General features: G+C 49.6%; 1 protein-coding gene and 1 pseudogene across 1 annotated transcript in view; both read left to right on the forward strand.

Moving 5' to 3' along the window:
* Window positions 1–5630, forward strand: part of LOC129064987 (major intrinsically disordered NOTCH2-binding receptor 1-like) — a 7814-nt gene extending 2184 nt beyond the window's left edge. The window contains exons 2-3 of the mRNA XM_054566251.1: window positions 1725–1958; window positions 5466–5630. Of these exons, the coding sequence (XP_054422226.1) occupies window positions 1725–1958; window positions 5466–5630 (399 nt within the window). The remainder of the gene's footprint in view (window positions 1–1724; window positions 1959–5465) is intronic.
* Window positions 5631–39463: 33833 nt separating this feature from the next.
* On the forward strand, window positions 39464–42971 carry LOC129064988 (INO80 complex subunit C-like; annotated as a pseudogene).
* The last annotated feature ends 28514 nt before the right edge of the window (window positions 42972–71485 follow it).

The raw sequence follows: 71485 nt of genomic DNA on the forward strand, positions 1-71485 counted from the left end.
TCTGCTTTTGTTTATGTCTTCTATTTTACTCTTTATTTAATGGTATGAATAATAAAGTATATAAAGAATAAGTGGGCTAAATAATGGTTATTGCCAGAAAGTCTAGGTAAGCTTTGAAATATTACTTTTCTTATATAAACCTTTAGAATTTAAATTATTTTAGAGTACATATAACTAAAATAATAATATTATTGAATTTTTCTTTGCTAAATATAATCTATCTATAATGTGGATAAAGAGTTGTAATCAAATACATGCTTTTTTTCTTCCTAATGTTCCAATGTATTTAATGTGTATCCCAAAACAACTCTTCTTCCAGTGTGGCCCAGAGATGCCAAAAGGTTGGACACCTCTGATGGAGGAATAATTACCGCTGTTAAAGCTTTTCTGTGCTGGAAGTCTGAAATATATGAAACACAGTTATTTCTTTCAAAAAATACTGTAAATTAATGATATTTGCTGCCAGTTTTTAAGGGTTAAACCTAAGCTTTCTGGGAATTAATGTACATGAAATTCCGCTCCCTTGATGCCCCATGATAAATGAGGCATTACTCTATCTGGTTTTTGTTTCTTCTCAATTATATTTGACGAATGAAGAAATTTTAATTTAAAAATTTTCTACCTTCATGATAGTTTTGTAGATGAAAGGAAAAAAAGCAAAGTAGAAACTCAGAGGTCACCGTGGACACTGAAGAGAAAGAGAGAGAGAGAGAGAACTGGCTCACACTATTAAATGTGGGATACTGGTCGTCCGTGAGTAAGGAGGAGACGGTGACTGGAAGGAGCATGAGGCGTGATGGTAGTGACTTGTTTTTTGGTAAAATCTTTTTTTTTTTAAGATTTTACTTGTTTATTTTTAGAGAGAGGGGAAAGGAGGGGGAAAAGGGAGAGATACAACAATGTGTGGTTGCCTTTTGCACACCACCTACTGGGGACCTGGCTGGCAACCTAAGCATGTGTCCTGGCTGGGAATCAAACCAGCAACCCTTTGGTTTGCAGGCTGGCACTCAGTCCACTGAGCCACACTGAGCCACACCAGCCAGGGCTGTTCGTTGGTAGAATCTTACTTAGGTTTATTTGGTTTGTGAAAATTTATTGATCTATACTTTTGTCATATGTGTACTTGATCTTATTCATATTGTGCTTCAATAAAAAGATTTTAAAAATTCTAAGTCAATATTAGAGTCATCTAATAGCCAGCTGGTCTGTAGACACATATAGGAGTACAATGCTAAGTTAGTCCATTTCTCCAAGATATCTGAAATAGGAGTCCCAAGAGAATTTTCACAAAAGCCAAGGCATGTCTATAAAATTCCTTTTCATCTTGACTTTGCTGGATTAATAGAACAATATTAAATATTATTCTTATCAGTCATGGAATGTACAGATAGAAATTAAATGTCATTAAATCTCAGTGCCAGTGAGCTGAAGAGAAAATGGCTTTGTTCAGAATTCTACTAGTATTTGAATTAAATGTTCTTTCTCCATAGTTATAAAATAGCATTTTAATGATGATTACTGAAACCAAATAAGATCGTAGGCAAAGAAAGAACTCATAGGTTCTAGGTCAAACTAGATCCCAGAACCCATTCCTCATTCATTGTCCTAATCTGTTGGGTTCCCGGGCAGAATCAACGCAGTTCCAGGTACAGTTCTCTCCATTACATTCTCTGCCATCCACAGCCTGTTGGTAAGGGAAGCCTTGTCTCTGTGTCCCCTAACAGAGAGCAAAGAAGAATATTGTTGCTCAGCAGTTGAAGGGATTCAGCACAAAGGCTGCCTCCCCAGAGAGCCCCCCACCACCCCTCTCATCAGTTCTGAAGAATAACCCGCTATGTGGTGACACGAGTTTGGAGGAAGCTATGGAAGACAGGAAAAGGAATCCTTCAAGGACCTTTGAGGAGTATGACAAGTGTTCCCTGCACACCAACCTCTCTGGGCATCTGAAGATACTCAAGGCGAAGACTCGCTCCTTCGCTAGGTGAGGGAGGCTGGTGAGGTCCTCCTGAGATGTGGGTATCAGGGTGACAGGCATTCCTCACCACGCGCCAAATCTGCAGGTTTCAGGTCATTTCTGCCTCTCGCTTCCCTTGTTCTTGTCATCATTTGTGTTTCATTTATTTGTTTTGAGTTTTGCAACAAATCTGATGTGGCACAGAAGCAAGGTTTACCTGGAAGGTGAAAGTTTTTTGAAACTTGATTTGCCAGATCACGTATGTTTTCCCCCAGTTGTGTGACCATTTATGTTCACACGTAAGGGAATACTTATGAATCCCTTGTTCTACATTTATTAAAAAATATTTGTTATACATCTGTTTTTGGGCCTGTGCGAGGCAGTGCTCATCAAAGATCATTTCATTGCAAGCCCACTCAGTGATTTAAGATTGCAGACTTACATTCTGGACTCTTTCCTGCCTCTCAGTAACAAAACAGAGCAAAAGCATTTCAGCACAGGAAAAGTATGCAATGAACTCATTCACCCAGCTTAAACCCAAATGAAGTCTGCCCCCCCTTCTTCTTCTGGTGTCACCCATCATGCAGAAGATCTAGAAGTACCTGCCAAGTCAGGAGAGGGGCCCTCTGTTCTCTGAGCGGACTGGACTCCTGCCCAGCCCCGGCCGGCCTCGGCTGCGCCTGGGCCAGGGAGGCCTGGCATTTTCCAAGTGCCCCTTATGCCTGTGTGTTCATACCTTAAGCACCTAAAGACTTTTTCAGGGAATAGCTTTATGCCCCCTTTAAATCTTACACTTTTGAAAATCTCAAACGTGCACACCTTGAAGTAATCTCCTTGTCTGGAGTCTTTGAAGTTTCTTAACCTCCTAGTAGGTTTAATGTGTCTTTTCCTTAATATAGTCTTTTTTCTGAAGGAGTTTCCATAACAGATGCTTCCCCCATAGCAACAATAATCCTGTGCTTTTTATCTGGAGTCTGAAGGTCAGGACCTCTAAGAAGTTACCTACTACAAGTAGAAAACAATGTATTGACTTATTTCACAAACATGTCTTGACTGTACAGTGACAGTCCTTTCTCTTTGTTGTTTACATGAATTACCAGGGGACTATAAACATTGCTGTCCCCATCTTTAAGTTCATTTCACTGAACAAAGTAACAAAGAGTAACCATAGAACAAGCTGGAGTGGAGATAGAGGAAAAAGATCATGCAAGTCAAGTTAGTACAAGGTGAAATGCAGGTTCAGAAGACAAAATAATCACATTGGGTTATTTTTTAAAAAGGCCTTTATAAAAATTAATTTATGCTGGGCTTGAAGGATGTGTATAATTCAAAAGATAGAGTTTGCATTCAGTGTGGGGCGGGCGTGGGCTTGTCTGTCAGGTGTAGTAAGAGAAAGGACACAAATCCAAGAATGAGAGAAATTGTCGCAACAATCAGTGGTCTAGTTTTGCTGGAGCTACAGATGATATGATAAAATAATGGGAAATAAGGCTAAAAAGCAGACTAAAAGAAAATGTGAATGTAAGGGTAAGGAAATGGAACATTATTGGCAACAGGGAGTAATTTCTGTTGGACAATTCCATGAGTTATGTTTAGGAAGATCAAAAATGAGGATGATGGCTATATTGCTTTACTAAAACCAGGGTCTTCCCTCACCCCACCTCTACATGCAAATCACTCACCCCAAAGCAGCGGCCCCTCAGGTCACAGCCCGTTTACAGACCTCGTGGTGCTATCCTTCAGCACTATTTTTTTTTAAAGATTTTATTTATTTATTTTTAGAGCGGGAGAGAGGAGAAACAGCAATGTGTGGTTGCCTCTCCCATGCCCCCCACTGGAGACCTGGCCTGCAACCCAGGCATGTGCCCTGACTGGGAATTAAACCAGTGACACTTTGCTTCGCAATCCAGTGCTCAGTCCACTGAGCCACACCAGCCTGGGTGCACTAACTGTTCTTGAGGGATGCTTCTGGAAGTCATGACTGTTGCTTTTATTACCATTTCTTCCTATGCCTCATTAACTCGACTTCTTCTATCACCTTCCCTGTCCAGATCTCTTAATTAGCAGACAGAGCCCCTAACTTACTTTCTGAAAACTTTTCACCACTCTGAGCTATAAAAAGTTTCAAGTTCCTTTTGCCACCCTCATTTTTCTAAGTTGCTAAGAGTTTACGAATAAGAGAGAAGAAAAGAAGCCCTGTGTTGAGCTGCAAAGGGCAGCTATCAGCGGGATGGAAGAGCGCAGTCTTCTTTCCTGAAGTTCTCACTGAAGAGCCAAAGCCTTGACCTTGCAGGCCAGGCACAGGCCTCTGATTAGGAAACACACAGAAAGGACAAGCAAGAGCAGAGCAGATTTTTTAAAAATCATCCATGCTTTTGCATAGGTCAACCAAATTTTATTTTACTACATTAGCTTTTCTGTAAAACTGGGACATGGAAACTAGTAGCAGTGGGATGGGAGGATTTTGTTGCCATGGCTGGGATCCAGCCAGCCCTGTACACACATGCGCATTGCTCACCTCACTGTGCATTGGTGAATCTGTAACAAGTTCATTAACTCCCAAGGCTACTTGGACGCTGCCTGCCTTTGCGTCTACTGAAGCTAGAGAGTCAGAGGGAGGGTGGCAGTCTAGCTATAAGACACTGCAAGTATCCAGGCAAGAAATAATGGTGCCTGGATGGGTTTGTGAAACAGTTTCAGCGTTCGCCCTCCATGCGTCGTGTGCTTACTGGAATCCAGGCATAAACACTGAGTCTTTAGCAGAGAACCAGAGCTGGGCATAACGGGCGAAGACATTTACAGGTGATTTGTTGGATGCAGGAATGAGGTTGAGTTGAGGACAAGTCTGCCCTGCGGAAAGGAAGATTAGGCTCCTGAAAGAGACAGACTGGGGAGTAGGAGCTGGTGTGGGGAAGGATCTTTTGGATCCTGTCTTCAGGAGGTCGCACAGCGCCAAAGCCTCTGCACACGGAACGCGCTGTAGCCCTCTGCAAGGGGGGGGGGGGGGCCCGCAGCCTGAGGAGTGTGGAGCGAACTGTGACTCTCAGTATTACTCCTTCCTTGGACTCAGCTTCTGGATTTGCTGAAAAACTCGCCAAACAATGTGTATCCCTTCCATGCCGACAAAGTCCAACCTCTAAGGCTCATCTAAAGCAAGGAAGGAATTTTAATTTTATTTCCACTCACTAGCCTGAGAGACATGCAGTACTTATGAAATGTAAGGGGTACTGAATTTTCTCAAAGGTGACAGAAACACGCTTGTGTGAGCAATTAGTCAATGAATAATGCCAGCTTCCTAGTGCAGACACACACGCTGGCCCACAGACTAGAGCTGTGGGGCAGTGCCCGTGTGGCAGTGCCCTTCGGGGACGTCCAGCCTCTCACATGTCAGCCAGGACATGAAGCCTCACCCCAGACAGTGTGACCATGGGCCTTCAGTGCCGCTGGCAGTGTCTTGTTCTGCAGTCACATGTTGATCACTGATTGAGCCTATTCTCTAATTTTCTTTTAGGAAAATCCCAATGACCTACAGTTTTGTCTGGGAGACATGTACATGCCCAGTTTTGATACCTTATTGAAAAAGGAAGAGGAACAAGAGAAGCATCCCAAATACTGTCGAATAGGCCTGATTTTGCTCCTTGTTGCCTACATCTTGGTTTTCACTTTTTTCACCTAAAGAACTGCCATACACACAGCCACTTGAAATTTCTTTAAAATGTTTCCAAATGAACATTTGCAGAAGAACATGTTCATTTGTGAATGTATTATGGATTGTATAGTAAAGTGTAATTGTCTCCTAGAATGCAAATGTTGGTTGAGATCAGTGGGCTTCCTACTTTGTTCTCTGAAACCTGTGTAAGAATTCCAGCCTGAGCTTTGTCCTTTGGGAAGGACTTCTGGGGATCGGAATTACAGGAAAGTTACTGTGAACAACCCAAATGAAGCACTTTGGTAGAGAACAAAGCCACACCAACAACTGTCAGCAGTTTTATCTTAATGCTCAAACTATATTTATCTTGTCTTTAAAACCCTGTCACCTGCCACCCCACCCTCCTGTCACCACTTGTAAAGCTGAGCAGATCACTTTTTGGCCAACTGGCAGACACACAGGATCAAAGCTTATGGTTGTGCTGCCTGTTAGGATTGAGTTCTGATATTTAACCTTCATTTATTCCTGTTTAATACAGAATAAAATGGGAGAGAAGAGAGGGACTTTCTTCAAACATATTGTTATTTTCCCAGAAATCCTTTATAATGCCTCAGTTTCAAGTTGTAATTTCAGTAGACCTAAACTTAAGACAGGCGTAGTTACATAATTACACGTAGAGCTACTCGTTCTTATTTTTTTTTTCTTTTTGAAGTTCCTTTAAGTGTAAAGTTACATTGTTTATTTCAGGGGTTTTCTTTTTGTTTTTTTGTTTTGTTTTGTTTTTTAGATAGACCCGTAATGCCATGAATTTCCCTCTTAGGATTGCTTTTCCAGTGCCCCTCAGATTTTGGATTGTTGTGTTCTCATTTTCATTTGTTTCGAGGTATCTTTCAATTTCTTCTGTTTTTTCTTTGTTGGCCCATTCATTGTTTACTAACATGTTAATTAGCTTCCATGTCTTTGTGTGTTTTTCAGTGTTTTCTTGTGATTGATTTGTAGCTCCATAGTATTGTGGTCAGAGAAGATGCTTGATATATTTTGTGTCCTAACATGTGGCCTATCCTCGAAAGCATTCCATGTGTACTTGAAAAGTATGTGTACTCTCTGTTCTGGGGTGAAATACTCTGAAGTTATCAATTAAATCCAGTTGATCTAGTGTGTCATTTAAGGCTGTTGTCTCCTTGATGCAATCGTTCTTATTAATTGATCCAAATTGGCTAGTGTGCCCCCTGGCGGCAGTCAGCAAGCATATCTCACCAGCCATGGCCTAGGGAGGAAGGCCCTGGAAAAGCAGAGGGAAGGCTGTGGAGAGAAAAGGGTTTGAGTCCTGACTGTGCCTTTTGCTAACTGTTGGGCCCTGGACAAAGTGTTCTCTCCTGAGACCGGATACCGTCGTTTTCCCAACAGGGCTTATTTAGCCCAAGGGCTAGGTCAGAGACACACACAGAGTGATGCCTTCCTCCTAGTAAGCAGTTGTATAGCCCATGGCAGTTGTGACTACTGTGCAGGCTTATTGGTACCCCGTAGCCCCCTACATTGCCCACCAATCCCTGGAACCCCGGTTCTGCCACAAATCAATAAAGTCACCACCCTGCTCTTTCTCTGAACGCTCCCTCCCCAAGTCCCTCATCCCCCTTCCCTTCTCTTTCAACATCGGCCACCCCCCCCACCACACACACATACTAAATCAAAAAGAAACTTTCTCCTCAGTCAGATTTTTCTCCTTCATGGTTGCTGTATCATTTTGTTGTATTTCTCTTAAAGATATTGGAAATAAAGTACATTAAAGTGCAAGTTTACTGTACAATAAAATCATTATGCACAAAAATTGTCTTAAGCACGTTTGCATTCCTAACCTCCTCCTCCTCCTCTGCTGCGCTGTAATATGTTCTAGTGCAGCTCAGAGCTGAAGAAGGAGAAATGAATATCCAGGGACTCCTGAGAGCAGGTCGCTGGCACTGTGGACACCTCCTGGACAGCCACTCTCTGTTACAGTTGACCCTTGAACAACACAGGGCTGGGGCACCAACCCCTGCACAGGTGAAAAATCCACGTATTACTTTTGGTTTACATACCACCACTCATCCCACTGAGCCACACCAGCCAGGGCTTACTTTTGACTACAGTTGGCCCTTTGCTTCCCCAGATTCAACCAACCACAGGTTGAAAACTATTTTTGTCTGCAGTTGGGAATCTGCAGTTAGGAGCGCAAAAATGCTATTCGCACGTGCTGTTGGTTGAATCTGTGGACATGAAATCCATGGATAGGAACGGCCAACTGTACATTGAAAACCCCCTGCAGGGAGACCTGCGCCATTCAAAGCCGCACCACTCAGGGTCACCTGCACTGCATTTCCTAGCTTGTCTGCTGGGGATGCTTCTAAGGAGCTGTAAACGGGTTCAGGTTTCGCTCCCTGTGGAATGCGTTGGTGGCCACTTGCAGGCCCTGAGGGCCAACCCCCCCACCCCCCTATCCCTGGCCTCCACTGAAGGGGGTGGAGCTGCTCACCTGAGCTCGCCCCTTCCCTGCAGCCTCTGTCCCGCAGCCCCGCACTCCTCTTAGACCTCAGGCCTTTGTGTCTCACAGAGCGCGCTTATTCCTGTGCTATTGCTCCCAAGCCGATCTCTGCTTTTAGCCCTTAATGTAACTGTAGAATCAAAATATGCCATTACTCGTCACTGGGCTCGTGTCATGCAGTTACATGAGTACAGAGAGTACCTCCCTGTGTGCCCTCGAAACCTACCGGACAGCGTTGCCCATGTCTGTGGCGTGGGCTTTGCCAAGGACTCCAGCAGAAAAGGCACAAGAAGGTCACAGAAAACACAGAGGTGATGGCCCCAAAATGGCTTAACTTAAAATGTGGACTTTCTTAAAAAGTGCGGTCGAGATTTTCCAACCAATGCTTTTAAAGCATTTATGTGCACTCTGTCACATAATAGGTGGTCAATAAATAATAAATATATCTTCAAAGAAGTGACTATTTTAGTTACTTCTACAGGATCAGGCAGAAGTAAGGCCTGCTTGTGTGATTAGTAGGGTAACAATATGGGTGTAATAATTTATAGTTTTAATTTGACCATTTCCCCTAAAATATCATTTGGTGCGCTTGAGTGTGATGTTACGTTACAGAATTACATGCTTATACTTTTGTAATAAAAGATTTTGTAATAAAAAGCGTTATTTGTGCCTGACCCAGTATTTTAGTTCCCCCCTTGGGATAATAACATATTCGTTCCATAAATTATTAAATGATATTGATTTCAAATATCTTTCCCAGGTTCTTTAGAAGGTGAACTCCCCCAAAAGTTTTGTTTTGTTTTTATATATTAGGTTAATGTGAGGCAGGTCAAAAGCAAGTAGTATGGCGTTTTCTAGAGGAAAAGATAATCCAACTGTGGATTCTTTTTTAAAGTGCTACTCTCGGGAGCGTTTGAGATCTCGCTCCCAGTATATGTTGTCATTTGGCTCAAATAAACTTAGAAAAATTCAAAAAAATTTAAAAATGAAGTGCAGCTTTCATAGTTAAAAAAGAAGTTTATGTAACTCATTGAATGCTACCCCATTGGATTTATATTGCTGTCATCTAGTGGAGAGTCCAGTGGAAACATGGGTTCGCAGCTGCTCCGTTTATTCAGAGTGCACTGCTGCCATCTGGTGGTCACATGCTGTGCCTGCTCTCCACCCACGAAAAGGCATTTTACCAAAGGGACCTTTGCAGGTAGGTGAAGGCCTAAGTATGCCTCTGTCATTAGAAATCGTTCAATCCGGTGGCCACGAGCTCCTAGCAACAAATAATTTTGATGCCTTCTCATCTTACAAGAAAAGAAATAGACTGTCCTAGAGTCCTGGGACCCTCCGCATAAACTCCTGACTCTCCTACCCATAACATGATGAAAAGTAGAAGGATTCTGAGAGATGGCCCCATTTTTAGCCTCTTCAAATTGGTTAAGATGTTAGGAATATTTAATAATTTGCTTCTGGTTTTACATATGGTATATCTGAATTTCTACATTTCTATCTCTCTTGACAATCTTTAAATATTTTAATTCCTTTTTTCCTATACCCATTGTTTATTATCAGTTGTTAAATTCTATATGCTCACATAATTAAAGGGGTAATTTTATCACATATAAGAAATAATTTTTTCAAACTGTAATTTGATAGAGCTGTTAAATTTCAACCTCTCTAGATGTGCACTTACATACCCACAGAGTCTAACAGACTCTGCTTATCAGAGGACAGGTGACTTTTCTGGTTTCTTCTGAATAATCTCTTAGTCCAGGCTCTTGCCCAACTTGACATGAGACTGTTCCACCAAAGTAAGAGGCGACTTTAGAAACTGAACACAGCTTTCTGCCAGAGGGGTTGCTCTGTTCTCATTTTCCGGACACTCTGACTCACAGAATGATCAAATTTTACTCTTCTTGCAGATTGTTGGAAAAACAGAGGCCCAAAAGGGGGCTCTCTCTTCTTCAAAACTGTATGGGACCCTGACCTGTGTGTCTCTCGGTTGGGCATCGACCGGCAAAGCAAAAGGTCACCAGTTCAATTCCCAGTCAGGGCACATGCCCGGGATGCAAGATCAGTACCCAGTCAGGACACATGCGAGAGGCAACCGATCTGATGTTTCTCTCACACATCGATGCTTCTCTCTCTCTCTTTTTCCCTCCCTTCCCATCTCTAAAGAAATAAATAAAAATCTTTAAAAAAACAAACAAAAAAAGAGGATGTGGGGTTTCCATGGGTCCTTTTTCTCTCTTGTGCTCATTCATGGCTCCATGTCATAATCCATCCTGTCCTTTGCCTCATCTTCTTCCCCACCTCAAATATATGGTGTCTCACAGTGCTTGACTTTTTCCTCAATGCCTTGGACCTATTGAAAAGATAGAGTAAACAGAGATTGAGTGTGTAGAGAATTAATATGTGTGTGTTGTATATGCATCCACATGTATATAGAAATGAAACACAAAAAAGCTCTCTTTCAAAAGAAAAATTTGAAATTAAAAAATCCTAAAATGAGGAAATTAGTTTTTTTAGTAAAAAATAATTTCTAACTAAGTTTCTTTGGCCAAAAGAAGTGAGATTCAAGGCTTTTTCTCACTCTATACTTACTGTTTTCAAGTTCCTGACAAAGAAAAGAAAGAATTCTTCTTGTGCTAATTGAACTTGTTAATTTTGCCCAATGATGAAATAAGTATTAAAACCCTTCACATTTGAATTAGCTTCAAGGTTGGTGGAACACTGTTTAGATTAATTACCTGAATAATAAAACAATGGCTCAGCTAGACTTAAAACCGTATCAGTCCATATAAGTGAAACAGCAGCCAACTAATCTTCTTTCTAAATATATATCATTTAAAAAAGCTTACACATTTAGAATCAGCACAGCGGTGAAGACAATTTCACTTTTCCTGCTGCCACTGGTTTTTTTCTTTTTAATATAATGGTCACAAACCTCTTTCATTAATTCTAAACACATTGTTTAAAGGTTTTATTTTGCTTATTATCATCAACATACAAAGGCACAACATTTGCGGACATTTCTTTAGTTATTCAGAAAGACCCCCAGTGGCCCCCTTGGACTGGGTCACCCGTCCCTCTGCCCGCACTTTCTGTCCGGCCTTCGTTTGAGCCCTTTCGGGCTGAGAGCAATACAACAGACATGTTCACACTTTCGACACTTCCTAATTTCCAAACCCGCCCACCTCCACACTCTCATTTCATCGCAACTGTGATCTTGTGAGATTAAGTGTAAAGCATGCGTTTTTCAAGAGAGGAGATGGAAGCTCGGGGCCGTCAGAAGACTTGTCAGAATACAAACCGGAGTGAGCGCCTGCACCGTCTAAACCTCGTCTGGCTGCGCGTCCCGCCTCCCTCGCGCAGTTTCCTCGTGGCTGCAGCGTCTCCGTCTGCTTCCTCACGGCGGCGGCAGCGAGAGCTCGGTGCGCTCCGGGTGCTGACGGGACCGGAGAGGCAGCTCCTCCGTCCGCCCCCACAGAGGCGGCCCTGCGGACGGACCTCTCCGAGAGCGAATGCAAAAACGCTTGACTGAAATAAGTGCAAACGCCGTGTGCCCAGGATGCCAGTAAACCCCAAGCCACTGGCTGTGCCATTTTGTCAATTTAGGTAAACCGTAGGCACCGTGATGGAGAGTATCCGTGCGTTAACTCCCCTTCTTAGTGAATGATGTTGCTGCGGTGCGTCTCCGGCCGCGCTGGGGAGGGCGGGGCATGACCTCTCCCGCCCGCCCGCGTCCCCGCGAGCTCCACGGCAGCCCCGGGAAGCCCCCGGTTCCCGCGGAGCCGGCGCCGCACCCCTCGGAGGAGCACCCAGCCTCCTGTGGACCGTCAGCACCAGACGCATTGCTGGGTCGCGTCCCTCGAAGGCCCGCGCTTCAGTCCTGCCGGACGAGGCGCAATTTGACAAGAGGGTCGCTCGAATTACCCTGTCTCGGAGCACACATCTCGCCACCAGGAGGCAGGCGTGCGCCAGGATGCGAAACTACCTCCCCACACGAGGGGACGACTGTCTTTCTTCGGGGTCAAAACGCGAAAATCCTGACAAATGCGTGGAAACTTCCGAAGACTAGAGACGACGAACTGCGCTGATGAAGCCCTAGAGCGGGGAGCGGGGTGCCTACCGCGACCATGACATGCGCATCGGAGCAGGGAAGTGACAGTCATTGGGGTCTCCTGCCGAGTAGGCTCCAGACCAAGCAGTTCAAGCTGCGCCCCCGGAAGTCGTTAACCAAGCGTCCGCGCTGCCAGTGCTCAGACTGCGGCTCACGCCCTCAGCAACGCGGGATCCCAGGAGGCCACACGCCGTCTCTGGAGCGGGTTTCTGGGATACAAAGTCAGCCCTGTTGACCGATGCTTGTGTAACAGGTTTAAATTCTACAGTCATGAACTTGAGTGGGGAGAAAAGCCGCTATGGGCTGCCTGCAAAAAATAGTATTGCTGTAAATTCCGTTCCATCGGCCGTTTCTCGGGATCACTAATTCAGTCAAATTCAGGTTTTGGCTCTGAGTTTCCTGCCCCCTCTTCTTCAGGAGGCTCAAGTCTGGGAAGATATCCATTGGGGTCTTCATCCACACAACCATGGCAGGGAGCGGAAGGTTCCTCCCTCTTCCGTTGTCCTGCGCTATGTGGCTTTGACCCCTGCAGGCCATCCGCATAGCGTGCTGAACTTGCCAGCCATCAACTCCTCCAGAGGTCTCTAGCATCCCTGTAATGTGCTTCTCCTCCATCTATGACTTTCTTTCGGCCGGTGGCCTCTGGGGATGGTTCCAGCTCCCTCTCCACACTAATTTCCACATCTTCCCCTGGAGCCATGGGAAGGGTCTGGACCCCCTCAATGTCACCCCCAAGCCACAGGAAAGGTCAGATAGGACTGGGCTCCTGTCCAAATAAAACATTTAATTTTCCCTATTGTTTTCCCCAAAACTCATTGTATGGGGTGCGTCTCTGGAGTTTCTGCTGTCACACTGCATCTAAGAAATGGCAGCTTTGTCTTTCGGTTACTCAGAAACCCTGGAGTTGTCAAGGGGCCACTCCCATTTTCTCCTTTTCCCTTTTTCACCTGCCCCAGGAGGAAGTGACATTCTCCATGTCTCTCTCCTTCTCAAACAACATTCCTGCCCTGGCTGAATGGCTCAGTTGGCTGGAGCATCTTCCCCGTACACTAAAATGCTTCAGGTTCAATCCCCGGGTGGGGCACATGCCTAGGTTTCTGGTTTGGTCCAAGTCAGAGCACCGTTATGGGATGAGACCAATTGGTGTTTGTTTCTCCCTCCCCCTCTCTAATCAATAAATGTATCCTGGGGTGAGGATAAGAAAGGAAGGCAGGCAGGCAGGCAAGCATTCCCTAGTCACCTGTGTCCTTGAGCTTGAATTTTAAAATCATCCCGAGGCGGAGGAACTCAGTTTGCTCTCTTATGCCCTCTGGCGTGCGCCCTGCTGGTGTGAGAGCAGACTCTCTGGTGACAGAATCTGGACTGGGCTATCCCTGTCGCCTCGCCACATGTGCTTGTGCCCGCAGAGGGGGAGTCATGGTGTTGCCTTAGACTCCTTTGTCTCTTTCAGTGCATCTCCTCTCAGAGTCTACCCACAGGAAGCGATTAATGTTACCAATTTCACCAGAGACAGTAAGACTTCTGGGATTCCCCCAGAAGGGGAGGAACCCTGGTGGGAAAACCTGAGTAAAATGCACCAGGCAGGAGGCAGAAGGGCAACCAAGGAGGGAAGATCAGCTCTAGCCCAGAGCTGGACTGGTTGGAGTGTGTGATGGCAAGGCCTAGAGAGGGGTTTGGGGAGACAGAACTGCTCCGTGTCCTGATTCCGGTGACAAATACACAGATCTATAAATGTGTTCGGATGAACAGAACTATGCACCAAAATGTCAGTTAAATTATGTTGTCTATCATCTCTCCCACCCCCACACCCTGCTCAGTCTATCATATTTTTATCATCTACCAGTCCTTGGATAACAAATGAAAACTTTCCTCAGGCAGTTCTGTATCCAATAGCTTCTATCAGTAGGCTCAAATGAGCTGTCATTTAAAAAGTGGGTGAAAGTTGAGATTATGTTAGAGGTCTATGTCATGTTTGTTTTCTGATATAGTATGGCTCTACCATCTACAAATAAATTTATAAAGCAAATATTATTACTTAAGTTCTATAAAATATTAAAAACAATCTCACAATGTCTAATTTACAGATTAATCTTTCATTATTATATACATGAAATATTTTGGAGACCCTTTCAATTTCATTCAATATTTTAAAATATGGTGTTTTCACTATTTTATCTAAAATTGCATCCCAGGTATCCTATATATGCGTTTCTTGAATCCTTAGAACTTTCTCATATATGACACTCAGTAACAGAATTCTATTTCTTCATATCCTCTCCTTTTAAAAAGTGCGTATGTAAAAGTAGACACATTTTTGCTAAGTTGCTACTATAAATACTTGTGGAATTGAGTGTTATTAATGTTTGCAATAAAAGAAGAAAAATTCCAATAGAAATAAATATGATCTCCGACTTGAGTTTTAACTTTTCAGGAGAAGAGAGTGGGGATCAAGAGGATTTTTCCTTGAAAAATACAGCATGGAAATAAAGAAGATTTAAAAAATAAAAAGCAGCAAACATCTAGAACCAAATCAAATGTAACAGTTTATAGCACCAAGCCATCTCCTGGCGATGGTAGCAGGAAATTGTGTATAAACTTTTTTTTTTGTTTTAGTCCTATCTCCCCTCCCCTTTACCAACCATCAGCTAGTTCTCTGTATATGTGGGTCTGCCTCTATCTTGTTTTGTTTATTCATTTGGTTTTTTTAGATTCCAAATATAAGTGAAATCATATGGTATTTGTCTTTCTCTGTCTATTTCACTTAACATAATACCCTCTAGGTCCATCCATGTTCTTGCAAGTAGCAAGATTTCATTTTTTTATGGCTGAGTAATATTCCATTGTGTATATATGTACCAGTTCTTCTCTGTCCATTCATCTTTTGATGGACCTCTAGGTTGCTTCTATGTCTTGGCTATTACTGGTAATGCTGCAATGAACACAGGGACACACCTAACTTTTCAAATTGTTGTTGTTGTTTTCCTTTGGCTAAATACCCAGAAGTGGAATTGCCAAATCATATGGCAGCTCTATTTTTAATTTTTTGAGGAATCTCCAAACTGCTTTCCACAGTGGCTTTACCAACCCGCATCCCCACCAGCAGTGCACAAGGGCTCCCTTTTCTCTACATCCTGGAAAACACTTGCTATTTGTTGCTTTATTGATGATAGTCATTCTGACAGGTGTGAGGTGATATCTTTTTGTGGTTTTAATATGCATTTCTCTGATGATTAGTGGCATTGAGCATCTTTTCATGTGTCTGTTGGCCATCTGCATGTTCTCTTTGGAGAAATGTCTATTCACGTCCTCTGCCCATTTTTAAATTGAATTGTTTGCTTTTGAGCGTTAAGTTGTATATATATATATGAGTTCCTATATATATTGGATATTAATCCCTTATCAGGTGTGTCGATGGCAAATATCCCCTCCTGTTTAGTAAGTTGTCTGTTCATTATGCTGATGGTTTCCTTTGCTGTGTATAAAACTTTGTTTTGATGTGGGTGCATTTGTTTATTTTTTTTTATTTTGTGGCCCTGCCCAAGGAGACATAATCAAAAAGATATTCCTAAGAGCAATGTCAAAGAGTTTACTGCCTATGTTTTCTTCTAGGAGATGTATGGTTTCAGATCTTACATTCAATTCTTTACTCCATTTTGAGTTTATTTTTGTAAGAAAGTGGTCCAATTTTTTTTTTTGCATGTATCTCTCCTTTTTCCAACACCACTACTCCAGAGACTGTCTTTACCCCATTGTATATCCTTGTCTCCTTTACTGTAGATTAATTGATCATACAAATGAGAGTTTATTTCTGGGCTCTCTGATCTATTACATTGGTTTATATGATCAGACATATAGATCAATGTAGTAGATCTATAGTACCATACTGTTTTATTTTGTGTACTTTTTAATTAAAAGAAATAATACAAAAAGTCAAAATACAAATATCTATGTAACAACATCTATACTTTGTTCCTCCAATAAATAAAATTCAAGATCACTCATATTTGTAAAGTACTAACTACTATCTTCTTAACTTATTACTATCCATCTAGCAATTTACTCTACTATTCCCTAGCTAATTCTCAGCTATCTATCTAATTACTGGTACCTAGTACTACAGCTGCCTAACACTGCTACTACTAACACCACCACCACTGATGTACCTGCTATCTTCTTAACTAGCTGTGAGGGAGGAAAAGAAAAGTGTTTTCACTCCACCTTGCCCCCGGTATGTACAGCCTAGTGCAAACAGTAAAACAGGCCCACAACAGCTAAAAGGCCATAGACCATAAATTTAGTGCAGTTTGTACCACTTGTATGTCCTTCAGCAGGCTGACAGTGGAAGGGGCCTTTTCGAATTAGGGAGTCAGAAAACCTGCAGAGGGTGTATGCTTTAAGCTGGACATTGAAGACTAATGTGGATTCCAACTGGAGAATTAGGGAAATGAATTTCCTGTGGGAAGAATAAATGAATGGTACAGAGGCAGGGAGGCCACATGTTCGGGACATGATGTGACAGAAGCTATTACCCCTTTTGTATGTGGTCTTTGCAGTAAATTTGGAGAATTGTCAACATCATGGTCTCCATCGTCTCTCCTCTCACGCTTTCCTGAGCCCTGTTCATGCTTTTGTCCCCATCAATGTTACCGGGAGAGACCTGGTTCTTCTTGCCAATGCCATAAAGAATTACAAATCAGCAAATCTATCGGTGTGCAAGCAGGGCTTATTGGTGATATGTTCTCATGGAAGAGAATGGGCCTTGTCAAGGTGGGTGTGGGAGGCATAGGTTCAGGGCAAAGCAGGGTAAGGGTGGCCCAAGGCCAGGATGGCAAGCATACAGGTGGTCAGAGGACAGGTGGCCAGAATGCCAAGAGCACCAAGCCCCCAACCCCTGCCCCTCAAAATTTCTTTGCTCTGATACCTTTGCCTTATATAGTTGGCAGGATAGGGTGAAGAAGTTACATACTGATTGACAGGTAAAGGTGGTGTCAGGTTTGGGGGGGCGTGGCATGAATACCCAGAGGTGTTGATGGACTTCTTCCTTTGGGCACTATGGGCCCTTTTCAGCCTTTCAGGCCTTGGGATGAAAGCACAGTTTCAAAGGCTTTCTTTCCAGATAGTGGAGATGATACATAGAATTTCAAGGGCTTCCCTCCTTCCTGCCTTTATTTCCCCTCTGGTCACTCATTCTACCATAACAAATCTATAAAAATTGCCCTTGTGAAGATCACCAATGATCTTCATGTTGCCAAACCCAATAGTTAGGTCCAGTTCTCAGCTATTCAGTTTGTCAAAAATGTTTGTATGGATGATCCTTCTAGAAAAATACATTACTCAGCCTCCAGAACATCTGCTCTCTCATGATGGGGCAGCTGCTCCTTTTCACCTGTCTCTCATCTTCTCAGTCCCTCATCTTCTCTGTGGAGGTCCCCTGGCCTCCATCCTCACAGCCTCTTGTCTGCCTTCATTTCCGTGGGAATTTAGACACACCATGACTTTTAATGCAATCCCCCAAAATTCCAAACATTCCAATGCCTGAGCTCGCCTCTCAACTCCAGACTTGGCTATCCAGCTACCTACTCAGTCTTGCCAGTCAGATGTCTGGCTGGCATTTCTAATTGACCACGAACACTCTGGGATTATTGCAATAGCCTCTTAACTAGTCTCCCTGCTTTCCTCTTGCCACTGGCCGTCTAATCACAGCATTACCGCTAGAGAAGCCCTTTAAAAGCTTAACTCCATGTCACTCTTCCGCTCAGAACCTTTCAGTGGGTTTTCTATTTTTATGAACTGAACATGTGTGTTCTCTTAAAATCCATACATTGAAATCCTGCCCCCCACATGATGGAATTAGGGGATAGGGCCTTTGGGAGGTGATTAAGTCATCAGGAGGGAGGCCTAGGGAATGACACTAGTGTTCTTAAAGAGGAGACCCCGAGAGCCTGCTCTCTTGCCCTCCACATCATGTGAGGAGGTTCTGGGACCACAGCCTCCCTCCATCTGGACAAGGACTCTTATCGGAATCCAGTGGTGCTAGGGGCTGGTCTTAGGCATCCAGCCCCTAGCACCGAGAGAAACAGATTTCTAGTGTTTACAAGCCGTCCCATCTATGGCGTTCTGTTATAGCATTACCTGATGGGCCTGGCCCTGAGTGGGTCTGTGGAGGGCCAGCAGTACTGTGTGGGTTATTGACTTCACATAGGAAGGATCTCACAACACAAGTTCAGGTGGCACAAAAAAATATTCTACGTATACATTTGATACATATAAGAATAAGTAGCATGAGTGTTGGTGGGAAAGAAACACTTGAGTATAGCTCCATGAGTTCAGTGGATGCACGTACAGTTGGGGGAAAATATGGTCACAGATGATCTGAACTGCTCAGGAAATCTAGGTCTTATGGAACTCTTCCAGCTTGCGGGGGGCATGGTGGTGCTGATAAAAAATTAAAAACAAAAATAAATAAGAGAATTATGGCATATGCTATTTATGCTTTATTCAGTTATTCAACAAATGTTTTTGGAGAGCTTCTTATGTGTCAGAAACTGCTTTAGTCCTGAGTATTGAACAATGTTTGTGAAGATACAACACATAGAGTCTCATGTGGAAACAACTTCAAAGATTTCAGGTCCAGGCTTCCTGGCCCTGCTCCTCAGGACGGACACCCACGGACCCTACCCTCCATGCTTTCCTCACTGGTGTGGGTCAGGCCTCTGTCCGCTTCTCCTGAGGGATCCCAGGGACCACAGTGAGGTGGGGGAGGCTCCCTCAGGAGTCCCGCTGGCATAGGCCTGTCTCCAGCCTGTCCCCCGGTCCCATCCTTCCTATCTCTCCGGCCACCCTCTCCCCTGCAGTGCTGATCAGGGTGTCATTGATGGGTCTTGGTGCAGTGTCCTGCCCAGTGGTGCCCAGCACAGCCCAGGGAAGCCTCTCATGGCTGAGTCACGGGTTGGCAGGGACTGTTAGGCTGACCTCACCTCCGCGCCTGGCTGTGGGACACCCAGCTATGGCCGCCCGGTGTGGCTGGGAGAGTGGGTAGAGCTCTGCCACCACAGGGTAGCAGCTGCCAGCTGGCCCTGGGCCCGGGAGCCCAGGTGCAGGGGCCACAGGGATTAGAGCAGAAAGAGCCAGAGACAGGCTCGTGGCAAGAACGGGCTGGAGCAGGGCCCACGAGTCAGCCTCGTGTCCTGGGTGGCTCTTTTCTTGGCCCCCAAGGATCTTTGCTACCTACACTGCCTCCCAGGCCAGGACCATGGCTGTGCAGACCCGGCGGTGGGGCTGAGCTCCTCACACCCGCCCACAGTGGCAATAGCACAGATGTGACTTGAGCCCCATGGAGAGGGTGCCTGGTCTGATTGTTTGCTGCCTGTGACATCACCCCATTGGTGACAAGGTAGACTTGCCTGAGGAGGAGGAGGGGTCATGCCTCTCCCACACGAGAAGCCAGGACTGCTCCAGGAGAATGTGTAATGAGACCTTCCGTGAGCTCAGGGAAGAGGACCGGCAAGCAGCCTCTCTGTGAGGTGCCGGAAGAGGCCCTGCGGAGGAGCTGGGTGTAGGACAAGGCGGCAACAGAGAGCTGGGATGCGGGCCTTCAAAGAGCAAGCACTGTGGGCTCAGAGGCCAAGCCCAGACTTCTCCCGCCAAGAACAGTGATGCGCTGCCTGTCCCGCGAAGGTCTGTTCACCGTCCTAACGCGGCAGCGGCCGGGCACAGACATGCAGGGCCCGCCTGACTTGGGAACGTAACAGACTGGCCTCTGTAGCATGTTGAAATAGTTACTGACTTAGGCGTTTTTCTAGGATCACAAGCTTGATTTAACATTTATAAAGTCCATTAAGAGATTAAAAGGAAGAAAAGGAGCCTGTGATCACCGCAGAGAGTAAATATTTGATAAAACTCATGGCCATTCACAGTGAAATGCTGGAAAGCCGTAAAAAGAAGAAAATGCCCTTAACATTTAAAAAAGGCATTCTGTTTGCCAAAAGCTAATGTTGTACCTACCACTCTAAAATTCCCGTTCCTGTCAGGGTCCCAACAATGCCCCTCCCACTGTTCCTGGGCAGCATTGTTCTGGAGGTTCTGACTGGGACAATAAGGTGAAAAACACACAGAATGGATAAGTAGACAAAATAAGTATAATAAATAATAGAAAGGGTCAAAATGATCATTACTAGCAGGTGGTATTGCAATTGTGCCTCCATAAAATCCAGGAGAATCCACTGAAAAACTATCATAACTATATGGGGATTCAGTCAGATGGAACAGAATAAGATAAATTCATACACAGAGAAAGATATTAATAGCTTTTAAAAACATAAGTCACAACTAACTAGAAAATGTGATGAAAATATTTTACCATGTCCAGTAATAATGATGGTTGAGAAATATCTAGCAGCTCAGGTCACATGGAAGTCATAAAAACTTGTTCTAGCACAGATACAAAGGAAGACAAAATAATAAAGGCATATGTTGTGTTGCTAGAAAACTCAATGTTTTAAATGTATTGATAAATTCAATACAATTCCAATAAAAATTCATTTGGGTGTGGGGGGGATTGGCAAGAGAATTCAGAGTATTAAATGAAAGAGTAAATATGAATAAAAAGACAAAAATTGGATTGAAAGAATAATAAAGTGAGATTTACTCTCTAGGTGATATGAAGGTATGCGTTATCAAGGTGTACCTCATACTTCTCCACAGTATAAAATGAATTTCAAGTTGATTCAAGATCTATGTTTCAATTTTTGCAATGTGTTTTCATAACTATTCATATATTTAATTCAAAAAAGGGCTGGTAAACAATATAGGTAAATAATTCTACAGTAAATGTCTTTTATCAAGATAAATGCTTTAAATATGTTTTTCTGTCACAAATAGAGTCAAAAAATCTCAGCGAAATATACTGAAAATTGTTGATAGCTGTTTTTTTCTGGAGATATATATTGGAACATTTACCTTTGCTAGGTTATATGTTTTTATTTTACATAAATAAATTTCTATTGTATTGAAACTAGAAAAATGAAGATAAGAAAATGGAAAACAAAGACAAGAAGAAAAGGATAAACATTGCTTCTTACAGAACATAAATGCCTTCCGATTGTCTTTTGTAACAGTGTTGTCATACATTTTCTCCTACACAGGGTAGGAACTCTATAATAAGTTGTTCTTATTTTTGCTTTGAAACATTCAGGGGTCTTGTAAATAATTTAAGAAACAAGAGAACATATTTTATATTGACTTATTATATTCACTGCTAGTGTTTGTTTAGAGCTAAGTTTCCATCAGATATCATTTCTCTTTACCCTTAAGAACTTCCATTAACATTTCCAGTGGAGTAGGTCCACTGGTGACGAACTCTCTCAGCTTTTAAATTTTAATACAAAAATATCTTTATTTCTCATTATTTTTTGAAAAATCATTTCTTTGGATAGAGAATACTACTAGGTTGATTTTTTTTTTCAAAGCGTATTCAATATATTCCACGTTTCCATGTTTTCTGGCTTGCATTACATTTTTAAAAATCCTCACCCAAGGACATATTTATTGATTTTAGAGAGAAAGGCAGAGAAAATATCATTCCTTGGTTGCCTTGTATAGTACCCAACTGGGGACTGAACACTCAGCCTAGGTATGTGCCCTGACTGGGATAGGACCTGCAACCTTTTGGTGTGTGGGACAACACTCCAGGCAACTAAGCTATTGGCCAGAGATGGCTTGCATGACTTCTGATGAGAGGTAAATGGTATGTCTTATTCTTGTTCCTCTTATTGTAATGTGTGGGCACTCCTTCATTGCTTTTAGTGTGTTCTCTTTGGTTTTAAGATAATTGACTCTGATATACCTGGGTGTGGTTTCCTTTCTATTTATTCTGTTTGGAATAAATATTATAAACCTAGATTTCTTGGGGAAGTGAGTTAATTTTTAAAATCAAGTTTAGAATATCAGTCATTTTAAAACAATAAGTTAGCTCAATCTCTTTCTCCCCTATCTTTATGGGACTCAAATATTTTGTATATTAGATTGCTTGATGTTGTTTCAAGATCATTTCACTGAGGCTTTCCTCATTTTTTTCCCAGTTATGTTTATTTCTATGTTTTCATTTAGATAGTTTCTATTGCTTGGACTTCAAGCTCACTGACATTTTCTTCTGCAGTGTCCAGCCTGCTCTTACGCCTACATACTAAAATTTTCATTTTGTATATTATATTTTCCAGTTCTATAATTTCCACTTATTCCTCTTTTTTATAAGTTCCATTTCCCTTCCAAGACGGCTTATCTATCTACTTATTTATTTATTTATTATGTCCATGTTACCATTTAAAATTCTTGCACATATTTATGATAGCTGTTTTAAAAGTCCTCACCTGCCAATTCCAATGCCTGTGTTATCTCTACATGTGTTTCTATTAATTAATTTTGCTTCTGCTTATGGGTCATACTTCCCTGCTTCCTAATACATCTGGGGACATTCAATTGCATATTGGGAAGTGTATGTTGTATAGAGCACTCAGCTTGTTTCCTTTGGCAGCAAGTTTACTTGGTGTTTAATTTGGTTCTGTTGAGTTTGACTGTAGGCTTTATTAAGGCAGGTATAAAGCATCACATACTGTATGGCTGCAGTGCTCTGTTCCTAAGGTGTGGACATGCTAAGATTGTAATGAAATGCTCTGGGTTTTCAGCAAGGTCTTCCCATGCTGGCTGGCCAGATGGGGACTCAGCACTGCATGGTCTCTGGAGTCCTACCAGTTCACAGACCCAAAGTTTTTAATCTTCCTGGCCTTGTGTTTCCTTGACTTGCACATGGGCAACTTACACGAAGCCTCAAGGGGACCCTAAGGCAGAGTCCCGGAGCTCCTCCTCCATGCAGCTCCCTCATCAGTGATACCCTGCCCTCCAGACTCAGCCTCCTCTCTCACGCCCTCTGCCACTGATCTCTGTTCCCTCCACCCAGTGGGTCCAGTGCTCAGTTTGCATCCACTTCCCTCTGCCATAATTTGGCAAGTGCACCAGACAAAGAACTTTACTGAATGTGGAATTCACCTCGTGCATTTCCTTTCTGCCAAGGAACAAGGCTGTTTTATGTCCAATGCCTATAATGGGTTGCTATACATCTTTTATCTAGTTTTACAGTTGTTCATGGTGGGGAAGTAAGTTTATGACCAATTACTCAGGTCCTGATTGGAATAAAATAACAGTTTCAAAGAGAAAAGGACAGGAAAGGAAAACAGGGAGCCCTGACTCAGGATGTGGATCCAATGCTACACGTCTCTGAGAATCTCAGCTGTAGCTGAAAGTAGCTGGCCCAGTGGGGCTGCGCCTCTGCAGTTCTTTCTAACCTGCCATTAGAACTGGACTGAAAAATACCTTCCAGTTCTGGTTATGATGTTAGGTTGTGTCAAACTAATCTTCCTACTACAAAAAAAGAAACCTATAAAAATTGGACATAATATATAAAACAACTTTTTGAGGACATCGGAGAACATCTGATAGAGCTAAGAATTAAAGAATTATGATCCTTGAGAGAAGGGAATAATCTGCAGTGAGGTCAACATTTACCCTGACTCTTTCCCTGGAGTCCTCTCCCACATTGTTATGGGGGGAATAAAGACCAGGAAGAAGGCGTGCATCTGACCAGACAGAGGCTGGAGGCTTGGAGTGCAGGGATGCAGAAGAGGCTGGAACTTTGGGAGGAAGGTGATTACAGAGAGAGAAAACCACAGAGAGGGAGCCCAGTGATTGCATAAACATTCCTCTGCATTTATTGGCCTCATTATAAACAGCAGCTTGGAGACTAAAGAACTGAGCAGAGATGTTAGCAGTTACAAAGTGCATGAGAGACAAATTGCAATTCAAGTCCTGCCAAGGTAGAGAGGCCTCAGTAAACACCCAGGTTTTCAGCTGAGTCCTAGAAGAGTCACACCCTAGGAGAGAGGGCCATGCCTTGGCAATGAGTTATACACGAAGACAAAAAGAGTGAACTGCACCAGCTAAAACAGCATGAAACCAAGCCTTGGTAGGGGTGAAGAGGTCTGTCGGTCAGTGTCCCGCCTGCCAAAAGGAACCTTAATCCTCTTTTTCTGGACGAAGATGACATCCCCCAGAGCCTTTCCAATTTCCACCAAAATCTGTTTCATTCAATATAAAATTATGAGACATGCTAAAATGTAGAACCAAATGACTGACAATCAAGAAAAAAAGACAAATGATGAAAATATACTCACATGTGTTTCAGAAGTGAGGGACTTCAAATGATTAGAATTAAAATATTTAAGAATATAGAGGGAAAGACTAATAAGGTGAAAAGCTGAAGAACTTAAAAATAAAATTGCAGTATATAAAAGAGAATGAAATTAAATATATGACTGAAAAATATAATGTCTGAAATGAGAACTCATAATACAGGTTTAATAGCAGAAGGGACATAGCAGAAGGTAGAATAAGTTAACTATAAACTGTCCAAATTACAACACACAGGTGAAATAAAAAGAAAAGAACAAAAATAGAAGAGAATAAGAGACATGTGAGGCATTGTCAGACATACTAATGTATGTATAATTGGCATCCCAGAAAGAGATAATGAAGAAAAAAACAACAGGGCAATATTAGGTTATGGCAAAGAATTTTCTGAAACCAATGAAAGATATCAACACAGAGATTCAAAAGCTAAAAAGGAAAAAAAAAAAAAACCCCAACACCTAAGTAGGATAAATACAAAGAGAGCTACATGGAGGCACATCATAGTCAAACTTCTGAAAAACAAAGAAAAAAATCTTAAAAGTAGACAGAGGGAGGATTAACAGGCTTACAGCCTTTAATAGAGCCATTGTAAGACTGTCAACTTTCTTTCCAAAAGGAACGATAGACTTTGTGGCCAATGGAATGACATCTTTAAATTATAGAAAGAAGAAACCTACCAACATAGAATGCCTTACTTGGTAAAAATTTCCTTCAGAAATGAAAGCAAAATAAAAACATTTCTGACAAACCAAGGCTGAATTTGTTGCCAGTAGAGCTTCACTATAAAAAATAGTAGAGGAAATAATCCCATATAAAAACAAGGAATTACAAGAATTGAATAACATCAGAAAGGGTAAATATGTGAGTGAAAGAAAGAAATATTGACTGCATAGAATGACAATGTGTCATTTCACAATAATGCATTGTAAGGTTTATAACATATGTAGAATTTAAAATACATAATGACAATAGCACAAAGGATGGAAGGGATTAAATGGAGTTCATCTGTTGTAAGTTTCTTGCATTGTTCAGGCAATTATGAAAGTTCTAATTTAACCTATAGACACTAATAAATTGGGTTTACATATTGAGATCTCTAGGGAAACTTCTAAACAAATAAAAAAAATGCGTAAATAAAAGTTGATGGAGGAGAAAAATGTAGAACAAACGCACATATATCCAGTCTCCTGATTTAAAGCAAAGGCACTACCACATTTCAGTGAGGTGAGGATGGTCTTTTCAATAAGCAGTTCTGGGTCAATGGGATATCCATTTGAACCTGGACTGCTCATTTCATCACACACAAAAATCAGTGTGAGATGGATGATAGGCCTAAGTATGAAAGCTAAAACAATAAAACTTCACAAGAAACCATGGGAGAATATTTTTATGACCTTTGGTCATAAGTGGATGCATATGGAGCATAAGTGGAACATAAGACTTGCTCCGTCTCTCGGACTCTTCCCAGCTCCAGGCGTGAAGACTCCAGGTCAAAGTTCTCGCCTCCGTCGGAGTTTGCCCAGCCTCACGCCCGTCCGTCTTTCCGCACCCGACCCGAGCTCAGCACCGACGAAGGCGCTCCGACGCCCTCGGGAGGGGCGGCCTGGGCCCGGGGCGCAGCACTGCTCCATGGCGCCCCGGGCGCCTCGCCAGCCGAGGCCTGCGCTCGCCGCCGCCCCAGGAAGGCCTGCCCGCAGCGAAGGAGCGCAGAGGGAATCAATTTGAGCCTTTAGGCGGCGCTAGGCGCGCTCTAACCATGGAGACACAGGGTCCAGCCCCCGCCCCCCCTGCCCCGCCCCCTGGAGAGCAGGGGCCCCGAAAGGGACCTAGAAGCAGGGTGAAGGCGGCGGTCACGCTCGGGTGCGCTCGCGCACTTCTGGCCCTTTAGTCAGAGGCCGCGGGCGTAGAGGGGACTCCCGCCTCGCTGCACGGCTCGCGAACCCCGTGTGTGTGAACCAGGCCAGGTTCATGGAGTGGCCGGGAGGTCAAAGTAGCTCTGGTGGGTGGGGTTTGTGTGCCTCCAGCTTTCCTTTTCAAACCAACGCACCCCTTTCTTGCTATCTGCAGAGCCTCGGCCTCCTCACCCACGGCCTTAACTTCTGTGTTCATCGCCACAGTCCCATCACCCCTCAGACATCTCAGACTCAGCATGTCCTGGATCGGCTTCTGTAGATCCTTTTGCCTACCTCCATTCATTATCTTTCCATTCATCATCCACTTACTCATCCATGTATTTTTCATTCACCCATCTAAACGTACATTCATCCATCCACTTTCAACTACCCATGTTATAGGCGCGCCCAAGCACACACGCACGCATGCGCACGCATACACACACACACACACACACACACACACACACACACACACAATTAGTCCCTTCAAGGAGTACAGAGTTACTGGTGTAGGGTCACCCTTCACCGAAGGTTTGAAAGGTTTATTTTTTCATTTTTTACTAGGCCCTCAGTAAGAAGTACATCGCACATATTGATCCAAAACAGACTTGCACATATGTAAACAGAGACAAAATCTCTGGAAATTGTTCTTTTCCTTATGGCATACAAGGCACCCTGACATCTTGTATTTTACTTCAATAAGATGCTGTTCAACAGCCATTGGAGTGATTGCACCCCTCACTGATTGGTTACCAGCCTGAGGAACGTCACCTGTCCTAATGGAAAATTCGACACAGCAAACTCTCCCTCTCTCGGCCCCAACTTCACCTTGAACTGTAAGCGGCACAAAGTCAGGGTGGTAAATGTGCTGCTGTCCATTGTACGTGCAAGTTCTCTATCATAATGCCGAACATACAGCGAGTGCTTCCTACATGTCTTCTGAGTGCATAAGTGAATCAAATCCTGCTGATTTTCATTTTCTCAAATCTAGGCCTTCTTCTTCCCTGTTCTTGCCATTCTAGCTCTGACCCCATCAGCTTCTGACTGATCAGAAAGTTTCCTCCAGGGTCACTGCAGTACAGGAGCTCCAAACGCAACCTAGGAAGCTGCTTAAGTGTTGGTGATATTCCGCAAAAAAGCCACGCAGTGGACTAGCCGATGTAGACATGGCCTTTATAGCTCACGTTCTAGGGGAGGGTGGCGGGTCGGTGTGGGAGAGACCGCACTTCCTCTGGTCCGAGGCTCCTTCGAAAGGGACCCAGACAGGAGTCATGTGTCCTACGCATGACTCTAAACTGCATTACCTCAGTGTGTAAAAGGTCAAGAAGCAGTCTATGGGGCAAGAAGCTGCTCCCGTAAGAGATAAGGAGGGAGTTCCAATCCATTCCCAAACCAATCCACATTCCTTCTGGTCCAGGGTGTCTGATTAGCCCTCAGTCCTGGGAGGGGGATGGGCCGTGTCCATTGACCCCACAGCCAGTTGCCCTCATTTCGGTCCATTCTGCAACCACCAGAACCATCCATCAGAAATGGGGGTCTGACACACTCACACCAGGCTGTTGCCTCTGTATCTGTTGGCATGTTGTTCTGTCACCTAGAAGGCTTTTGTCTCAGGGCTTCACCCTGGTATACTTCCTAACTATCTTTCAGGTCTCTGCCCAGGCGTGATCTCCTGAAGGAGACTCTTCCCCAAGGCTGGTGCCAGGCTGTGTTAGGATCCCTACTTTCTGTCACTTACTCTCTGTGTGACCTTGGATTAATTTAAAAAAAAAATATTACAGTTGACATTCAGTATTATTTTTATATTCATTTCAGCTGGTTAGACAATTATGTAACTTACAAAGTGATGCCCCCGATGATTTGGGCCAGTTGGATTAGTTCCTCTACATCTTTGTGCGGCAGTTTCCTACGTGCAGAATTAAGATGATACTAGCACACACGTCCTGGGTTGCTGTGACGCTGGGTTACTTGACATCTGTGAAGTGATTGGAACAGTGCCCACTCGGGTTATCTTTGTCTCCTCCTCACCTGCCACTATGTTCCTGTCCTGTAGTCAATGTGCCTTGGAAGAAACTCCCCCATCTTCTATATTCTCCCGCTTTGAATAGGGCCAAGTGATCGGGACCCTGTGGTGAAAAATAGCCCACCACGTGTCATCCTGATGGTTCTGAGCTTGCTGTCTGGACTGGGCGAAACCCAGGCCTGACCTTTCTAGGGCCGGACACCTGTCTGTGGCGTTATTTGTTAGGGAACTAACAAATAAACTCCTAGTATACAATCCGAGAGCCACCTTGGAGGTCTTGGTGGAAACCAAGGAGCTGCTGGGGCGGGGTGGGGGGAAATCTGAGCAACAAGAACTGGGGCTGAGCCCCAAGGCTGGAATCCGTCCCATGTCTAAATGCAGGCTCTGCCCTGCACACGGAAGGGGGTGGGGGGAAGAAGCTGGGAGCACATGGAGGGAAGAGGGGGCTGCTCAAAAGCAAGTTCCTGCCTGCCCCGGGGAGCTGAGCCCAGATGGGGAGAAGGAGAGCTAAAGGAAGGAGCAAGGGGGGAGCAAGTGGGAGAAGATGGTGAGAAGGCCAGAGGGGGCATCTCGAAGGCGCTGGTGAGACCTAAAGAAACACAGAGTGGACACCCATTCTCAAGAATACCTAAATGAACGAGGATCTGTACGTTCAACCCCTATTTTATCTTCCTTTCTCCCCTAAATTACCTCTCCTCAAATGTACCTGGGAGAAGGGCCTTTCTCAGATTCCATCATGTTGTGAAGCTTAGCTGATTTTTTGAGGGTATACGGGAGGCCTGGTTTCCAGGTCTCTTTAACCCTCACAGCCCCCAGCAACCAGGCCCGCTCTTCCGTTTGCAGGAGTTCCGCTTGCGTTCTCCTGAACCCAGCTGGGAGCGGTGGGCCGTCAGGGCAGGCCACCTGGCACACAGGACCCCAGGCGCCGCTGTCCCAGGGCACTGGGAAACCGGGAGCCGTGGAGGGCAGCTGGGCTGGCTTAGGGATGAGGGTGGCTGCCAGGGCACTTTTCTCAGGACTCTCATTTCAGAACGTTTATCCATGGAAACTCACAGCGGCCTTTTTGGCTGGCAAAGCTCGTAGAAGAGTCCAACGGCTGGCCTGATCAGCGTGGCTCAGTTGGTTGGGCGTCGTCCTGCAAACTGAAAGGTCGCCGGTTCTATTCCCTGTCAGGGCACATGCCTGGGTTGCCAGCCGGCTGCATGTGACAGGCAACCAGTCAGTGCTTCTCTCAGACATTGATGTTTCTCTCCATTTCTCCTTCCCTTCCCCTAAGAATAAACAAATAAAATCTTTAAATTAAACGGGAAAAAAAGAGTTCAATTGCAGATGATTTAATTCCGGTTCCTGGTGAGGTGAGGAGGTAATCCCTGTCACACAGACACTGGGACCAATGGTCAGAGGTACCAGACAGGCGGTCTAGCATGTGCTAGGTCACACAGCAGTTGGTTTCTTTTTGTAAAGACAGAGAGCTAAGAATGTTTTGTTTGTTTGTTTTAAATTTGAAGGGGTTGTAAAAAAAAGAAAACAAAGACGACTATGCAGACAGAGACTGTACATGGCTGGAAAAGTGAGCTAGTGAGGACAAAACTTGGTTGCTGATGGGCATAAGGTGCCCCCAATGGTAACACAGATTTAGAAGGGTACACCTGTCTGTTCACGCTTATCCCAGGAACCCTGGGCTAAGGCACAGCCATTCCCTGCCTTGTTCTTTTGCGTCTAGTTGTTCTGGAGCTTTGGGAGCCCTGAGGCTTTCAGTCATTCAGGGGTCTGGGCACAGCCGGCGGGCGCAGTATGGAGGAGCTGCCTCCATGGGGCGTGCCCCCGGCCCCGCAGTGGATGTGTCCTCCGGAGGCTGAGGCTGAGAGAAATGCTCCCTGTCCCTTGCTGACACTGGGCAGAACAGCGGTCCTCGTCTGGGCTCTGTCTCCTACCTGTGTGTCTCCCTAGTTCAAGTTTATCTGGCCTCCTTCCCTTACCTGGAACAGAATGTGTCTGGGGATAGGTGTGACTTGAGGCATTTGAGAAGGGGGAGGAGTGAGGATGGGAAAGGTCTGGAACCCTGAAGCCAATGGAGGAGGCATCATGGGCTCCCAGTTCCTGTGGTCACTTCCTGCACTGGCTTGGGGGCCAGCTGCTGAAGCTGCAGCTGATTCTGAAGGCCCCGGTGGCCCTGCCTGGCTGTGGGCGAGGAGACTGAGAAGAGCCATGCCTCACAAGTGTGCCTGCACCCTCGGAGGGGCGGGGTGCTGGATAGAGCAACCACTGCTCCCTAATGGAAGGAAGGGGCGGGGGGCCCGCCTGACGCACCGCCGCTCTGGTTGTGGTAGCCCATCATGGTCCACATGTCCACCTGCTGCACCTCTGCCCAGGCCCTCTGCTTCTGGGTCTCCGTCTCCCAGTACTGGGTGTCCATGGACGCCACCCACGGGGCCTGGGGCTCGGCCCTGTCCACGTGACTGTCATACCGCATGAAGGGCTGGTCGTCCACGTAGCCTACAGCCAGAAACTGGGGGAGCCCGGGGCCTGGCTCTGAGGGTGAGGTAGTGGTAGCAGAGGGGAAGCGTCCCTGTGGAAACACAGATCATCCGATGCGCACACACGCTGCTCTCAGGCTCAGCGCCGGGGCTCGGGGTGAAAACCTACCCAGGGTAAGTGCTTTCTTGAGCAAGAGCAAGAACTGGCAATTTCGGTTACTGAAGGAGGGCATCTGAGCGGTTTAAATAGTCACTCAAACATTGAGGCCAAAGTTCATGTGCTCAGGCTTGTGACTACTCACCCAACAGTCTCTCAGCCCCTCCCTCGGGGACCACTTACTCAACTTTGCACCCCTCACTAGTAAGTGTGATCACCGGTTTCCCATCTCACAGCTTAAAAGGTGTGATTTTTAAATGTTGTTTGTTTGGAAGCTTAATTTACGTGGACTGTCCATTCCACAGAGAGGCCTATAAAGGTGGGCCATCTTTCCTTGCCTGCCCAGGGCTGCTGAGCCGTTGGCCCCACGACTCCGCTCCATCCCTCCCTCTCCCACAGCGGGTGCTGAGGGCTGATCTCTTCAAGTCCAGACGCTGCCTCAGGTTGTTCTCCACCTGGTCTCCAAAGGATCACCTTACCCATTCAACTGACTGGGTGCTGGAGGTGAAATCATTCAGCGGCCAGTCCCAGCTCAAGCTATTAAAACCAACGCTGTACCTTTAAAAACTCTGCCCACCTCCCGCAGGGATAGCCAGAGCTCACTCCCTTAACCAATTTTTCAAGATGTTTTGTTCAAATGCCACCTGAATCTTGGCCAGGCCTTCCTAGCTCGCCCAAGGAAATATTTATACCCCACACATCCCTCTACCTCCCACCGCCCCTGCGTGCGCTTGGGTGTCTGAGTTATTCTCCAGAGCGTTACCACCTTCTGGAGACTCTTTGCTCTTTCCTTGTTTATCTTACCGATAGTCTCTCCCCTGAGAGCAGGGATTCCTGCGAGGATGGTTCTCGTGTTTTCCCGGCGCGTAGAAAGCGTTCTGCACACAGCAGGTGCTGGACGTTTGAACGCTCAATGGGAAGGCCGAGTCAAGCCGCCACAGGGCTGCCAGCTCCCGGTTCTGCTAGGCTCTGCCCAGGCCCCCCGACCCGAGGTTCCCTCTGTCCTCGGCCCTCCCCCACCCTCTCCTCTGGGCCAGCATCCCCTCTTCCCTCCAGGATGCCCCCCTGATCCTGCTTCGGCTTCCCTCAGAGAAGTCTCTGCGCTCCCTGAGGATGGGGGACGACACATCTGACTCAGGTCACGGCTGTTCCCACAGGCCTGAGGGGACGTCGTGCTTGACATGTAGGAGCACTTCCTGTGTTTATTGAAATGGACTAAAAAAGAGCATGAATGGCAATGAAAATAGTCACAGCCGCCATTTGGATGTTACCGCTGTGCACCTGCCCTGGGCACCAATTTTTGGCTTGTCACCAATGCGCTGTCTCAGTTATCCTGAGGATAAGCCTAGGGCATTGATGTGATTGGCCCCCTTTTGCAGATGAGGTACCCGAGGCCCAGGGGAGGCCAAGTATAGCCCGCAGAGGCAAATGCACCAGGAAGAGGGGAGCCAGGTTCTCTCCCATGCTCGCCACCTTTTCTACGCTGAGGACAGGGGCGCCGTCTTCTCCCGGCTGGAGCGCTTCCTGTGGAGGCGAGGGGTCAAGGCTGAGTGTTGGGGTGAGTGGCTGACATCCGGGCCTGGGCTGGCACAGGCCTCCTGGGAATGACTGGCTTGTCTCTCAGCTTTCCTTGCAAACCACAGTCAAGATCAGTGGCGGACATTTCAGAGCTGGTACATGGGCCTTGGGTGGATGGAGGCTGCAGCAACTCCAGCTCCCTGGGCGGGGGGCAGGGCAAAGAGCCCCGTGTCCTTGGGTGGCTGCTGGGCGTCCCAGGCGGTTGGGTTTCTCATCCAGAAGCATAGTGCGCTGCGCTGAATACCGGCCCCTCAGCCGGCCCTGGAACTTGTGCACATTGCCTTCTACTGGAACAGGGACTTAGCAGGTGTGATTAAAGGCTCTTGCGATGGGGACATTATCCTGAATGCCTAGGCAGGCCCTACATGCGTCCTTATAAGAGAGAGGCAGAGGGAGATTCCCTGGCTGACAGAGGACAAGGCGACATGAAGGTGGAGCACAGAAAACTCAAGAAGCGCCACAAGCCAAGCAACGCAGCCCTAGGCGCTGGACAGGGAGGGAACTGGGTTCCTCCTCCCAGCCCTGCAGGGAGCCGGCCCTGCTCACACTGTGGTGTAAGGCCCGGTGAAGCCATTTTGGACTTGCGACCCCTAGAACTATAGGAGAACGACCGTGTTTGGTCTTCAGCCACCAGGTTGTGGTCATCTGTTCCAGCAGCTACAGGAAGAGGACACACATGGTACTGGCCCAAAGCCTGCTGCGTCCTGTGAGTTTGGTGGCCAGTTCACACCTGTGTGCCCTGAAGGGCATGGCTGCTGCCCTGAGAAAGAAGAGGAGGCACAGCCTGGAAGGAAGGCGTCCTTGGGGAGGTGCAGTGAGTCCAGAGTCTCAGCCCCGCCGAGACCAGGGTGCCATGGACGGGGAGTCGGGGGTGAAGGCACCCTGTGGGCTCAGGGACCCAGGAGTTCCACTATGGAGGCAAAGAGGGCACAAAGGTGCTTCCATCCTCTTCCCCAGGTGGAAGGAGACAAAAGGCAAGTAATCCCAAAGTCAGGCTTGGCCGGAGAGGGAGCCAAACACACCTGGTTGCTCTGCTAGGGCAGGTGCACAGCCTGCTCACGAGGTGACGTTACTGCAGCAGTTCCCCCGACCCATGGTCTCACTTTCTACGGGTACCCACTCTCCACCACGGTCCGAAAACACTGAATGGAAAATTCTAAAAATGAACAGAAATGTGTACGTTTTAATCGCACGCCATCTGAGTAGTGTGAAGAAATCTCGAGCCACCCACGCTCCTCAGCACGTGAATCATCCCTCAGTCCAGCGGAGCCCCGCGGCATGAACTCCCAGCCTGCCGGTCACTCAGTAGCCCTCCCGGCTCTCCGATTGGCTGCAGGGAGCCATGGTGCTTACCCTCAGGTCGCCCTTAGTTTATACGGAAGGGCCCCAACGCGCAAGAGCAGTGACGCTGGCAATTCGGATGTGCCCAAGAGAAGCTTTCATGCGCTTCCTTCAAGTGACAACATGAAAGTCTCAAAACAAGGCAACAAAAAGTTGTGGTCTGAGGTTGCTAAGACCTATGGTAAGATCGAATCATCCGACCCTGAGATTGCCTAATTTGTAAGTCGAACTTTATCACAGGGAGCATGTAGAGGGAAAACATAGTATTCGCAGTGTCCGGCACTGTCAGCGGATTGGGCATCCTCTGGGGGAGTTGGGATGTGTCCCCGGTGGATAAGGGGGCGCTGCAGTATTTATGAAGCTAGCCGCTTTAGTGGCCAATTATTTCTGGTTAAAAAAGGTGGAAAAGCCTATTAATGTATTATTTTTTGAATTTATAAAACACGTGGGAACTGAACTCTGTCCCTAGTACTTTACAAGACTTTGGCACAGTTGACCCCCATAGCAACTGTATCAGGCAGGCACGATCGTCCCTACCATGACAGATGGGGACACTGAGCCACAGAGGGGCAACCTCACTGGCCAAGCTCATGGCAGCAGAAAGCAGGGCCAGGTGGCACACGCCCACTCCTTAGTGAACAGCCTTCCGGCTGAACTCTGCCCCCCTGGCAGCCCAGTGGGGACGTCCCCGCCGTCCCCCTCGGGGAGGACTTTCTGACCAGCGACTGGGTACCTGGCCCTCTCCGAGGCCCTGTGATGCTGGCCTACGCAGAACAGCCCCAAGCGCCTGCTCTCAGCAAGCTGGCACGAATGCAGGATGAGCAAGATAAATGAATAAAGGGTACAACAGGCTGGACAGAAGTAAGTGCTGACGGGAAAACAGTAAAGCAGGAGGCATGAGATGTTGGGGAGGCGGTTACACTTTTAGATAGAATGGTCAGGAATGGCCTTCCCGCACAGGAAACTCTGAGTGAAGACCCGAAAAAGCCAGCCACGTACAAGCCTGGGGGAGAGCAGCCAGGAGAGGGAAGCCGTGCCAAGGTCCTGAGGAAGAGGGTGCTTGGGGCCCGCTGCGCTCACACAGGGAGACGGAGTGGTGCTGCGACTCGGAGCAGCCGAAGGGACGCAGGAGGGGCGCAATGCCGGCTCCTCAGGCGTGTGCAGGTGGTGTCTGGGATGGCCCTCCCTGCCCGGGGCCCCGGCTCCTGGCCGGGACGTCCCCTCCGCTCGGACTGCCGCAGCCGTGGCCTGCTCCCCGGCACTGCACGCCCATGCTCGCCCTCGGCGGCCCGATTTGAGGACAGGCTCATGACTGTGGCCCTTCACTCAGCCGACTGCCAGGGGCTGCCTCGCACGTGCCCAGTGAGGAGCCTGTGGTCTCTCCTGCCCTGAGAATCCCACCGCCGTCTGCCCCACCTGCCAGACGGTCCCCAGGGCCCAGCCTGCTCTCTGAGGGGCCTCACTCGCTGCCTACACCCCTCTTTTGCTTCCGGGTGACGGTCGGAGCTGTGACTAGACTCCCACGTGCTCACCGGACCCAGGAGGGACCGTCGTGCCTTGGGCTCCAGCCCGGAGTGGGGCAGCAGAAGCTGAGCGCGCAGCCGTCGGGCCCCCTCCCTGATGGTGCCACCGCTGCCAGGCTGGGCTCAGGGCCGGGCACTGTGGGGCCACAGCAGGGGAAGTGAGGGACGCAGGGCAGCTGCGCAGGGGCATTTGCTCCTGCTGAGGCCCGGCCTAAGGAGGGGACCACACGCCCATTGCTGCTCAGGGCCTGCCTGCGCCATCGGCCCGCAACGGGCACCCCTGCACCCCTGCACCCCTGAGCGGTCCCCCTCTTCCTCTGCCTGTGCTGGGGAGGTGCCGGGTCCCTTCCCTCCTCCCCCACCAGGAGGCTGCCTTTGCCTCTGCCCCTCCTCATCGCAGTCCGCGTGGCACCGCTGCTCTCTAGCTCTGCGGCCGTGAGGGGCGTAAGCTGTCCTCCACTCTCCGTGGGAATCTCCCAGCACTGGAACATTCGCTGAGATAAGGAACACGGGGCACAAGCACAGGTGTGGAGGGAGGGCCCCCCCACACACCGCCTTCCCAGTCTCCCCGTCCTGTTTGGAGGCGAGAGGTGGCCCGGGTGGAAGGAGGTGGGTGGGGCAAGCTGCTGAGTGAGGAGCCAGCCCTCTGGAGACCTGATCCCAGTCCCCCCAGGCACCCTCGGGAGGCTCTGGCCTCTGTGTCCCCCACCCTGGCAGAGTCTCCCTTCCCGGAGCCGGGCCGCCAGACTCCCAGGCTGCGGACACGCCCTCCCGCCGGCAGGAGGCTCCTGGCCTCTGCCATCCGGTCCGTCCAGCCGGTGGCCAGGGCCTTACCTCCAGGACAGGCTTGTTTTCTGGCTTGAGGCTGGCCAGTTCTGCCATCATGAACTTTGCCAAGGAAGCCGGGCCATCGGCCACCACAGGCAGCCCCCAGGGACTCTCTGCAAGGGGGAAATGGAAAAGGGAAGTAGGAATCTCCAGGCACAAATATCTGCTGGGAGAGAGGGTATGGAATGCCAATAGAGGCACGTTGGAGGCAAAGAGGGTCCTGGGGGCTTGGCCTCAGGAGTCGCTGGAAACTTCCCCAGGGCACAGGCACGAAGCCAGCAAGGGGGAGCGCTAGGCCTCTGCCAGGTGTGCTTCCTGAGTTTTGTAAGTTTTTTTCTTTTTTTGTTTTTAATTTTTTAAAAATATTTTATTCATTTATTTTTAGAGAGAGGGAAAGGGAGGGAGAGAGGGAGAGAAACGTCGATGTGTGGTAGCTCTCCCATGCCCCCTACTGGGGACCTGGCCCATAACACAGGCCTGTGCCCTAACTGGGACTCGAACCAGTGACACTTTGGTTTGCAGACCAGCGCTGAATCCATGGAGCCATACCAGCCACGGCTCTTTTTTTGTTGTTGTTGTTCAGAAACATGGCGTTTTTACTGGCATTTCCCGTGAGGTGGGCCCTGACTGTTGCCACTTAGACGGGAGGGAAGCCAAGGCTGGGCTGCCCCCGCTCCTGCCCAGTAGCACCCTGCAACTCTGATAAGGGCGGGTTTAGTTGTCCTGGGGGGCGGGGCACTGGCCATTGGCAGGTGTTCAAAGCTCCCAGCTGACTCACGTGCTGCCAGGTGGAGAGCCGCACCTCCGGGCCTGCACGCTCGCCAGTCGGCTCTGCCACGCCTGACCTCTCCCCTGCAGTATCGCTCATGTGAAAACCATCTATTGACTCGCCAGGCACGGAGCAGTGCGGGGAGGTGGTGTGGGGACAGAGACGACCTGAGGCAGCCATGGCCCCAAGGGAGGTCATAGTAAAGAGCCAGCTCCAGCGGGAGCTGACGAGTGTGGGGTGCAGGAGGTGCCATGTGCGGGTGTACCTCGGGGACCGGAGGGCGCTGGGCCAGGGGTCTTGTAGGCTGAGACCCAGAGGAAACTGCACCAGCTGTGAGTTTGCGGGCGGTGGGGTAGGTGAGGAGGGAAGAACATTCTAGGCTAGGGAGTCTTCAGGTGTCCCCCCCTGGGCCAGTGCATCCGCATCACCTGGGGACTTACATTCTTAGGTCCCAGCCCTGATGAGTGAGAACCTCGGGGGTGGGGCCCAGCTTTGTGCAGTTCGCAAGCCCTGTGGGTGACTCGTAGGGGACCCTACAGTTTGAAAACCACTGCTCTTGGCAAAAACAGCTAGCAAGGCAGGAATGCCTGGAGAAAGACTGACAACTAAGGAAAGCAAGGGAAGCGAAGGTCAAGGGCAGATTGAAATACCAGAACTTCTGGTATTTCAAGAGCAGACTTCTCCATCAGAAAGTGGGGGATAATAGGAGTATAATAGGTGACACTTTTGTGCTGTGACGTCGCAGTACCTCCTGGCCAGCAGCTAGGAATGAGTGGCCAGATGGGGAAATAAAAGCAGGGACCTTCACCATTACAACCTAAGGAACAATATAGGAGGCCAGAAGCAAAAGGAAGACATGTCTCACCAATTAACTCAGTTGCCCTGAGGTCACTCTGATACGATTGCCAGGTGTCCTGAGCATTACAAGCAAAACAGCACAGGAAGAGGGGAGAGTCCTGGAGGATGGGCTGAGTAAAACGGCTTCCGGAACAGCCTCACTAAGACTGCTGGGTGTTCTGACATCACAAGCAGGAACAGCACAGGAGGAAGGGAGGGGAGTCTTTGAGATTCTGTGCTGGGAAAGGGAGCCTCTAACGATTTCACAAAGAGCCTTTACTGGGAAAGAAAGTCCTTGTAGCTGTACATTACTCCCAATATTTAGAAGGGGGAGGTGGGGGTAACCTAGAAGCAGACTAACGTATATAACCCCTGAACCCCAAAAGCCTGCCTCTTAGATTAGCTAAGTACCCACCGGAGCCTGGGCTCAAGTGTATAAAACAAACTTACTAAGTTGCTAACAACTTTCTTTCCTCTGTACGTGGGGCATTTAGACTTGTCAGGTGCCTGCTTGCAGCTCCGTGCTTGTATGTGTTTCGTAACAAAACTTGCTCTCTCATTTCCGGTATAAGCGTTTGTCTCTCACCTGAATTATTCTCTTGCGAGGTAAGAATCGAGGCAGGGGAGGGAGCCTCCGGACTCGGGTCTCTCTCTTCCCTCCCAACCCCCAACCAGACACGCGCGCGCGCCCTTTAGAGACCTCGTTCCCATATTGCTCAGCTCCTCTCCTGAGCGCACCTTCAGGCAATGCCCCGGGTGTTCGGAGGTCAGAGGGAGCAAATGGGGAGAGAGAGAAATGTGAGGGTCGCAGCAGCCCAGCTCAGGACAGGCACTCGCAGAAGCCCTTGGCCAAAGCCCTTGGAACCCAGCCGCTCTGGACACACAGCTGCTGGACATGCACTGACTGTCTGGGCCAGGGATCATCGCGTGCCGATCTCCGGCCGGCCGGCCTGCCGGCCGCGGCGACTCCGAAGATCGCAACGTGCTAACCTACGTGCCCCAAACGCCGCCTCGCCATCCCAGCCCGGAGGCAAGGGTGTCAGCAGCGGGCGAGCCTGAGAAGCTTCCAGGCAGCAGCGCCTCCGCGGCAATCCGCGGCGGGGCGCCGGGCGCCGCAGCCCCGCCCGCCCCGCAGTCGCCTCCGCAGTCTCGTTACAGGAGTCTCGGGCAGCCGCTTCCTTGGAGGCTGTGCAGGGAGTCCAAGCGCCCCTCCTGCTCTCGGGGCACCCCGCTGGAAGGGAGAGGTCTGCGCGCGGGGTCCCCTGCGCCCACGAGGGCGCAGCGGTGCCGCTGGCGGGAAACACGGGTGGCCGGGCGGGTCCCTAAGGGGCCCAGAGCGGCGCCGCCCACCTCCGCCCAGTCGGGGACGGGGAAAGTGGCTCAGCTGAGCTCGCGTTTCTCGTCAAACACTCCTCACCTCGTTGTCCGGAGCACCCCAACGTACAGCAAGAGAGCTTTTCCGAGGGCGTTCCAGCCCGGAGACGCTCCCTTCCCCGGCCACCTCCGCTCCCAGCCCGGCGGGCGCGCGGGCGTAGGCCCTGAGGCCTGAGCGCGAGGGACATGGATTCACTGTCTCCTCTGCGGGGTCGACGCAGCGCCCGCGGCGGAGTCAAACATCTGAGAGCCGCGTCCTCGCCACCTTGCGGGAACTCGGGAAGCCGAGGCCCCCCCGCCAAGGCCCCCCCGCCAAGAGGTCTCAGTCCCCGCCTGCCTTCTCTGCCGGACTCGGGCCTCACCTCCACGGGTTCTGGTTGCGGAGCGGGCGGGGACAGGGTCGCGGCAACGGCCGCGCTCCCGCCGCTGGGGCCGGGGTCACGCTCAGAGCGGCGGCGGCGAGTCGCAGGAAGAGCTGGCCCCTCAGGTTCGGCCCCAGCCTGCGCCTCCGGGCTCCCCGCCGAGCCTGGCCGCGGACCAAGTACCCATCTGCCTGGTTCAAGCTGTAGCTGCCAGGATAGGAGACTCCAGAGGTGGCTGCCGGGGGCGGGGCGGGGGCAGAATCAGGATAGGAATGGGATTGGAATTCAAACTGTGGCCATCACTGCCGTTTGAGGCATAGCAGGGAACAGCAAGAAGAGGCCAGCCCGTCCTTCCCTGCGCGGCAGCACCCGGGTATGTAGAGTCAGTAAGAAGAAAAAGTGTGGAAGAGACTTCTGGTCAAGATGGAGGCTAGGTAAACACAGCCCACTCTCTCACACAACCACATCAAAATTACAACTAAATTACAGACATCGATCCCTCAAAACCGTCAGAATTTTAGTCAAATGGAAGTCTGACAACTACAGAACTAAAAAAACCACATCAAGCCAGAAGGGTAAGAGAAGTTGGGATGTGGGACTAGCAGGTCCCCACACTCATGTGTGGGGGATAAAATTTAGAAGGAGTATCTCAGGGCAGATGATCCCAGCCCCACATGAGGGCCCCCAGCCCAGGGTTCCAGTGCCAGGAAGATAAGCATCCAATAACCAGTGGGATTTTAGTTGGTGAAAAAAACTACTGGGCTCCCTGGCAGTTCCTCTGAAAGCATGCCAGCTCAGAACTTGCAATAACCACTCCCTCTGAGCTCCAGCTCCACCCACCTGGGCAGCAGCTGGAAAGGCACCAGCAGCATATAGGGAAGAACTGAAGTGTCTGGCATCAGGATGAGAGCTGAAGAACAGCTTTCTCCCAGACAGAAAGGTGGGCAGAGGCTATTATGCCTTTTCTGAGCCCCGCCCCCTCCCCGGCAAAGAGCCACAGAAGAGGCAGGCAGGAGCCATATTTGAGCTTACTTCATTAACTTGGCTTACACTGTTTGCCCATCCTCGAGGTGTTTACCTGAGGCTCTGCCCCACCCAAATTATAGCCCACCCCCAGCCCTCCTACCTCTGGTTAACCAGCTCCAGGCCTGGCACTAGAAGAAGCCAGCTTTGGATCACAGTTGGTCTCTGCCTGGGAACCTCCAAGCCCAGCACAAGTAACAGCCATCTCAGACTGCTTTATAGCTCAGGTAGGGTGGCCCTGGACAAAACACAGGTGGTGGCTGACCCTGACTGGTGCCACCCAGGAAACCCCAGAGCCTGTGCTCCCAGTAGACAGCTACAGACCACATTGGAGCACCAGCACCCTCACACAGCTAATCCTTCACAGAGGGCAGAGGTTGGTGGTCAATGGTCACAGCCAGTCCTTGCAGCTGACTGGCCTGGGTAAATCCCTCCCATATACCTGCCAACGGCAATCAAGACTCAACTACAAGAGGAAGGGGTACTCGGCCCACACAGAGGTGCAACTCGAGTGCCCATTTTGTGTGATAAGAGATGCTGTGCCACTGGACCCTACAGGTCATGCTGCCAAGACGGGGAGTCATAGTGGCTCTACCCAATACATGGAAACAAACACAGGGAGGCCACCAAATAAGGAGACAAAGAAACATGACCCAAATGAAAGGACAGATCAAAACTCCAGGAATGAAGATGAACAATGTATCAGATGCAGACTTCAAAACACTAGTTACAAGGCTGCTCAAGGAACTTAGTGAGTACTTCAACAGCATAAAAAAGAGCCAGGCAGAAAAGCAGGATACCCTAATGGAAATGAACAATTTATGGGGAAACAACAATATAGTGGATGAAGCCGAGAATCGAATCAATGATGTGAAACATAAGGAAACAAAAAAACAACCAATCAGAATAATAGAAAGAATAAAGAATTTTAAAAAAATGAGGATAGTGTAAGGAGTCTCTGGGACAACTACAAGAGTACCAACATTTGCATCATAGGGGTGCCAGAAGGAGAAGAGAAATAACAAGAAATTAGAAATCTATTTGAAAAAATAATGAAAGGAAACTTCCCTAGTTTGGTGAAGGAAATAGACATGCAAGTCCAGGAAGCACAGAGAATCCCAAACAAATGGACACAAATAGGCCTACACCAAGGCAGATCATAATTAAAATGCCAGAGGTTAAATAAAAAGAGAATCTTAAAAGCAGCAAGTGAAAAGCATTTAATTACCCACAGGAGAGTTCCCGTAAGACTGTCAGACCATTTCTCAAAAGAAACTTTGCAGACTGGAAGGGATTGGCAAGAACTATTCAAAGTCATGAAAAGCAGGGACCTACAGCCAAGATTGCTTTACCCAGCAAAGCCATCATTTAGAATCAAATGGCAGATAAAGAGACCTCCCAGACAAGGAAAAAACTAAAGGAGTTCATCATCACCAAACCATTATTATATGAAATGTTGAAGGGACTTATTTAAGAAAAGCCAGATGATCAAAACTATGAATAATAAAATGGCAATAAACACATATCTATCAACAATTGAATCTAAAAACACACTAAGCAAGTAAGACGAACAGAGACAGAATCATGGATATGGAGAGAGTTTTGATGATTACCAGATGGGGCGGAGTGTGGGGGAGTGGGTGAAGAGGTGAGGGGATTGAGAAATACAAATAGGCAGTTACAGAATAGCCATGGGGATGTAAAGTACAGCATAGGAAATGGAAACACCAAAGAACTTATACGCATGACCCGTGGACATGAACAAAGGTGAGGGGATTGCCTGAGGGGAGAGGGGTGTTCTAGGGGGAGGGAACCAAAGGGGAAAAATTGGGACAAATATAACAGCACAATCAATAAAATATTTTAAATGATAATAAATTAAAATAGAGAAAAAGGAAGAAGAAGAGAAAGTGTCTGCCTCTAGCTTTGCACAAGGTATCAGCAGGGGAGCCACCAGTGAGAATAGATGGCGCCCTCTGATTTTAGCCCAGGCCCTGTGGAAAAAGCTTCCAAACTTTTGCCATTTCAGGAGCCCAACTTTGGGTGCTCTGGCCATGGTGGTGCAGTAGCTGGAAGAAACTGCAACAAATTCTTGCTTCTGAAAGGACATTGCCGTGGCAACTGAACCAACCTAACTCCTTCAGTATTGATGCTCTTCCATCCTTCACATAAGTTAACAAGTATTCTGATGCCCAGGTCTTCTTGCCAACTATACCGATCCGCAGGGCAAACTGTAGTTCCACTCCTTTCAAGAGTTGTCCTGCCTTCGGAAACTGCCACCAGATGTTGTCTCTGGCTACCTGGCTTGAGAAAGGCCATAAGCATTGTTTCCTGAGCCTTGGGAAGTGGAACCGAAGCAGAAAACTATTTCAAAGGCAGACTTTGGACACACAATTTTGTTTCATGCAAGCACAATCATTCTGCTGGCAATCTGGCAGTGTCAGTGGTATGCCTTGGAAAGAATGTTTGGCTTCAATTTAAGGCGTTTTTTTCCTATGTCTTTCTTCCAAGTGTGCTATTTCCTGTTGAGTTAAATTATATTTCATTTGTTGTCTCAATACAGTTATTTGACAAGAAAAAGAGTGACTGCTGCCTCTGGAAGTTGGCAGAGTCGGGGTCTTCCAGGCACATCCACCCACCTGGGCCTGGTGGCAACAGGGCTCCCTCCCTGCCTCCCCATTCCTCTCTGCACTTGTCTTCTCCCTCCTTTTTCCCAGGCTCACTCTGCACCCTCCACACCCCCAGTTTTTCTCCCACATTGGTTAAAGAACCTTGGTTGAACTTGGTTCAGTCCTGCTTGATAAACACAAGGCCTGGACCAGGCAGGAGTCTGAGTTGGCTGTAAATGGCCTTTGCCTCCCCATTTCCTCCTTTATATTAGCTTGTATTTTTCTTGGGTTGTGGACTGAGACAGGTTCAGAGCTCCACTTCCCACTTCCTTTGAGTAAAGTATATTTTAGGAAGTAGGCAGTGGTGCCACGAAAGGGGAAAAATTGTCCTTCTGGACAGAAAGGGCCTGGAACACCTGGTCCAGCAAAGGGGAAAGAAGCAGCGCACTTACTTCCTGTTATAGGGTCTGCGAATGGCCCCACTGGTCTTGCAGAGGGGCCTTGGACTGAGTCAGCTCACTGCCTTTTATTCCTGGATACAGCTGCCTTTGGGTAAGTGGTTTACTTCCTGTGCTCGGATCTCAGAAACTCTTCCTTGCTTCTGGGTCTGGGAGGTGAAGGGAGAAGGGAGGGACCACAGGCCACCTGAGATGTGTCTATCCCATCAGTAGATACAAGTGGGGTGGGTTTCATGAAAGGAATGCAGGCAGCCACTTCAATTTTTTCATCCCATACCAACTGGCTGGCCTTCTTGGAGCCTGTGAGGGTTGGTCATTGCTTGACATTATCAGTGGTCACCACCTCCACTAAGCCACCGTTGCTAAGATGGGCACTGGATACCATGTGGTGATTCCTTGCTGCCTCATCCCCAGTGGGGCAGGGTAAGAGCCAGTTTCCAGGTTGTAGCCTTATGCTGCTCTTCTTCCCAGAGTTGTATGGAGCTGTTTCTTGGGCCTTGGAGAGCATGGTTAAGCTCTAGAGGCAGGGAGAAAGACGCTCAGGTGCCATGCCTCCCAGCAGCTACCGAGTCCAGTTGCAGCCCTGAGGCCCACACTTACCTCCTTCATCCTAGATCTCCACCCTCCAGACTGGGCTTCCGTGCTCATCCAACCTTCAAAGACCAATGTTAGTGACCTTGGGACCCAGGTGTTGAGGTGGGTACTGTGAAGAGGCTCATCCTGTTCTAAGGCCAGGCCCAGTGAGCTGAGGGCCCCCAGTGTGAGGCTCTAGACCGTACCTCCTCTTTGGTTATTGGAGGGGCCACCAAGGGTAAAGCCCCCACTTTGGAAGATACAGCTGCTGGGATGCCCCAAGAAAGTCGGTGGGCTTAATATAGATCGCAACTATCTGGTTTAAGGAGAAATTCTCCAAACTGCCTTGTAATTGGCAATCTGATTGGCTCCAGTCTGATTTGGTTACATAATGGAGGTTAATAAACTTGCGTGTACAACATCGAACTTTATATGTGCACACATCACATCGTCAAATCCCACTTTGCATTGGCCACACAAAATATAGTTAGGTCAGAATGTAGGCTTCCCCTAATCGATTCTGTCTTTTCACACATTCCAGATCTTTTCATGGTCCTGCTTTTGCTGTTGTTGATATTTGTTTGCTTTAATATATATGCTTATTACCGAGTTTTCCATTGTTAAAACAAACTTTGGTAGGTGGTAATGTCTCCAGAAAACGAACAGGACCTTACTCTTTACTGAATAGAAAGTAGAAAGTTTGTTCCTTTTAAGTTTATACCTTTGATGTCTGTAGTCTTTTCTTCTCTATACTCACAGCTCTTAAATCCCTCTGGAAGCTAATTGCACACACTCTTGGTGGAGTCGTAAAGGAGTATGTTTTGTATCATTTGTAATCGGGCCTGTCAGCCATCCACCCATCTATGTAGACATCTCATTTCTGTCTTTCCTGTTCCTAGGGAAGTATGTAAGAGTCCTAAATACAGCTCATGTAGGTAAGTGATGACTGGGGGCAGGGGAGGTGATGTATAGAGGCCTTTGAGACCATCCTCAGGTTCACTGATTCACTAGAAGGGCTCACAGAACTCAGAAAAGCCTTTATATTTAGAGTTACAATTCATTACAGCAAGGAGAGACAGATTAATGTAAGCAACAGAAAAGACATCAGACACCGTTTGGGAGACACCAGGTACAAGCTTCCCATTGTCTCTTCTCAGCGCTGTTGTGTAGGTGGCATGTAGTTCTCTCAGCAATGATGTGTGACAACAGGCAGGGCCCACCAGGGAGTCTCACCCACACTTTGGTGTCCAGGGTTTTTAACTGGACATCAACCACCACTCATGTGACTAAGCATCAGTCTCTAGCCCCTCCTGAGGTCAATGATATCGCCTGGATCAAGCCCCATTATACATGGCATTGTTAGCCTAGACTATGTGGTGTGACCCCAGGCCCCCAAATAAACAGACACACTTATCAGGCAGGATAAGCGATGACACCCAAGGAATCAGGTTACCTCCCAGGAGCAGAGCAAGGGCCAAATCCTTCTTTGGGATGTGAAGAGTCTGGATAATCCAGAGTTGCTGAGTTCATTCTTCCCTGCAAAAGGGTGGAGATGGGTGTTAAAAAGTTGATCTAAACTTCAATTGCTTATTTTTTAAACTCATGGATTTTACACATTTACTTGACCACCCACCTCTTAGGGCTTGTTGGATCTGTTCCCCTCTTAATTCTTCATCATTTTCTATTTGAAAACAAGGAAAGGGGGTTATAGACTCTGTGGGTCATAATTACATTCACTTCACAAAGTGGTCGTGATGATTTTTGAGCATGTGAATGAAGATATTCTGTTGGCATTCAATAATATTATATTAGTTTCAGGTGTACAACAAAGTGCTTTGACCTAAGTGTATGTTGGATATTACGATGTGATTAACACACTAAGTCTAGTAACCACCTGTCACTGTGCAAAGTTATCACACTATTACTGGCTATATTTCCCTCCACCTTTTCACCCATTCCTCCACCTCCACCCTCTCTGGCAACCATCAGTTTGTTCTTTGTTTTTCTTTTGTTTTATTTGTCCATTAGCTTTGATTTTTTAATTCCACATTTAAGTGAAATCATGTGGTATTTGTATTTCTCTCTCTTATTTCACTTAGCATGGTACCCTCTAGGGGCATCCATGTTGTCACAAATAGCAGGATTTTGTTCTCTTTTTATTGCTGAGTAATATTCCATTGTTTATAAATACCATATCCTTTTTACTCATTCGTCTATCATGGGCATCAAGGTAGCTTCCATATCTTGTATATTGTAAATAATGCTGCAGTGAACATAGGGATGCATATATATTTACAAATTAGTGTTTTTATTTTCTTCAGATAAATTCCCAGAAGTAAGATTGCTGGGTCATATGGGAATTCTATTTTTAAGCGTGTTTTTTTTATTTTATTTATTTATTTTGAGAGAGAGAGAAAGAGGGAAAAAGAAAGGAAGATAAACATCAATCAGTTGTCTCTTGCATGCCCCCAAATGGGAACCTGGCCCACAACCCAGGCATCTGTCCTGACTGGGAACCGAACCAGCGACCCACTGGCTCACAGACCGGGCACTCAGTCCACTGAGCCACACGAACCAGGGTTCTTCTAATGTATTCTTAATTTCAGTTATCATATTCTTCATCTCTAATTGGTTCTTTATACATTTTCCAACTCTTTGTTCCTGGGAAAGCCCCACAGCACAGCTCTACTGCTAAGGACATGTCTCCCCTTCTCAGGCCTGTGCACAGCCACCTCTTCCTGCCCCTGCCAGCCCTTCCCCACAGCACTGCCCACCCACCTGCCTTGCAGAGCCAAGAGCTTAGTATGCCCAGGGCAGAAGCAGCTGTCCGAGCCAGAGTTACCGAGGCGGGCCCAGGCCCGGATCCCAGGGATGGAGTGTGGTTTCCCTTTAGACTTGCAAGGACCCTCTGTGTGCTCTGAAGCCTCCTGCTGGGCTTCCGGTCCAGCTCCACCGCTCCCCAGCTCTGTAACCTCGGACAGGGACCTGACCTCTCTCTGCCTCTGTGTGGGGATCATACAAAGGGCCTGAAACCAGCGAGGGCAGGACAACTCGTCATTCGTGACCTAGAGAGAGGACCCTCTGCTCATCCGAGGGTCCCTCGCGGACGGCAGAGGTTCAGCCCAGCGTACCTGGCTGTATTGCCTTCGTGCGCCTGGAAGACCAGATGGTCACCCAGTATGATTCTGGCAGCGGCAGGTGGAGTCTCCGATGCAGTGGATTTAAGGCAGGAAGCAGCGCTCTGGGAGCAGTGCACCTGGGTGCTGCGCTGGCAGTGCTGGTGCCAAGGCTACCAGCCCACCATCACGGGCCCCTTCAGCGAGAGCCAGGGTGAGACCTAGGAGGCAGCCCGGCGTCCCTGGCAGAGGCCCCAGGCCTGAGGTCCGGGCCTCGCGCCCGACCCAGCAGGTCAGGAGCAGCCCCTACTGGGGTGGCCAGAGCCCGTGCCCCGGGGGAGGGATGGGCAGTGGAGACCGGGGTGGAGGAGTCAGCTCTGCATCCACTCACGTAAAAGCTCTGTGTGGAAGGGAGAATCGTACAACAGACGAGCACATTAAGTTTCTAGTTGACCATGCCTGTGTCACTAAGAAGCACAAATACAAACTGCACATTTTGAAAAAACCCTCAGACTTTGAGCAGAAAACCAGTGGTGCGAGGCGGCCTGTGTGACCCCTGGGTTCGCACACCCCACCTGCTTCCCACACGAAGGCCCCTGAGGAGGCTGGGGCCTTCCAGGGGCCCACGCTGTTCAGCTCGCAGCCACATTCGAGGTCCCAGCCGAAGGGAGCACACGAGGCTCTCGCAGGTTTGCTGCGGTGCGCGGGCGACACCCCTTGGAGAGAACCTGCACTGCGGCCGCCGTCACCTCAGTGTGAAGTGCAGCTGGGCGGCGCTGTGGCCCCGGAGGCAAAGGAAGGAGTGTGCCCGCCGCCCGAAGAGGCCCCGGGGTGCCTGGGCAAGCCCGTGGGCCGGGCCGGGCCCTGCCGCCCCAGCCTTTGTCCTTGCAGCCCGTCGCGCACGGTCCCACCGGGCAGCGTGGCGAGGTTCGGGCCGTCGGCGGGGAAGAGCACCCTGCGGAGCGGGCGGCCGAGCTGCGCCGCTCGCAGTCCCTCCAGCGTCAGAGCGCGGGCGTCCACCGCGTCGACACGCCGTTCACGAGACGGCAGCGGCTGCTGCGCCGGCGCCCCCCACGGCCTTAGCGTCTCCTGGGCAGAGGTGGTCCTCCCGCGGGAAGGGCTGAAAATTACCTTGGGGCGCTTCTTGGTACACGGGGAACTGGGCTCGTCTCGCAAGCAACGCGGGGCCGCCTTTCGGACCGCGGCGGGAGCAGGGAGGCGGGGTTCGAGCGAGAGCGCTGCGCCTTGATTGCAGGGCACGGCTCCGCGCGGACACAAGGACTCCATGAAATTCTGAATTTTCAGGAAGGTCTGAAACACTTCACAGGGAAAGTGCCATCATCGTCGGTGGACCTAGCAGCACAGGGGCTCTCGCGGACGTGCGCGTGCACGTGCCTGCCGGCCTGAGCGTGCACGCGAGGCGGCTGCCTCCTTTCATACTGAGGCTGTGCCTCCGGGCGGCCAGAATTCGGTGGATTGCAGAGCAAGCTGAGAGGCGCTGCCACGACCTGCTCGGGAGGTGCCGGGGTGCCCCTCCTCTCGTTTGCGGACTAGGTGTTTCTGTTCACAAAACGCCCACTTGATGGGTCGACAGAGGTGGGGCAATTTGCCCGCTCAGCCGGGGCTCTGCGCTCCCTCTTTGGCTGAGTCCTGGGTCTCTCCTGCATTTCCCGCCCTGTCTGTGCGAGCGGCCAGAACTCTGGTCCCCCCTCCCCCCACCCCCGGTTGCAGATCACAGTGCTGAACGTCTGCGGAGCCCTTGCTGCGAGCCCCGCACTGCACTGAACTCAGCACCTGCGCCCCTCAGCTAATCGGCCCTCCTTCCTTACCTTTCCTTCCTCTTGTAACATTTTCTAACCACAACTCTTGCTGAACTCTCCCTGGTCGACAGTTTGCTCCTGCAGTGAGCGAGTTTCTGGGAAGTCCAAGGTCAGAGGTAGGGATGAGTTACCAGCAGCAGAGGCCACCCAGATGAAGAGGCCAGGCAGATGGAGCCCCCCCGCCTCACAAAGAGAAGCCGGGGCTCCAAGGGAAGGGCACTGGTGTGAACAAGACACCGGGAGCTCTGGCGCCCACAGCAGAAGCCCCCGGGCACAAGTATTCCCTCCTCAGGGGTAGCCCTGGAAACCAGGAGGGGGACAGGGCAAGAGATACCCCCCTCTCATCGCGGACGGGATCCAAGGCCTAACCAAAGCTGCATACCCCGCACTGCTCCCCCGGGCCCCGGGTGTAGATGGAAAGACCCTCTGGCAGCAAGATCCAGCAAACCTCATCCCACCTGCAGCCCCCTCTCCCCTCCCTCAGTACCCCCCACACACGGGCAACCCGCAGCGAGCCTCCCGCGGGGAGACCATGCTTCCTCCCCGAACATCCTTATGGCTGAGCTTGGCGCGTGGAGCACCTGGGAGCTCCACACGGGGGGTGTCTCCTGTGGGAGACAGCACCTTCCAGCAGTGGGGGGCTGTGGAGGTGCCCCCTAGAGAGGAGCCAGGATGCTCCTGCAGGTTGAATACTAGGAGCCGAACTGATCCTCACCCTAAACTAGGGTGAGCCAATGGAGAGGAGCCAATGGGGAGGACTCTCGGCTTTATCACAGCAGGGGCTCCCTCCGAGCGCGAGGTGTGGTCAGAGGGGGGCCGTTTCCCAGACGGGTTAGACAAGTCTCCCTGAGGCTGGTCTCCCGACCCCCCGAAGGGCTCCGGGTTGACCCAGAGCTTTCCTTCCTCCCCTCCTCTCTTCCTGTCCTCCTCCCCTCCTGTCCTCCCCGCTTCCACTCCTCCTGGCCTCCTCATCCTCTGGTCCTCCTTGTCCTTTTGTCCCGTCCTGCTCTGCCTCTTGGGCAGGGTGTTTTGAAATGTATGAGAAGGTGGGCCTCACTGAACGAGGGGAGGGGCCAGACCCACAGTGAGCAGGTCCTCTCCATCCAGTACCTGTGATCATCCCCCAGCAGGAGCTGGGAACAGCTGCTCCCTCTCTCCCCCTCTCCTGTGCCTCCCAGCTGCCGGCCCTGTCCCCAGCACTGTGGCAGGCCCGTGTGTGCTGCATCACAGGAGCAGCCAGGCAGAGTTACTCTTGATCGTCTTCTTGGCTTGGAGACACTTGAGGAGGGCTGCCCACAGACACCGGGTCCCCTGGGCCGCCTGTCCCCTGCCGCCCTCTCCGCAGGCTCAGAGAGAAGCGCCTGCTGCAGACGCGAGCGAGGAGGGGCAGCGCTGAGGGCCGAGGTGGGGAGAATGTGACCTTTCTGCAGCCAGCGAGCACTGACCTCAGACTCGCCCTTCAGCAGGGAGCTGGCCTTTCTAAGAGGCCTTCGAGCTTTGAAAGGCTGTCTGTCCCCCTGGGGTTGCCAGGTTCCAGCCATGTCCCTTGCTATCTGGGGACAGGTTTGCTGCCATAAAGCAGGTTTCTCAGCATGAGCTTGCCAGGACCATGGTCGCTATAGCTTCAAATCCTCCCTGGCCAGGAGCTCTTGTCCACTTACACTCCTGTCTCTCTTTCCACCCCACCCACCTGAGTGACCCCCTGACCGTGGACCTGGACAACCTGTAGTATATCTTCTCCTGCCTCATCCTTCTCAGGTGCGCTAGGCAGACCCTGGGCAGTGCAGGTTGGGAGAGAGGGCACAGGCTCCAGCCCAGAGCACTGCAGTTCCCTGCCGCCCATGGGCAGTAGCGGCCAGTGCCCCCGCCCAGGAGGGCACCGCGCTCCCTGGGGCCCGCTGACAGCAACCGCTTAGAACCAACGTGTGCTGTTTGCCACCTTCCATGCTTCCTCCTCCTCACAAAGGTCTCAGGCCAGAGCCGTGAAGCCTTAGTCAGGGAACCTGTTATTGGCAAGTGACACCTTAGCCAGAGGTTGTAAAAGGTGAGAATTAATAGCTCACATAGGACCTGTCACTGTGTGGACATGACACCAAGAAACCACAGACCTTGATTTCAACCAGTGTGATCATCAGTCAGTGACAATCCACTCCAGCGACCGCAGTTTTGAAAGTCAGCTCATCACCATCCCCTGCGCATCAGCCACCACCCTCCAGCTGAAGGCAAACACTCAACTCAGAAAATCCCCTAGTCCCTGAGGACTGTGCTTCCCCAAGCCCTTCGTCAGGTCACCAGCTTGGCTCAGGGAGGCCGTCTTGCAAGCGTTCCGGTGCTTAGGCACATAATCAATGCAGTTTTCCAGCTCAACTTTTGAGTGGCCCTCTCCTCCTTAAACAGGCGGTTTTGACAATCAAACCAGGTCTCCGAGAGTCTGGGTTTCCCGCTCTCTCTGCAGAGGCTGGCATACGTTGCAGAGGCCTGTGGAATCCTGACTTGCCTTCCCTTGTCTTTAGTCGTTGGGGGCAGAGATCTGAGAGCTATAAAACAATTCATCTTAGCACTTGACTTTGACAGTGAGTCTCCCGCCCTGCGAGGAGCAGGCCTAGTGCTCTGCTTCAGCACCCGGGGCCTTAGCCCTGAAAGGCAAGCTGTCCCGTTGGGAGAGCCTGGGGCTCTGAGAGTCTCAGACGCCCCTGCAGGAGGATTGAGCCTTCATCCTCCCTCCCCCCCACCTATGGGAGACACTGTGGGGGAATCGTGTGGCTGTCTGGGCAGGCAATCGGGGGAGGGGAGCCAAGGGAGGGATGGGGAGGAGAGCCAGGGGAGGGATGGGGAAGAATTTGGCCAATGTCCCTGGAACGCCCTCAGATAACTGAGACAGGACCTCCCATGAATTTTCAAAATAGGAGAAACTGCCCAGCTGAAAACTGCTGTCCTGAACACGGGGCCCCTGGTCAGAATTCAGGGGGACTGTGAACCTGGATGGGAGAAATAACCTTGATTTTCACTAAGCGTTCGCTGTAATTTAGCCGTTCTTCCCGCGAGGAACGGAGGCAGCAAAGCGCAGTGGGATAGCAGGACTCGTGCCTCGGCCCAGACACCAGCCCTCCTTCCCAAGACAGTAACGTTGTTCGGCCCCACCGCCGGGTAGTGAGGCAGTGAAGAAGCACATAAGCGCTATTTCCTAATTATCAACACGATTGGTTTTCTTTCGTATTTTTCTTGTTTTTCTCCTTCCGAGGACCAGCAGAGGGGATCCCGGAGGATCCGCTGGAGCCCAGCGGGAGCGGGGTCTTGGCGAGAGCCCAGGAAGGCCTGGGGCGGGCGCGGGACAGGTCCGGGCGCGGGGCGGGGCCGAGGAGCGGGGTGGGGCACGGGGTGGAGCACGGGGTGGGGCGGGGGTGGGGCCGGGGCGGAGCCTGAGCCCGGGAAGGGCCCCGCAGCAACTGAGCCGCCTTGGAAACGGAGAGCCTTCCCTCCCCGGAGTCCCGGACTGGCAGCGTTGACTCAAGGCCACCGGCCACACACGCGAAGACGGTCTCCCCCAGGACCAGCGCCCTGAGGCAGCGCGCGAGGCTGGCGGCCGGGGGCCCGCGGAGCCCGGCGTGCCCGCCGCCGCTGCTCCTGCTGCTGCTGCTGTTGGAACTGGTGCGGGAGAGCTCGGCAGTGACTGGTGGCGGAGAGGCGAGAGTCGTGGGGTGCAGTCCCAATGACGCCCGAGCCAAGTGCGGGTGGGGGTGGAGGAAGGCGTTGGAGAGAGTGGCTGAGACTGCGGAGGCCGCCTCCGGGTTTGGGGGGCATGGTCGTTTGGAGAGCTGAATCTGCGGGGACGCCGAGCCCTGGGCTGGGCGGGGCTTCTGTTTGCCACCTCCCACTGCCGCCCCCCGGGTCGGGGTGAGAGGCCAGCAGGTGGGCACCGCGCGTGGGAGGACGCCGCTCGCCCTCGCACTCGGCTCCCGGGGCCGGGTCCTCGGGGATGGGCCTGGGCAAGCTCCTTGGAGACAGGGATCTGAGGGCGGCCGACACGTCCCGTCCTCTAGCTCGCGCTCCGGCCCATCGCGCTGACTCTCCCTGGCCGCTTGGCGAGGCTCTCTCGGGTTTCCGGGGGCTCCCGTGGAATTTCCATTCTTTCCGAGTTTCAGTTTTGCTTGCAGAGCTGACCCGGCCTGACCTCCTGAATTCCCCACCGCTCCGAAACAATACACCGCGGCTCGCACAATACTTATTCGCAATGGCGGAAAAGTGCGCACCACCGTGGCTGTGATAATAGCTGGAGTCCTTTCTCCCAGCCTGTTGTAAGAGCTACACTTACTAAAAGCCGTTTCTGCTTCCCATAACATCCTCAATTTACAATCTACAGATTTAGAAGAGTGCCCAGAGAGGACACTAGGTGGCAGCACTAGGACCTGGAGTCGGAGCTCTTAAACCTTTTGTGCCTTACGTGCCACCTCGAATGTTTTAATACATAAAATGAAATACATAAGACTACAAAACAATTCAATTATGTTTCAAGAAAGCTATAAAAATTTTAAACTAGAAATATAAAGTTGTGCTATGTCATATATGTGCTTCTAAGTTACATTTAATAATGCATAGCAACAGGCTAACAACTCCCCTTGTTCAGAAGTAGGGAGGAGGGGCAAGCGTGTTCCCAGGTGTCTGCAACAGCTGTCAGGTGGTTCAAGAGCATGTGTGGCTTGTATGGAACCAAAGGGCATGTTCTGCTAACACTGCTGCACATTGTTGCCTTCAGTCATCATGGGAGGAAAGGCTAAACGTCAGCTAGAACCCTGTGCAAATAAAGAGGTTCTCTTTCCCTCCAAGTTGAGGCTCTGGAACTCAAGTTTTCAGCTTCCCGCAGCCTGGGGGGATCCATGGACCCCAGGGTCAGAACCCATGCCCCTCTTACAGCCCCTCCCTGGTGCAGTATGGGGCACACGGGTGGTTCCTGTTGTGCGTGGCAGGGATGGCCATGTGTGTGTCACACAGGCCCTGGAGCCTGGTGGGGGCAAAGGGTCAGGGCTGGCCCACGGGGATGGGACCCCAAGCCAAGGAGGCAGGAAGAAGTGGAGCGCTAACCCCAGTTGTGTGCCAAACTGTAGGAGGGAGAGGGCACATGGAGGGGACAAAGCCAGACGTTCCTGGATGCCTGCGTTCCGTTCAGGAGCTGAGGAGTGAGGAAGTGGCCTTCAGGGGACAGGTCTGTGACTGCTGCAGCAGCGAGCAGAGCCGCACAGCACACTATGGCGCCTCAGCATATCTCCACGGTAAACATAGGGACGCTGAGGCTCAGAGATTTCCTGGCTGCCCGAGGTCACACAAAGTGCCATTGGCTGCCTAGGCTTTGGACCCCAGAAGGCTGGCTCTGGAGCCCATGCTGCCTCGGGGCAAGAGCCAAGGCAGGGCGACCTGACCAGACACAGAGGCAAGAAGGCGGAATTAACCAGTGGCCCTTGGGACCGAGACAACTAGAGACAGAATAACTACGGGGGGCAATTAGAAGGCTGGTTACGAAGGCAAAGCTGCAGTTAGGGGCTGTGGGGTGGGAGCAGGGTGGGGGGGAGCTCTCGGGCGCCTGCCGGAGCACCTGGCTGCGTGCGCTGCTGGCGTGACGTGGGAGCAGGGCGAAGGGCAGGCTTGGGGTGCGGGGGACCTCAGAGGCTAGTATGGGGTGCTGAGAGCACGCTCCTATGGCACTTGAGGGGCTGGGACTTCCTCTGGTCTCCCTGCACCCTTCCTCCCTCCTCCTCCGGGGCTTCTGCAGGCCCTTCTCATTGCACTTCCCACCCTTCCCTCCAGGGCAGGCTGATGGGTTCAAGTCCCGTCCGCGCTGACCACAGCTATGTCCTTTCTCTGGCCCAGGCCCTGGCCCTGAGCTCCAGCCCTGGGGACCCGCACCAACTTGGCCTTTCCTGTGGACTAATTCGACAAATGCTTTCAACAGCAGCCCCTCACATCAGACATGATTCTAGGCACTTTGCAATTTTAACTTAGTAAGCCCTCACAACACTCCTATGATCCCCCACTTTCTGATGGAGAAACTGAGGCATGGAGAGGTGATCTAGCCTTTTCTTGCCTCCCCAGACTCATTTCTTGAAATTTTTCAGTCTGCCCTTGACCTCAGCTTTCCCAGCTTTCCTTAGCTGTCAGTCTTTCCGTGAGACACTCCTGCTTTGCTCATTTTTCTTTGTTTTGTTTTGCCAAGAGCAGTGGTTTTCAAACTGTAGGGTCCCCTACGAGTCACCCACAGGGCTTGCGAACTGCACAAAGCTGGGCCCCACCCCCGAGGTTCTCACTCATCAGGGCTGGGACCTAAGAATGTAAGTCCCCAGGTGATGCGGATGCACTGGCCCAGGGGGGGGACACCTGAAGACTCCCTAGCCTAGAATGTTCTTCCCTCCTCACCTACCCCACCGCCCGCAAACTCACAGCTGGTGCAGTTTCCTCTGGGTCTCAGCCTACAAGACCCCTGGCCCAGCACCCTCCTGTCCCCGAGGTACACCCCCACATGGCACCTCCTGCACCCCACACTCGTCAGCTCCCACTGGAGCTGGCTCTTTACTATGACCTCCCTTGGGGCCATGGCTGCCTCAGGTCATCTCTGTCCCCACACCACCTCCCCGCACTGCTCCGTGCCTGGCGAGTCAATAGATGGTTTTCACATGAGCGATACTGCAGGGGAGAGGTCAGGCGTGGCAGAGCCGACTGGCGAGCGTGCAGGCCCGGAGGTGCGGCTCTCCACCTGGCAGCACGTGAGTCAGCTGGGAGCTTTGAACACCTGCCAATGGCCAGTGCCCCGCCCCCCAGGACAACTAAACCCGCCCTTATCAGAGTTGCAGGGTGCTACTGGGCAGGAGCGGGGGCAGCCCAGCCTTGGCTTCCCTCCCGTCTAAGTGGCAACAGTCAGGGCCCACCTCACGGGAAATGCCAGTAAAAACGCCATGTTTCTGAACAACAACAACAAAAAAAGAGCCGTGGCTGGTATGGCTCCATGGATTCAGCGCTGGTCTGCAAACCAAAGTGTCACTGGTTCGAGTCCCAGTTAGGGCACAGGCCTGTGTTATGGGCCAGGTCCCCAGTAGGGGGCATGGGAGAGCTACCACACATCGACGTTTCTCTCCCTCTCTCCCTCCCTTTCCCTCTCTCTAAAAATAAATGAATAAAATATTTTTAAAAAATTAAAAACAAAAAAAGAAAAAAACTTACAAAACTCAGGAAGCACACCTGGCAGAGGCCTAGCGCTCCCCCCTTGCTGGCTTCGTGCCTGTGCCCTGGGGAAGTTTCCAGCGACTCCTGAGGCCAAGCCCCCAGGACCCTCTTTGCCTCCAACGTGCCTCTATTGGCATTCCATACCCTCTCTCCCAGCAGATATTTGTGCCTGGAGATTCCTACTTCCCTTTTCCATTTCCCCCTTGCAGAGAGTCCCTGGGGGCTGCCTGTGGTGGCCGATGGCCCGGCTTCCTTGGCAAAGTTCATGATGGCAGAACTGGCCAGCCTCAAGCCAGAAAACAAGCCTGTCCTGGAGGTAAGGCCCTGGCCACCGGCTGGACGGACCGGATGGCAGAGGCCAGGAGCCTCCTGCCGGCGGGAGGGCGTGTCCGCAGCCTGGGAGTCTGGCGGCCCGGCTCCGGGAAGGGAGACTCTGCCAGGGTGGGGGACACAGAGGCCAGAGCCTCCCGAGGGTGCCTGGGGGGACTGGGATCAGGTCTCCAGAGGGCTGGCTCCTCACTCAGCAGCTTGCCCCACCCACCTCCTTCCACCCGGGCCACCTCTCGCCTCCAAACAGGACGGGGAGACTGGGAAGGCGGTGTGTGGGGGGCCCTCCCTCCACACCTGTGCTTGTGCCCCGTGTTCCTTATCTCAGCGAATGTTCCAGTGCTGGGAGATTCCCACGGAGAGTGGAGGACAGCTTACGCCCCTCACGGCCGCAGAGCTAGAGAGCAGCGGTGCCACGCGGACTGCGATGAGGAGGGGCAGAGGCAAAGGCAGCCTCCTGGTGGGGGAGGAGGGAAGGGACCCGGCACCTCCCCAGCACAGGCAGAGGAAGAGGGGGACCGCTCAGGGGTGCAGGGGTGCAGGGGTGCCCGTTGCGGGCCGATGGCGCAGGCAGGCCCTGAGCAGCAATGGGCGTGTGGTCCCCTCCTTAGGCCGGGCCTCAGCAGGAGCAAATGCCCCTGCGCAGCTGCCCTGCGTCCCTCACTTCCCCTGCTGTGGCCCCACAGTGCCCGGCCCTGAGCCCAGCCTGGCAGCGGTGGCACCATCAGGGAGGGGGCCCGACGGCTGCGCGCTCAGCTTCTGCTGCCCCACTCCGGGCTGGAGCCCAAGGCACGACGGTCCCTCCTGGGTCCGGTGAGCACGTGGGAGTCTAGTCACAGCTCCGACCGTCACCCGGAAGCAAAAGAGGGGTGTAGGCAGCGAGTGAGGCCCCTCAGAGAGCAGGCTGGGCCCTGGGGACCGTCTGGCAGGTGGGGCAGACGGCGGTGGGATTCTCAGGGCAGGAGAGACCACAGGCTCCTCACTGGGCACGTGCGAGGCAGCCCCTGGCAGTCGGCTGAGTGAAGGGCCACAGTCATGAGCCTGTCCTCAAATCGGGCCGCCGAGGGCGAGCATGGGCGTGCAGTGCCGGGGAGCAGGCCACGGCTGCGGCAGTCCGAGCGGAGGGGACGTCCCGGCCAGGAGCCGGGGCCCCGGGCAGGGAGGGCCATCCCAGACACCACCTGCACACGCCTGAGGAGCCGGCATTGCGCCCCTCCTGCGTCCCTTCGGCTGCTCCGAGTCGCAGCACCACTCCGTCTCCCTGTGTGAGCGCAGCGGGCCCCAAGCACCCTCTTCCTCAGGACCTTGGCACGGCTTCCCTCTCCTGGCTGCTCTCCCCCAGGCTTGTACGTGGCTGGCTTTTTCGGGTCTTCACTCAGAGTTTCCTGTGCGGGAAGGCCATTCCTGACCATTCTATCTAAAAGTGTAACCGCCTCCCCAACATCTCATGCCTCCTGCTTTACTGTTTTCCCGTCAGCACTTACTTCTGTCCAGCCTGTTGTACCCTTTATTCATTTATCTTGCTCATCCTGCATTCGTGCCAGCTTGCTGAGAGCAGGCGCTTGGGGCTGTTCTGCGTAGGCCAGCATCACAGGGCCTCGGAGAGGGCCAGGTACCCAGTCGCTGGTCAGAAAGTCCTCCCCGAGGGGGACGGCGGGGACGTCCCCACTGGGCTGCCAGGGGGGCAGAGTTCAGCCGGAAGGCTGTTCACTAAAGAGTGGGCGTGTGCCACCTGGCCCTGCTTTCTGCTGCCATGAGCTTGGCCAGTGAGGTTGCCCCTCTGTGGCTCAGTGTCCCCATCTGTCATGGTAGGGACGATCGTGCCTGCCTGATACAGTTGCTATGGGGGTCAACTGTGCCAAAGTCTTGTAAAGTACTAGGGACAGAGTTCAGTTCCCACGTGTTTTATAAATTCAAAAAATAATACATTAATAGGCTTTTCCACCTTTTTTAACCAGAAATAATTGGCCACTAAAGCGGCTAGCTTCATAAATACTGCAGCGCCCCCTTATCCACGGGGGACACATCCCAACACCCCCAGAGGATGCCCAATCCGCTGACAGTGCCGGACACTGCGAATACTATGTTTTCCCTCTACATGCTCCCTGTGATAAAGTTCGACTTACAAATTAGGCAATCTCAGGGTCGGATGATTCGATCTTACCATAGGTCTTAGCAACCTCAGACCACAACTTTTTGTTGCCTTGTTTTGAGACTTTCATGTTGTCACTTGAAGGAAGCGCATGAAGGCTTCTCTTGGGCACATCCGAATTGCCAGCGTCACTGCTCTTGCGCGTTGGGGCCCTTCCGTATAAACTAAGGGCGACCTGAGGGTAAGCACCATGGCTCCCTGCAGCCAATCGGAGAGCCGGGAGGGCTACTGAGTGACCGGCAGGCTGGGAGTTCATGCCGCGGGGCTCCGCTGGACTGAGGGATGATTCACGTGCTGAGGAGCGTGGGTGGCTCGAGATTTCTTCACACTACTCAGATGGCGTGCGATTAAAACGTACACATTTCTGTTCATTTTTAGAATTTTCCATTCAGTGTTTTCGGACCGTGGTGGAGAGTGGGTACCCGTAGAAAGTGAGACCATGGGTCGGGGGGAAACTGCTGCAGTAACGTCACCTCGTGAGCAGGCTGTGCACCTGCCCTAGCAGAGCAACCAGGTGTGTTTGGCTCCCTCTCCGGCCAAGCCTGACTTTGGGATTACTTGCCTTTTGTCTCCTTCCACCTGGGGAAGAGGATGGAAGCACCTTTGTGCCCTCTTTGCCTCCATAGTGGAACTCCTGGGTCCCTGAGCCCACAGGGTGCCTTCACCCCCGACTCCCCGTCCATGGCACCCTGGTCCCGGCGGGGCTGAGACTCTGGACTCACTGCACCTCCCCAAGGACGCCTTCCTTCCAGGCTGTGCCTCCTCTTCTTTCTCAGGGCAGCAGCCATGCCCTTCAGGGCACACAGGTGTGAACTGGCCACCAAACTCACAGGACGCAGCAGGCTTTGGGCCAGTACCATGTGTGTCCTCTTCCTGTAGCTGCTGGAACAGATGACCACAACCTGGTGGCTGAAGACCAAACACGGTCGTTCTCCTATAGTTCTAGGGGTCGCAAGTCCAAAATGGCTTCACCGGGCCTTACACCACAGTGTGAGCAGGGCCGGCTCCCTGCAGGGCTGGGAGGAGGAACCCAGTTCCCTCCCTGTCCAGCGCCTAGGGCTGCGTTGCTTGGCTTGTGGCGCTTCTTGAGTTTTCTGTGCTCCACCTTCATGTCGCCTTGTCCTCTGTCAGCCAGGGAATCTCCCTCTGCCTCTCTCTTATAAGGACGCATGTAGGGCCTGCCTAGGCATTCAGGATAATGTCCCCATCGCAAGAGCCTTTAATCACACCTGCTAAGTCCCTGTTCCAGTAGAAGGCAATGTGCACAAGTTCCAGGGCCGGCTGAGGGGCCGGTATTCAGCGCAGCGCACTATGCTTCTGGATGAGAAACCCAACCGCCTGGGACGCCCAGCAGCCACCCAAGGACACGGGGCTCTTTGCCCTGCCCCCCGCCCAGGGAGCTGGAGCGGCTGCAGCCTCCATCCACCCAAGGCCCATGTACCAGCTCTGAAATGTCCGCCACTGATCTTGACTGTGGTTTGCAAGGAAAGCTGAGAGACAAGCCAGTCATTCCCAGGAGGCCTGTGCCAGCCCAGGCCCGGATGTCAGCCACTCACCCCAACACTCAGCCTTGACCCCTCGCCTCCACAGGAAGCGCTCCAGCCGGGAGAAGACGGCGCCCCTGTCCTCAGCGTAGAAAAGGTGGCGAGCATGGGAGAGAACCTGGCTCCCCTCTTCCTGGTGCATTTGCCTCTGCGGGCTATACTTGGCCTCCCCTGGGCCTCGGGTACCTCATCTGCAAAAGGGGGCCAATCACATCAATGCCCTAGGCTTATCCTCAGGATAACTGAGACAGCGCATTGGTGACAAGCCAAAAATTGGTGCCCAGGGCAGGTGCACAGCGGTAACGTCCAAATGGCGGCTGTGACTATTTTCATTGCCATTCATGCTCTTTTTTAGTCCATTTCAATAAACACAGGAAGTGCTCCTACATGTCAAGCACGACGTCCCCTCAGGCCTGTGGGAACAGCCGTGACCTGAGTCAGATGTGTCATCCGCCATCCTCAGGGAGCGCAGAGACTTCTCTGAGGGAAGCCGAAGCAGGATCAGGGGGGCATCCTGGAGGGAAGAGGGGATGCTGGCCCAGAGGAGAGGGTGGGGGAGGGCCGAGGACAGAGGGAACCTCGGGTCGGGGGGCCTGGGCAGAGCCTAGCAGAACCGGGAGCTGGCAGCCCTGTGGCGGCTTGACTCGGCCTTCCCATTGAGCGTTCAAACGTCCAGCACCTGCTGTGTGCAGAACGCTTTCTACGCGCCGGGAAAACACGAGAACCATCCTCGCAGGAATCCCTGCTCTCAGGGGAGAGACTATCGGTAAGATAAACAAGGAAAGAGCAAAGAGTCTCCAGAAGGTGGTAACGCTCTGGAGAATAACTCAGACACCCAAGCGCACGCAGGGGCGGTGGGAGGTAGAGGGATGTGTGGGGTATAAATATTTCCTTGGGCGAGCTAGGAAGGCCTGGCCAAGATTCAGGTGGCATTTGAACAAAACATCTTGAAAAATTGGTTAAGGGAGTGAGCTCTGGCTATCCCTGCGGGAGGTGGGCAGAGTTTTTAAAGGTACAGCGTTGGTTTTAATAGCTTGAGCTGGGACTGGCCGCTGAATGATTTCACCTCCAGCACCCAGTCAGTTGAATGGGTAAGGTGATCCTTTGGAGACCAGGTGGAGAACAACCTGAGGCAGCGTCTGGACTTGAAGAGATCAGCCCTCAGCACCTGCTGTGGGAGAGGGAGGGATGGAGCGGAGTCGTGGGGCCAACGGCTCAGCAGCCCTGGGCAGGCAAGGAAAGATGGCCCACCTTTATAGGCCTCTCTGTGGAATGGACAGTCCACGTAAATTAAGCTTCCAAACAAACAACATTTAAAAATCACACCTTTTAAGCTGTGAGATGGGAAACCGGTGATCACACTTACTAGTGAGGGGTGCAAAGTTGAGTAAGTGGTCCCCGAGGGAGGGGCTGAGAGACTGTTGGGTGAGTAGTCACAAGCCTGAGCACATGAACTTTGGCCTCAATGTTTGAGTGACTATTTAAACCGCTCAGATGCCCTCCTTCAGTAACCGAAATTGCCAGTTCTTGCTCTTGCTCAAGAAAGCACTTACCCTGGGTAGGTTTTCACCCCGAGCCCCGGCGCTGAGCCTGAGAGCAGCGTGTGTGCGCATCGGATGATCTGTGTTTCCACAGGGACACTTCCCCTCCGCTACCACTACCTCACCCTCAGAGCCAGGCTCCGGGCTCCCCCAGTTTCTGGCTGTAGGCTACGTGGACGACCAGCCCTTCATACGGTATGACAGTCGCGTGGGCAGGGCCGAGCCCCATGCCCCGTGCGTGGTGTCTGTGGACGCCCAGTACTGGGAGACGGAGACCCAGAAGCAGAGGGCCTGGGCAGAGGTTCAGCCGGTGGACATGAAGCAACAAGAATTCAAAAAGAAATGAGGATTCAGAACCTCTGGGACAACTTTAAACTGTCCAACACTGAATTATTAGAGGTGCCAAAAGGGGAAGAGGAAGAGCAAGAAATTAAGAATCTATTTGAACAAATAATGAAGGAAAACTTCCCAAATCTGGCAAAGTCCCGGAAGCCCAGAGATTTCCAAAGAAACTGGAGCAAGGAGGAACACTCCAAGGCACATCATAATTACATTACCCAAAATTAAAGATAAGAAGAGAATATTAAAAGCAGAAACAGAAGAGGAGAGAGTTACCTACAAAGAAGTTCTCATAAGACTAACAGCTGATTTCTCAAAAGAAACCGTGCAGGCAAGAAGGGGCTGGAAAGAAGTATTGGAAGCCATGAAAGGCAAGGACCTACATCCAAAATTACTCTATCCAACAAAGCTATCACTTGGAATGGTAGGGCAGATAAAGTGCTTCTCAGATAAGGTCAAGCTAAAGGAGTTCATCATCACCAAGCCCTTACTACATAAAATGTTATAGGGTCTTATTTAAGAAATAGAAGATGATCAAAAACTATGAACGGTGAAATGACAACAAAGTCATAACTATCAACCAAACCAAAAAAAAAACATAAAAAACTAAGCAAACAACTAGACCAGGAACAAAATCACTGCTATGGAGATCACATGGAGGGTTATCGGTGGGGAGGGGTGATGGGGGAGTGGCTCTGTCCTGCAGAGCGGCTCCCTGTTGCCACAGATGGGGAAATAAACTGTACCAGACATAATCTGCCTGTCAGGAAAAGGGGTCGGGTGATTCCCTCTAGTGGAGAGTGCCCCAAACCCCAAACCCCTAGAAGTGGTTTTTATTGTGAATGATAGGCACAGGAGTATACAGCATGCCTACAAAGCCTATCAATCTACATCAAAAGACTATAGATAATAAATTGAAGAAATGCAGAGGTTTGTCTTAAATCAAGGTCCATCAGACAAGTTGGTGCCAGATGCCCATTAAGGCACAGTTTTTGAGGCTCAGAAATTATCTCCTTGCTGTGAAGTAAAACACCTGGTTTTTCCTTATCATTGGCAGTGCAAGCAGACCAATGTCAGTGGATCCAATGTATTCTTTCACAGGGCTGCAGTTCCCAATATACCACACAGTGGTCCCCAACATCAGTACTCATTCACTTGAGGGCATTCTTAGCAAATTAAGTTTCATAGGATTTAATGCATTCCTTTTCCAGGACTAATTGTCCCCAGGAACCACCTAATCCAGTTTAGGGCTGTACCTGCCTTTAAATTGTTTCACTGACCAGTCAGGTGGCCAGGCAGAGCACCCAAGAGATAAGGAGACTTTTTTTTATGGAGAATTAGGACTCTGGCCATGACAAAGCCGAGGAGTGAGGGTCTTTGCCCCTTCTCCAAAGGTGTCCCCCACATCTTTGCCTGATGGCTCCTCTGCAACTGTGCCTGTCTGAGGTTGCCCCTTCCATCGAGGCGGTCTTACAGTCATTGACAAACCACCCACCCTTCAGGGCCAAGCAGTGTGATGTGAGGGAGGCAGGGGCTGCACCCTTGTGAGGGGAACAGGTTTTGTCTCCTCAGTGGCCTATTTTCCCAAGGCCTCCTTGCTCAGCTCCAGCCTTGGGGCCCTCTCAACCTGTCAGCAAGGCTCCAGTTCCTGAAAATAGGCAGGATAGTTCCCAACAGAGGGGGAGGTAGGAGAATGGGGAAAAAGGAACAGGGAATAAGAAGCACAATTGGTGGGCATAAAATAGACAGGAGGAGGTTAAGATATGTATAGGAAATGGAATAGCCAAAGAACTTATATGTAGGACCCATGGACATGAACTGAGAGAGGGCTGGAGGATGGAGGGGAGCAGGGAGGAGGGGGATAAAGGAGAGAAAAAAGCTGAAAAAAACTGGGACAACCTAATAGCATAATCAATAAAATATACTTTAAAAACATACAAATATTTTCCATTTTCAGATTTTTCATATCTGAAAAATGTTGTGATTAAATAACCTTTCTCTTAATCATCAACAAACTATCATTCTTCTGTTTGCTCGGAAGTTGAAATCCACCTACCAACATTCTGTGAGAGTGTGGATGTGGGGAACACTAACTGAGGAAGGAGCCGGCAACTGACTCACTGCTAAATGAGGTGGGAAATAAAATGACACCAGGGAGCTAGAGGCCGGGACAGAAAATAACAGAAGTGAGGTCTGAATAGGAAGAGGGAAAGAAATTAAAGGAGAAATAACAAGAGAAAGAACCAGAAGAAGGTCTGTGGTATCCCCTTCCCTCCCCCAACATGGAACCAATTCTTCCTGCCTCTGAGCCTCACCAGCACTCATCTTGTCTCCCCTACAAATGCGTTACCTAATTTGTGCTTCTTTTTTAATTTACATGTGTGCCCTAAGTTTCTGTCTTGATTATCACAAGACCTTTCAACAGCAACAGTGCTTTTCAATTTCACCACCATCTTATGAGAAAATTCCACTAAGGTGGGCTTTGTGGCCTGCGGAAACAAGTGTTTCATCTGAGTCACCCCACTATTACTAACACAAGAGAATCACACCTGAGCCAACACTGCTCTATTAGTGAGCAATCACTCATTCAACCAGTCACTATTCATTGGGACGTGTACAGTGGTGATTAGCCGTCAGACCCCCTTCCGTAGGAGGTGGGTAGTAGGAGAGGAAAGATGGGGAAGCTGAGAGGTAGGGGATACAGGCCACAGCAGCACCAAGCACCAGGGAAGCACCACTAACCACTTGACCACAACTCTCATTACTCAGGACCAAGAGACTGCAGATGCAGCTACAGTAGTGACACTACCCGTGAGGCTTGTTCACACAGACATTCCTGGGCCAGATCTGTGAGCAAGAAGGGACCATAAGTCATGATGTCACCTGAGGTGTGTCTCTTCTGAGCAACATGAAGGTTCATATAACAGTTCTCCTTTTGTTTGTGGGCTCTGCTAGGGGGCCATTAATGTCCTAGCTCTGTATGGCCACACAGCCCCCTCCCTCTCACCCCACATGACAGGAAGAGCAGGGATGGAGGCGGGAAGAGAAGGAAAGGCAGCGGGGAGGGAAGTGACGACACATGGGTTTGATCCTGGGGAGAGACACAGGAAATGAGCCAGCATCCCACACTACAGTGAGACAGGCTTTATACCTGGATGAGGGAAAGTGACGTGTGTTGGAGAACTCACACGACACGGAGAGTGTGGAGCAGGACTGGAGGGTTCAGCTGCCGTTCCAGGGTCACTGTCTACACACAAGCACGGCCTCCAGCCCGCCAGGTCCCCAGCAGCAATGGAGGGGATCAGCATGGGGGTCATCAGTTTATTGGGCACAGGGTGATTTTGGAGACTCTAAAATAGATTTAGACCAAAAGCTCTCAAAATGGAAATGCTTGATTAACTTTAAGAGGACTTGACTTATATAGTTCAAACAGATGGTATTTAACAACCATTTAAATAAAACTGAAACATGTATCTTAGGTGTTCTGAAACACACAAAGTACACTAATAGAAATCTCCATGATATAGTGGAACAGACCTTGTGGACAGACTAGGATCTAATTCCGGTTCTACCACTTACAGCTGCATGGCCGTAGGTGCCCCTGCGGGGTGTCCTGAAACGGGGTGTCCAGCGGGTGAGCTGCAAGGCGCGAGGGTTTCATGTTTCGGTAGAAGAGGAGGGAGGAAGCTGGTGCACACGTAGAAGGGTAGGGAGACAGGAGGCAGGTGGGGAATGGAGGGCAGAAGAGCTCGTGCTCCCAGCCAGCTGGAGCGCCTACGGGTCCTGCTTCCGAGGCACGAGCCAGGAGGCAGGCAGAACAACGCTCTGAGGGATCCATGTTCTTGGGGAGGGTTGCATGTGGCGCCAGGGGCTCTGGTGAAGCACCCCCTGCAGGGGCTTGCAAACAGTAGGTGTTAAAAAATGCACCGCAGCCAAGGATGTGAGCAAACTGATTGCTAAGCTCCTACGAGCACCCTCTCGGCGACCCTCAGAAATATCTGCAGAGGCCTTGAGAGAAAGTGGCCAAGTGCCCCAGTCACACAGTCAGGACTGACGGCCCAGCGTCTGCATCGCTCTTGTCCCCACAGCCTGGTGCACAGCCCAGGAACATTCGGAATTCATTTTTTATACAATTTTAAGTGCAGGAATCCATACTACCAGCTTCTTTCAGTGTTCAAAGAACCCACTTTCTTAGAGACTAAATGAGGAAACAATAAGTGTGGCTTGGGGCATTCAAGGCTGAGTTTCACAGTCTGGATGGAGGGAGGGACAGCTTCACCTCACCTCTGATCGCACCTTCCAAAAAAGGCAAAAGCAGCACCACAGAAGCTCCAGTCTCCCGACGTCGCTAAAGGTCGGTCAGCTCAGGGGCTCACAGGTAACAGACGAAGACAGACCCATCCCGGCCAGAATTCTGCTCTCATGAAAGGGGCCTACATGAATTTTGCTTCTGATCTCGAATTTGCAGCTTCCCAGGGAGGAATAGCCACCCTTTTATGGATAATTCAGGACAGCATTAGTACTGCGTGTGGGAACTTAATATAAATAAAATAAAAACAGCGGGTGTATTGTCTCCTCCAGTGTTGTCAAAATCTGTTGTGACAAATTACAAGAGCCATGAGACAGCAGCAAGAACACTATCAAAGCACATCGCATCTTGGTTTACGTAAGCAATTATCATCTTCCAACAGTCTGATCTTCTCACACTCGTAAAGCAACGGAATATCAAGGAAATCACCAGGAAATACATTTTAACTTGAGTGGAATTCCCCTTTCACCTTCAAGCATGACTTTCATAAAATTAACTGGTTTCAAATCAGGAGAGTTTTTAACAGATGTACAGTACAAAGACAGACACACAATAGGTATATATGTTTTAATTGTATGATATAATCAGAGTATTTTCAAGAATAAAATTAGAAAACTTTAGCTTCTGCCTTACATTCATGTTGTATGATTTTTATGTGACATAAATTTAAGGATAAGTTATTCTTCACTACAAATGTTTAAATCACCCCCCCCAGATGGTGTGGCTCAGTGGGCTGAGTGCAGGCCTGTGAACCAAAGGGTCACGAGCTCGATTCCCCATCAGGGCACGTGCCTGCATTGCGGGCCAGGTCCCTGGTGGAGAGCATGCGAGAGGCAACCATACACTGATGTTTCTCTCCCTCTCTCTAAAATTAAATAAATGAAAAATGTATAAATCATTAAAGGTGAAAAGAAAGAGGTTGCTCCTTACTACTTTTGGAACAATTAATTATTGTAATACTATAAATATCCATATGCATCCCGATCTGGAAGGAGGTTTTTCCAAACAGGTTACTTACCAAAACGACTGACATCCCAACTACATCAATCATTGCTTGTTAATCCAAATGTTCTTCTATTCCAACCTGTTAAAAAAGAATGACATTCTAAAATGGGATAAAATATTTCATTAACTGTTCAATAAAATGTAAATACTCAAAAGTAATTATCTTCCAAATGCTTACTTTTTCCCCCACAGCAAAGTAAAAACAAATAAAACAAAAGCCTTTTAAATCTTTAAGTTTTCCACTGAGAGAAGTACATTTCAAAATGACACAATTCACAGTCACTGCTGTATCGTTATGATGCTCTGCATATGCAAATAGGCACATCCGTTTGCTCCAGCTGCAAGGGACATGCCCAATCAGTGAATACGAGAGAGCCCTTTGGCCTTCCCAGCCCAGGGGTTGTTCTCTTTGGAAACGACTACCAGTTATCATTCTACTTGTGAGCTCTTCTATTTGTTCCAGAGCATGTCTTATATTTCACATCAAAATTCATGTGATTAAGAGAACAATTAAATAACTGTTAACTCTATGCATAATGATCACCTCAAATTGAATGGATAAAGCTCTTATGTTCCCCTTTCCTTTACCTGCTTCCTTGAAACTTGAAAACTGGTCCATATCAAAGCAGAAGATTTGCAAATAAATGTATTAATAACAATGTTGGCTTCATCGTATTCAAAGGCTTCAAAAGTCTGCAAACAATAATTTACCAATTCAACCAATTCAATCTGAACATTTTTATAAATGGTATAATTCTATATCCTGCATATTTTAAAAATATTTTATCAATTACATGAATAAGCAAGTGCATTTACTGTCACCACCACACAATGAGGAAGGAGACATGAGTTAGACACACCTAGAACTGAAATGACCTCTGAGATTACCAGGCGGCACTGAGGAATGTTCCCTAGAGCAACTGTCAAATGTAACAAATGATCAAATGTCATTTCAACTCTTTTCTTGGTACGCTTTCAAACACAGTTTCATTATTTCTAGACCGGACATGCCTTTCTTCATTGTCTGCGTTACTGTTTTTGGACATTGTCCTGCACTCTGTTAACAGTGAAACTCTTAAGGACTTTGCTTCTCTCTAAAAAATACTAAGAGTTTGGAGTCCCTTATTTTAGGTCTCCTCTCCAGCTGCGAGGCTGCACCTTGCTTTACTCTCTGTCTGTGATAACACAGATTAAGATACCTGAAGTCTCTCTGTTTGTGGTAAAAGCCTCTGGTCTCACTTACGGTTTGTGCTCCCCACGTCCTGGGCTTGGAAATGCGGTGGCTCAGCTGGTTCAGAGTGTGAGGAAGGGGAGAGCAGCGGCCTCCGAGGAGTAACGTGCAGCCGGGGCTGTGATCAGAGGAACAGCCGTGGGAAGCCGGGCACGCGGGGCTCCTGCCGGGCGATCACCGAAGCCTGTGAGAGAAGATTCCTCAGCTGGGCCCCAAAGGGCCAGCAGCTTCAAGCTCACCGGTGACAAGGCAGAACAGAAGAGCCTGCGTTCAAGTCAGAGGTCTGCCCGGCTTGGGAATGGTCCACAGGCCAGCAAACGTGAGAAATGTAGGAAATGGGAAGTAGTTTGTGCTGTGGTTTCAGCCGAGCTCGCTTATGAGACCGAGAGGGGAGATGAAGCTGGAGGATCAGGCAGGGCCGCACCAGGCCGGGCTGCCAGGCGGTCCCAGCCTGCGGTTTGCTCTCCAGAGCAATGGCAAGTCCAGATGCATTCCAGCTAGTGGGTGGGGCGTGGCAGGGCGGGGGAAAGGGGTCCCGGGGAAGAGATGAAGGCTGGACAGAAGGAGACCCTTCAGAAACATTCCCTAAACCAAGGGAGAGACAAAGGTGGTTTGAATTTGTCTCTGACCTGCCTCACCCTTTAGGGACAGAATGGAGAAGGCTTGGTTGTAGGATGTGCCAGACCAGAAATGCAAGTCCAGGATGGCCCTCGGTTCCCTGCTTGCACAGGGACATGGAGCGAGCCCCCACAAACAAGCCACAAACCAGCACGGCCCCCGAGAGAAGACCTGAGGGCCCTTTTAACCGAGAAAGATACGCAGTTCAGTGCACAGATTCTGTACCACTTGCTTTGCTGGTCCAGGGCTTATGTTGTTCTTAGTGTTTTTCTTGATTTTCATCTTGTTCTAAGTAATGATACTATGAGGGAGCTAAACCTTCAGACGTGAGAGTGTTACACTTAATGAACTGACTTTTATTCCTTTGACAAACCAAATTTGATGAATGTGTTTTCTGAATATGTATTAACAATAACTTATAAGCTATACATTTGAATAGGCTTATCTACATTAAAATGTTTTTAGTCCTTTAAGAGATAATTATCCTCTAGCTTTATATTTTATTATCAATATCTATTTTGGATTATCAGCTAATGGTTTCACTATAGGAAATTTAGAAAAGAAGGGAATCGTAAAGGAAACAGGTACTCTGAATATTTTCTTGATCACCCTCAATTATTTTACATGAGGAATAATTCATTCTCTCATTTAATCCTCATACTAACTTCATAAGGCAGGCGGGTGCTACTGCCATCGTTTTACAGAAGAAAAATGAAAACTTAGGTAAATTAAATAAGGAAAAAAGCCATCCTTTGGTTTTAACTTTTCATTAGTGTCAATGTATCTTTCCACATTTTTGAGCATGTCTTTAATTATTTTTCAGACTAAATTGCTATAAATTAAAATGACTGGTATAGAGAATGAACTATTTATATTTCTTAATAAAAACAATCAATGTGCTTCCCAGAATGTCTACCAATTTATATTCTTTAGACATGTAAGAAAGTGTTTATTTCACCTCACTCATTTATTATAAATATATATTTTTGCAACTTTTAAAGCTTAAAAATTTTCTGATTTCATTGTGTACTTTTTCCTTCTCTAGTATTTTGAAAAAAATTCCCCCTTTTATTTTCTAATGGGATACAGAAGAAATTTCATGTATTCATCTACTCAGCAACTTTTATTGATCATCTATATATACTGTGATACTCTGGGTTAGCAGTAAAGTAGAAAATTAAATTTGAGTGTTATTGAGCTTAGTCTAGGGACAAAAGCCAACATTATCAAAATAAACAAAATATAAATGTATAATTTAGGAAACGTGATACACATTAATAAAGTAATATGCTAAATGAAATCTCAATGGCCCTGTCCAGGTACCTCAGTTGTTTAAAGTGCTGTCCTATATACCAACATTGCGGATTCGATCTCCAGTCACGGCCCATACAAGAATCAACCAACAAATGCATGAATAAGGGGAACAACAAACCGATGTTTCTCTCTCTCTATCTCCCTCCCCCTTCCTCTCTCTCTCTCAAAGCAATAAATAAGAAATATAAATAAATAAAAACTCAATGATTGATAAAATGAAGTAGCAGCCAGTGAAAGTAGAGACTTATCTCAAGCGGAAATTTTGTCCTTCTAAAAATGTTCTGACCCACCAGATGACATCTTTCATTTCTCCATGGAACATCCTCTTGCTTGTCTTGAACACCATTTCTGAAGCTCCTCCACCAAGACGGCAGTCATTAGTGACATTAATTTCTGCTAAAAAAATCCCCACAAACACACAATGAAATTGCATCTAAATTTCTAAAAATCAGATTTACAAATTTCAACTACATTTATTCAAATTCCATTAAGAAAATCATTTATTTGCTAAATTTTTTTTTAAAAAAATAAGCTGCCTTTTTGGAAGCTGAAATTGTGCCTGCACAATGTACAATGCTTACTGTATCTTACAGCCACGGGTGTAAACTTACCCAAAGACCCTACGTGATAGGGGACCCTCAGAGCAGAAGAGAGCCAG

Source organism: Pteronotus mesoamericanus, unplaced genomic scaffold (genome assembly GCF_021234165.1).
Source record: "Pteronotus mesoamericanus isolate MK-2021 breed Mesoamerican mustached bat unplaced genomic scaffold, CSHL_Meso_final contig_171, whole genome shotgun sequence".
Lineage (NCBI taxonomy): Eukaryota > Metazoa > Chordata > Mammalia > Chiroptera > Mormoopidae > Pteronotus > Pteronotus mesoamericanus.